The sequence below is a fragment of the Pogona vitticeps genome, chromosome 6 (assembly GCF_051106095.1).
Source record: "Pogona vitticeps strain Pit_001003342236 chromosome 6, PviZW2.1, whole genome shotgun sequence".
Classification (NCBI taxonomy): domain Eukaryota; kingdom Metazoa; phylum Chordata; class Lepidosauria; order Squamata; family Agamidae; genus Pogona; species Pogona vitticeps.
This window is the reverse complement of record NC_135788.1, coordinates 7622653-7675000: the sequence shown is the minus strand read 5'-3', so window position 1 is coordinate 7675000 and position 52348 is coordinate 7622653. Positions and strand designations below refer to the sequence as shown.

The 52348-nt window shown below is 41.6% G+C and overlaps 1 protein-coding gene across 2 annotated transcripts; it reads right to left on the bottom strand.

Moving 5' to 3' along the window:
* Positions 1-17655: 17655 nt before the first annotated feature.
* On the bottom strand, positions 17656-51836 carry ACTR3B (actin related protein 3B). 2 transcript variants are annotated; one of them, XM_073002873.2, is made up of 12 exons: positions 51669-51835; positions 39209-39264; positions 38623-38747; positions 35833-35943; positions 33096-33191; positions 31484-31591; positions 28933-29076; positions 27020-27193; positions 25998-26090; positions 21859-21984; positions 19758-19841; positions 17656-18592 (listed from the first exon to the last, which is right to left on the bottom strand). In XM_073002873.2, the coding sequence occupies exons 1-12, from the start codon at positions 51710-51712 to the stop codon at positions 18497-18499; spliced, it is 1257 nt and encodes a 418-aa protein (XP_072858974.2). In that variant the 5' UTR covers positions 51713-51835; the 3' UTR covers positions 17656-18496. The 2 variants fall into 2 exon arrangements, with proteins under 2 accessions (XP_072858974.2, XP_072858975.2); XM_073002874.2 differs by lacking the exon at positions 21859-21984 and having other exon boundaries at positions 51669-51836.
* Between the last annotated feature and the right edge of the window lie 512 nt (positions 51837-52348).

Sequence of the window (52348 nt, the reverse complement as noted above, 5' to 3'; positions counted from 1 at the left end):
TCCCTGTGGCTTAATATATAACACCTCTCCATTTCAAGACATACTGACAACCCATAAAACAGCACTTTATTAAAAATCAGCCGGGAATAATCCATCCAGAACTATCTTTTTATCGATAAAAATTTGAGTAGAGAAAAATCAGGGTCACTTATCACTTCCCATGTAGGGAAGAGAGACAATGAAACCTTTATTGGAAGAGTCTAACTGGCAGGAACACATTTGGTCTTGTCAGAGCTTACATAGCCCCCCAAAATATATTGCCTGATCTTAACCATGGTTACTTTAACCAAACATGCCATGTCAGCAGATTAGAGAGCTTAAAATGACTTCCTTGTCAAAATATCTCCAAGGTTTCATTTCTCCGAGTCTTTTCCAGCCGAAAGATAAAAGATTATTTTTTAAAAAATTGCTTCAGGACTCTGTAGAAGGACTTTGAAAATTTAAAATTTATCCTGATCTTCCACAGACTTTGTCATGCAACGCTGATCCCGATTAAGATTTACGAATCAGCAAGAGCCCAAAAAGTTTTTTTAAAAAAAATTGCAGAGAAAAATTTATTCTGCAGAACAGATTCAGTTGTTAGAACAGGAGTGAGGGCTAGCCGAAATATTCACTTGGGCACACAGTGGTCCTTTAGGGGTGGCCCCATTTACATCATCACCAAAAAGTAACAACAACAAACAAACAACAAAGAACTATAGGACTGGTTTACATCAAATTGCATATGTTAATTTATATGTACACATGCAACATCAAGAGTGATTTTTATAATTTAAATAGAATTATAATGCTTCTCACCCATGTGGGAAAATACTCACCAGGTGGCTGGTGTGTCTTGCTGGCCAGGTAGTCAATGGTCTCCTTGAAAGTCCTGAATTTCCCTCAGACTTGGACCAGGCAGCCCTTAAGAGAGAAGACATTTCAGGGGGCTAGAAACCAAGCCCTATGAAAAAAGACTGAAAGAGATGGGTGTGTTTAGCCGTGAGAAAAGAGGAGATAGGACAGCATTTTTCAAAGACTTGGAAAATGGTCATAAAGAGGAGGGAAAGGATCTGTTCTCAATCACCCCTGAGTGCAGGGCATATAATAATGGAGTCAAGTTACAGGAAGCCAAATCTTGGCTGAATATCATGAAAAACTTCCCAACTGTTAGAGCAGTACAACAATGGGATCAATGATTGTGGGAGGTGGTGAGTGCTCCAATGCTGGAGCCATTCAAGAGAAAATTGGACAGCCATCTGTCAGATCTGCTTTGATCTGGATTCCTGCATTGAGCAGGGAGATGGACTTGATGGCCTTACAGGGCCCTTCCAATGTGATTATTCTATTATTCTATTCTATGAAAAGTACAGCTAGCCTCTGTCCTTCAAATGGAGGACTGTCCTCCCTTAAGGAAGTCGGCAATTTGCAAACAGCAAGAGGTATGAAAAGCTTTTGCTCTGCAATGAGATGCTAAGGAACTGTCTCCTCTAATGATGAGCTATCTGTAATTTGCCCCTGGATCTCAAACTTGCCAAAATCTGAATCTTCCCAATGTTAAAATAAGCTCTAGAACTTTTGCCTCTATGTTCCTGCCTCTTCTTTGATATTATCGTCTTATGAAATACCCTCCCTAGAGAAGTTCATCCAGAACTAACTTTGTTTAGTTTGGAGTGCTTAAAAAAAATCCTGTTATCTACAGTTTTCTTCTCCACTTTTAACAAACGATCCACTTTTTTACTACTGAATTTTTACTGCTGTGACAAATTGCTTTTATTTCACCTTATTTTATACTGTTTCTACTGTTTTAGTACTGTTGTCACATTAAATTTTTACCTTCTATTAGCTTCAGCAGTATGTGGACCGAGAACTCCCAGAAGTACAAGCTGGATTCCGAAGAGGCAGAGGAACTCGAGACCAAATTGCTAACTTGCGCTGGATTATGGAGAAAGCCAGAGAGTTCCAGAAAAATATCTACTTCTGCTTCATTGACTATGCGAAAGCCTTTGACTGTGTGGACCACAGCAAACTATGGCAAGTTCTTAAAGAAATGGGAGTGCCTGACCACTTTATCTGTCTCCTGAGAAACCTATATGTGGGACAGGAAGCAACAGTTAGAACTGGTCATGGAACAACTGAGTGGTTCAAAATTGGGAAAGGAGTACGGCAAGGCTGTATATTGTCCCCCAGCTTATTTAACTTATATGCAGAATACATCATGCGGAAGGCTGGACTGGAAGAAACCCAAGCCGGAATTAAGATTGCCGGAAGAAATATCAACAACCTCCGATATGCAGATGATACCACTCTGATGGCAGAAAGTGAGGAGGAATTAAAGAACCTTGTATTGAGAGTGAAAGAGGAGAGTGCAAAAAACGGTCTGAAACTCAACATCAAAAAAACTAAGATCATGGCCACTGGTCCCATCACCTCCTGGGAAATAGAAGGGGAAGATATGGAGGCAGTGTCAGATTTTATCTTCCTGGGCTCCATGATCACTGCAGATGGAGACAGCAGCCCTGAAATTAAAAGACGCCTTCTTCTTGGGAGGAAAGCGATGACAAATCTTGACAGCATCTTAAAAAGCAGAGACATCACCTTGCCAACAAAAGTCCGAATAGTCAAAGCTATGGTTTTTCCTGTCATGATGTATGGAAGTGAGAGCTGGACCATAAAGAAAGCAGACCGCCGAAGAATTGATGCCTTTGAATTGTGGTGCTGGAGGAGGCTCTTGAGAATCCCCTGGACTGCAAGGAGAACAAACCTATCAGTTCTAAAGGAAATCAACCCTGAATGCTCGCTTGAAGGACAGATCCTGAAGCTGAGGCTCCAGTACTTTGGCCATCTCATGAGAAGAAAAGAGTCCTTGGAAAAAACCTTGATGCTAGGAAGGTGTGATGGCAAGAGGAGAAGGGGACGACCGAGGACGAGATGGCTGGACAGTGTCTGCGAAGCAACCAACATGAACCTGACACAACTCCGGGAGGCAGTAGAAGACAGGAGGGCCTGGCGTGCTCTGGTCCATGGGGTCACGAAGAGTCGGACACGACTAAACGACTAAACACACAGTAGTTATTTTTATCTTTTTTTTAAAAAAAAAAGGACAGATTAACAAGACTTACAAAACAGAATTTAAGTATCTAGTGATGCTTCACTGCAGATGTATGTAAACGTTAACTAAACACCTTGGTTGTTAGATAGTATTAATCTTATAATTATGTGTCTTTACCCATAAAAGTGCCAGTTTACACAACCAAGTACACCTCAATACCCTAGAATACGTTCTGGAGAATGGCACTCCGAAATTACATTTTTCTTTCTTACACCATTAACTAAAAGCTGCTTGAAAGATGCTGTGATTAAGGGAATAACCTACAGAGTGGTTTTTAATGTACTCCAGCTGAAATCCTGTGTATATTTGATTTGAGAGTGAGTTCAACTGAATAAATTCAGAGTTCCTTCTGAATAAACATGCACAGGGTTGCACTGTAAGTATCCATGATTTCCAGGGCTACAGATGCTGCTTTGCCTTTTTCTGCTAAGCTCAACATGCTTTTTACACAATGAAACAGCTCCCTCTAGCCCTCTGTAAAGTGTTTTCTGCCAAAGATCCATTCTGAACAACCAGGGATAATGCTTCACAAATGGAGCAAACCTTACATCTCATTCTGAGATAATTGCTCATTAGACTGGCCAACTGTACTTCCCACCCTCCATCACCCAAGCAAGGCACATAATACTCCACCCCAGAGAAATTAGTTTGCCAACATTTCGCCCCAAAGGAGATACTGCAGCCCAACTGTTCTCTTGTATTTGACCTAGACGGTATGAATGTTCTGGGGTATAATCTCTGTTCCTCTGAATATAGGGCTACAAGAAGCAATATCTCAAATTGCTTGTTTTACTTGAGTTAACCTTACCCATGTTAATCTGTTTATCTATGCTTGGAAGTACATGCCACCCACAAAGGATTTAACTTTTGAATCACAGAAATGCAGAGCTGGAAGGGACCCTCTGGATCATCAAGTCCAGCCCTTCTCAAGGAGGCCTCTGGCTCTGCAGTCAGATGCCTAAATCAATTTAGAATAACTCTTTAATAATTACTGTACAGATCTGCATGTAACTGTTAATTGCTCCTGTACAAGACAATCACTATGCTGGTACCTTTTGCATTTCTATTGTATTTGACATTCCTACACACATGTGCACGTCACACACAAATATCTCTCTGCTAAGTCTGTTTACCTTGAATCTGAAGTGACCTCAGTCCACAAAAAAAGCTATGCCAACAAACCAAAAGGTCATTTCAAGTTGCAGATGAGAGAAGTGACAAAGGCTTTAAGAATTGTTATGAGGGTGTGTGTGTGTGTGTGCGCGTGCATTTGGTCTGGTCTCTGAGTGTTCTTTGTGAATTCCGTTGTATGTGTATCTGGTGTATATACATTGAAAGATAACTAATTGGTTGGTTGGTTGGTTGGTTGGTTGGTTGGTTGGTTGGTTGGTTGGTTGGTTGGTTGGTTGGTTGGTTGGTTGGTTGGTTGGTTGGTTGGTTGGTTGGTTGGTTGGTTGGTTGGTTGGTTGGTTGGTTGGTTGGTTACAGACTCTCCCTTCTCTGGTGAAAAAGGCTTAGCTTGCCCCACTCCACCTCCTTTCATGTTGGATCTTTAAAATAACATTTTATGGTAACCAGAAGTGGTTGGTTTTGCCTCCGGGGTATTAGATTTGAGTGGTGCCCAGCTGTGGCAAAGGGAGTAAAGCCCGTGGTGTAACCACCTAGAGTGGTCCTGAGGGACTAGATAGGCGGGATATAAATAAAATAAATAAAATAAATAATAAATAAACTGAGGGATGAGAAAGAAAATAACCTCCAGACTGCTGAGTGTCTTCTTATACTCCAGCTTTGTTTACGTGACATCAATACAGCACTAGAGAGCTCATCCGAAACAAATAAATTCAGTCAGGACTCTGACTTATTAGACATTTGCATAGTGAAAGTATTCATGTTTGATACATTTTGGGTTCTTTCGGGGGGGGGGAGGCTCATACCATAATGACATATCCTATTTAAATGCTTCTTGGCATCAAAAGGGAGCCTTGAAAAGATTTGGGTCTCAACCGGCAGTTGGAATTGAGAGATTAATTACAAAGGGATGTTATTCATCTGTGTTTTAAGTCATGTACATTCTTATCAGGATCTATGCCTTGCAAAATAATCTTATCCCCAATGGAAAAATATTCTAGAAAACCATAATGGCTTAGCATCTACTTCCTGCTTGTGGAGATAAAAGCTTGGCTTTCATATAGAAATCCTAATAGGCTTATCAACGAACTGGTTTTCTATTAAGGCCAAAAGGCAGCCATTAATATAGTGGATCATCTTCTATCACATTTACCTTCTATAGGGAGGCATATATTGATACAGAAAGAAAGCAAATTGGTTTCCTGTGGCTCAGGATGTACACTATCACCATACAAGGCAGATCCCAATTTTGGTTTCTAATTAAAACAGTCTGAACAGGGCCATTTCCATCATGGAAATGGATTTCTGGCTTCCTAATGCTTTTCCCAACGAGACAGGTTTAATATGCACATGTCTACTTTCCATTCAAAACCCCTCTCCTTCTACATAAAGCAACAGAGTCACGTCTTGCACATGGAGAAAGATGCTAAAATGCTCTCGGCAACACAGAACGAAGGTTGCATCCATTGCAGACCTTTTGTAAGGAAGTTTAAAAAGAAAGCTGTGTATAGGAGAGTGCACTTTTTTTAAAAAAAAAAACTGTTCTCTAAAGCTGGGGAAGTTAGTAGAAAGTGGTTAACGGATTGGTTACTGATTATTAAGCCCAGAAATCTAATTTAAGTTGAAAGGGGCAATTTTTTAAAGGGTGACGTTGACGTTAAATTATTGCTGTTTAAAGTTTTAAGTTAGATGACTAGAATAATAAGCATTCTCCTACAAAAAAGGAGGAGAAGAAAATCCATCCATTATTTTATTCTTCTCCCCAACACGATCTCTATCTGGCACTTTAGAGAGAATACACAATAATAAAAATAATTGCTCCCCAAGTAGCTTTTATTTATACCAGTGCTTTCCCAACCTTGGGTCCCCAGATCTTCTTCGATTGACACTCCCAGAAGCCTTCACTACTAGCAGTGCTGGCCAGGATTTCTGGGAGTTGTTGTCGAAGAACATCTAGGGACCCAAGGCTGGATGGCACAAATTTAGGAGAATTAAATGTGATTAAATGTGATTCTCGGCGGTGGCTCCTCGCCTCTGGAACAACCTGCCTCCAGAGATTCGCACGGCCCCCTCGCTGGGTATTTTTAAGAAACAACTGAAAACATGGATGTTTAGACAGGCCTTCCCCCTCCCCCCAGTTAATCCCTGACCTCTCCCTTGCTTTCTTTATTATGTTTTCCCTTTTCCATCTTATAGAATTTTTAATTGTGTACAAATTCCTTTTTAATTATATATTGGTTTTGTATTTTGTGTTGTAAGCCACCTAGAGTGGTCAATATGACCAGATAGGCGGGGTATAAATGGAATAAATAAAATAAATAAATAAATAAATAAATAGATTACGTGTTTGCCGTCACATTTAGTCTGGCCCTCAGTGACTGTACCTGAAACTGCTTAACGAAGTTCACTGGACAGTTATAAGTATGAATAGGTCAGCTTGATCTTAATGTTATGAACTAAAAGACAACAGGGATTTGGGGAAGATGTGTAGGGCTGCATGTCCCGTCTCTGAAGGCATGCATAAATAATTTCATGCAAGGACTGCCAAGCGCAGCAGCACCAGCTCCAACTAAGGGAAACTAGGTTAGCAAGATGCACCAAAGGGGCAGGTCCAGCCTGACTGCCTCACAGTGTCTCAACCTGTAGCAACATTATACACATTTGCCCTAGTTTGCCTTCGTTGGGATTGGATTTTCACTTTCAATGCCAGTATGACTTAGCTAAACAGAATGTGGCCTGATAAGGTGCTCAGCCTAAAAAGCGAAATCTAAGGGGGGGAACGTTCATTATAAGATACTGTAAACAGATTTTAGTAGCTACAAGAATGAAGAGTATCTGCAGACAGAGACATACCACAAAGCAATGGTGACCACCAAGTAGTTAGTGAGAATACCAAGCCACCTGTTATGGGAACTAACCACTCTGTACATCGATTGGACAATATAGCTGGTTGTCACATCTCATCTGTTGATCGTACAAATAAAATTTGATTTGATACCTGGTTGTCATCATTGATGAGTGGTATGATGCCACCTATCTGTTTTGAAGGAAATCAACCCTGAGTGCTCACTGGAAGGACAGATCCTGAAGCTGAGGCTCCAATCCTTTGGCCATCTCATGAGAAGAGAAGACTCCCTGGAAAAGACCTTGATGTAGGGAAAGTGTGAAGGCAAGAGGAGAAGGGAATGACAGAGGACGAGATGGATGGACAGTGTCACTGAAGCAACCAACATGGATTTGACCCAACTCTGGGAGGCCGTGGAAGACAGGAGGGCCTGGCGTGCTCTGGTCCATGGGGTCATGAAGAGTCAGACACGACTTAACGACTAAACAACAACAAATGATCCCACTACAGTGCACCACACAATAAAATGCAACACCTGCATTTCCCCAATCAGCAATCTTTTTTTCCGGTTGTCTTTGACCAAAGCACGGAAGTCACTTGGGCTCTGCATCTTACAAAAGGTTCAACAGGAGCAAGAAAGATGCTTATAAAATGATGCCTGGCGTGGCAAAAAAGTACAGTATTGTGAGGTTTTTCTCCTTCCCTCTCAAGACTTAAGCAACGTATCTCTCTAGATCGGCTATTTGTGCATGGCCAGCTCAGAGAGGGGAAAGGCAGCTTTTCGGCAGTGTGACTCCAATCATATCCATACCATCACAACCATTGTATCCACTGGAAGTTATAATCCCCACTGGTTTGCCAGTCCGTCATTCTGATGGTGCTCTGCGTCTCTGCCACTTGCCCAAAGCCAAACAGGTTGCAGGGCGTCTAAATCCATTAGGCACACATGCTCCATGTGATCTTGGCTGGGCCCTCTGCAAGATAGCGCAGCGCATATGCAAACTCCCAACCCTTGGCGCTGCAGCCTGGCACTCCAACCCACCGAGCTATTCCAGCTATTGCTCTTCTTAAGCTTTGTCACTTTCAGTGTATGGCAACACTAGTACAGCTTCTGAGATATGTGAGATACACAAGAAGTGGTTTAACATAGCCACACACAACCCAGTGACTTTCAGTGGCCACACAGGGATTTGAACCCCAGTCTTCTAAATCCTGATTCAACAGCATATCTGGTATACCGCATAGGCTCTCATAACTAGCCATATCAGTAGATGATAAGGCCCCCACATACAAACTCAGCCCTGTTTTCTAATCTCAAAGAAGGAAATGTAGTCCAGGGATAAAACAGATGCTCTGGGAAAAGGAGGATCCATGGTTGACCCCCAGCATTCTTTAAAAATAAAAGTTTTAAAAAACCATTGGCCTTGGGCAAAAGAGCTAGCAAATAAAACATATTTGCTGAAATCCAGCAGTAAGTCACAAATTGAGTAGACTCACTGAACCAATAGAACTTACTAAGGGTCATCTTAAAAAAAATCCGCACTGATTCAATGAACCTACTCTAGCTGCAACGTACTACTGGATTTCAGCTGTTGTTTGTGTCCATCTCCCATTCAGAGTAGCTAGCCAGCTTGGGATTTTGTTTGGTTCAGCTGGTTGGATAGCTCAGTGGTTTAGATATCTCGCTGGGGAGCCAGAGGTTGGAAGTTCGATTCCCCCCACTGGGCCTCCAGGGAGAAGAGCCAGCCTGGGTGGCCTTGGGCAAGCTGCACCGTCCCAGGGCTGCCTCCAGACAAAGGGAATGGGTAACCACTTCTGAGCATTCTCTAGCTGGAAAACCTTGAAAAGAGCCACCGTAAGTCAGAATTGAATTGACAGCACATTGTTGTCGTCATTATCATCACCATTTGTTTCTTAATGGTATTTTCATCACCTTGGAGTTGTTGCAGATCGCAAGGTGAATATGAGCCAACAGTGTGATGTATCTACAAAAAAAGCAAATGCTATTTTAGGCTGCATTAACAGAAATATAATCTCCAAATCCCATGAAGCACTAGTTCCCCTTTATTCAGGACTGATTAGGCCTCACCTTGAGTACTGTGTCCAATTCTGGACAGCGCACTTCAAGAAGGACGTCAATAAATTGGAAGAAGTTCAAAGGGTGACAACAAGGAGGGTCAGGGGGCTGGAGACCGAGCCTTATGGGGAAAAGCTGAAAGAATTGGGCACAATTAACTTTTAGAAAAGAAGACTGAGGGAAGATAAAATAGCACTTTTCAAATACTTGAAAGGTATCCTCTACCCTCTATGCAGAGGAGAGGCAGGACTTTTTGTCAGTCATCCCTGAGTGCAGGACATGCAACAATGGGGTCAAGTTTAAGGAAGCCAGATTTCGGCTGAATATCAGGGGAAAAAACGTCCTAACTTTTAAAGCAATATGATAAAGAAACCAGTTATCTCAAGAGATGGTGAGTGCTCCAACATTCAAGAGAAATTCAAACAGCCACCTGGCAGATATCCTTTGATTTGTATTCCTGCACTGAGGAAGGATTTGGACTCAACAGCCTTACAGGCCCCTTTCCAACTTCATGATTCAACAATTCTATAACATTAGATTAGGCACTCTTCAGTCTCGAGAGATTATGGTAACATGCTTTGTATGGAGGACCTGGAACAGCGTCTAGTGTGGCTGAGAAGGTCAATTTGAGAGGGACCATCCCTTCCACACTGAAGACAAATACAATCAGCTCCCTGATTTTGCTTTCATGACTGCCTCTTTGCCTCAGCCTGCTGGACAAGGGTCTCTTCAAATTGGGAGAGGCTGTGATGTACCGCCTGCCTCCAGGCTGAATGCTCAGAGGTCAAGGTTTCCCATCTGTTGAGGTCCATTCCTAAGGCCTTCAGATCCCACTTGCAGATCTCCTTGTATCACAGCTGTTGTCTCCCTCTGGTGCGATTTCCCTGCACTGATTCTCCATACATGATATCTTTTGGAATCCGACCATTAGCCATTCTCATGACATGACCAAGCCAGCGTAGATGTCGCTGGTTCCAATTTATTGACATCCTTCTTGAAGTGCGCTGTCCAGAACTGGACACAGTACTCAAGATGAGGACAAACCAGTCCTGAATAAAGGGGAACTAGTGCTTCATGGGATTTGGAGATTATATTTCTGTTAATGCAGCCTAAAATAGCATTTGCTTTTTTTGTAGACACATCACACTGTTGGCTCATATTCAGCTTCTATAACATATTTTGATGCAAAATTATGTATGTTGATGTGGCTTACAGAGAGCACAGCAACAACTTTGACACCACCACCGTGCAATTAGAAGGCCCCTTTCTTGGAAATCAGCAGCAGCAGCAACATGGAACACTTCCTTTATGCGACCCAAACACAAACTGCCTATTCGTGTGAATTGTGTGTTCAGCACTAACCATTTGTATTCGCTCCACAATTAATCCTAGCCCATCAGGGCATAGGCAGAATAATTACAGTATAGGCAGCAGCCGACTCATTTAAGAACTTTATTCCATAGGGCTGTAATTACGGCCTGTCCTTAATCCTTTAATTGCCACTAGCAGTTGATGTATTGTAGGCGATACCATAGGATAAAGGGAGGAAAGGGGGGATTTAACATACTAGGAAACACCGTGATGCAGGGAACAAAATCAAATGACTTCCTTAATGAAAACATGCAAGGGCCAAAGCAGGTATTATATTAACGGCGGAGATCAGAAGAAACATCAGCTCCAAAAATCCTCCGGCTATGTTTTAAAATTAGTGTCTGCTGGTTGGAACAAAGCAGAGCTTGGATAAGTTTCCTTTTGTGGACAATTACAAGATGCCTCCACCATCTCAACCACTAGCCCTGCTGGCTGTGGGATTCTGGGAGATGTAGTTCCCGAATGGAATTTTTTGAAGCTCTGAAAATACAAGCTTAACAGCTGCCAGGGCTGTGGAGGGATAGGAAAATTAATCAAGATCACAGTGGATATGGAAGCAAAGCACCCCTTTAATCCTGATTTAAAATGGCTTTACTGCAGCTGTTGTTCACTCTGGCAGGAAAACCTAAGGTGAGGTGCCTGATTTTCTACTGATTTTCTACTGCAGTCATTGGTGCAATATCTCATATCATTCCAGATCTCCCTTAGCTTCAAAAGCAGTTTCTCAGAGGGAGACGGGCATAGGAAAGGCTATGTCCTCCTTCCTAAACACACATCATGGGAAACAGATAGCTGGTCAACTTATGAGGAAGGGCATAGCCCTCCAGATGTTGCTAGCCTGTAACTCTCATGATTGAGGAACTGGTTTTGCTTTCAAGAGCTGCTAGTGCTGCAGTTGCACACATCTGGAGGGCCACTGGTTATGGTCCATCTGCATTTCTTCAGAAGGATGCTATTCCCGGTAGATACTGGAAGGCCAGCCCATTTTGTTCCACCTTACCTTAATTATCTACACATATTTTGGGCACATGTTGCCAAATTCCTGTGAATACAATTGAATAACAAAGACATTGTAGGCAGCTCTTAGGCTTCCTCCATGTTATTTGGTTACTTCTATAGTCCTAGGTAATATGGTATTCAAATAATTGCTCCAAAAATATACCTTTCATGGTATGGGGAAGTTGTGTTTTTTTAAAAAAAAAAATCTGAGAGAACAAAGAAACAACAACATCCTATTGCAATCTGTGCAGAAATTATATTTTGCCCAAATTAGCAAAGTTTCAGCCGTCAAAATTCTGAAGTTTGAGGTTTAAACTGTACTCCGTGGCAATGTATTCGAACATAGCCATAATGCTTCGGTGTTAATGTTACGGAAAATGGCACTAAAGTTGGCTATTTGTCAGTTATTGGTCAGTTACTATCCCACATAGCCAGAGACAGGAAATATTTGTTCGTTGGATAATTCCCGGAATGATATGTCATTTATGCCTTGCTAGCGGCAATCCAACAGTCAAACACTGATCAGTAGCAATTTTGGGGCAGAATGTAACGGATGATCTCATAGCTACAACTTTTGATCCAGATTTTAGATTGCTTTGTATCTCCTCATGAGTAAAGAGTCTCCTTTAGCAGAGATGTTGGCATGTCTTTGAGAGCAAGTCCCGAATCCAATGCCCCAGGTCCGAGTCCTTATTAAAAATAGGCTTTGTCCCCCAGAAACAAGGCGGGGTGGATGGGTTGCAAGTCATGGGGGGGGGGAATCCCAGTTGAATCACCAGTGTGACTTAAGTCCAACCTGACATTGCGTCCCGTGATTCAACTCCCCTTCCCTGTCCTTAAGTGATGCTGGAAGACCTGAAGCTAAGTCCAGTGTGAAAGACAGGCCAACTCAGCTAGAAGAGACTTGGATGCAACAAGGAACATCATTCTGGACTATCCAGAACACCAACAAGCAAGCCATGCTTCCTCCACCTCTGCCTGCCTTAACTCTCCAGGAATCTCCTTGAGCTGTACCTTATTATCTGTTACACTTTGCTTGTTCGATTCATGGCAGATTAATATCCTGTCAACATGACCTCGATGCTCTACTGAGTTCACTAATGGCTACTCCCCGTTTGGACTGACGACTCAGTAGGGCTATGACTTGACCTCAATTTACTGCTGACTTTTTACACTGCCTGCTCTTTATGAACTGTGCCTGCCACTGTTAACTTGATATACCATCCCAATCTGGCTTATTGGGCTTCCTTTTTTAAGATCCCTTGGGAATCTCACCCTCGTCTGATGTGCTTCATAGCTGATTGAGCAATTGCAGCCCCTGAGCAAGGACATCAGAATGTACCTTACAGTCCAGATTTAGGAATAAAACATGACATTCTAGCAAGCTTTTACATTTAACCCCTCCCCTTGAAACTATGTGCTTTCCTTCTCTTCAGCCAACCAGTCCACCTACTAGAATTCTCCTTACTGCTTCTCTTTGAAGTCCTGCCCAGGTTTTTCTGCCCTTTACTATCTTTGGTTAGCTTCTAGATTTCACTAATCAAGCCACTCTATCCTCAGCTTTTGTGAAGGTCCTTATATTCTTAGTAATGAATTCCTGACAATCAGTGATGGTGACTTACTGCTTTCTGGACACATTTTGTTCTCCTAATTCCAACTGAAAGCTGCCCAGGGGTAATGGATTTGATCTGCCTAGAATATGTCCCAGAGGGTCTTTCCTTCTTCATGTTTCTTGCCTTACTGTGAAACACCTTTCCAACTGTGCCCACAGATTCTTCTTCCATCATTCCCAGATTTCTCCCATCTGCTACCATTTACAGCTCTCACCTCTACTACTGCTAGGATCATTGTGTTGATCTTACATGATTGCTAAACCTGCACATTCTGATTCTTATTTATTGTAATGGAAATAAATTGCCTACCATTGACATTTCAACTCTTAATAAAAAGCAATGGATTTGCAGTCTTGGTTTATCTTAATGTTCCACCATCCATGTGCCCATTTTCGATGACCTGAGAGCTGCATGATTCCATACACACCTGTAGGGTTCAAAGCCACGTATGCTTCAGCCAGCTGCCATGATGAGACTAATCTATTATTTCCACACTCTGGGTAGACTCCTATTAACAAATGCAAAGCACAATGGCTCTGCTCAATCTCCAGCTTTCAGTCATGCAAGGCAGAGATTTTGCAAAACAGAAAAAAAACACCCCATTCGGAAGAGCAGGGCTTTCCACTTCTGTAAAGGGTTATTTATTTATTTATTTATTGGACTTATATACCGCCCCATAGCGCTACAAGCACTCTCTGGGCGGTTTACAATTTTTAATTATACAGGTTACACATTGCCCCCCCCCCCAGCAAGCTGGGTACTCATTTTACCGACCTCGGAAGGATGGAAGGCTGAGTCAACCTTGAGCCGGCTACCTGGGATTTGAACCCCAGGTCGTGAGCACAGTTTTAGCTGCAGTACAGCGTTTTAACCACTGCGCCACGAGGCTCCTAGTGAATGTGCCCTTTTGCAGGTGGCAACCAAAGTCCAAACAGGGTTCTAACCCCAAATTAAGAGTGAACAGGGTACTGGGCCTTGCATTTGCTCAGATAAATAGGTACCACCATGGTGGGAAGGTAATGGCGTTCCGTGTCTAGTCACGCTGGCCACGTGACCATGGAAGATTGTCTATGGACAAAACACTGGCCCTACAGCCTGGAAACAGGGATGAGTACCACCCCCTAGAGTTGGACAAGACTGGACTAAATGTCAAGGGGAACCTTTACTTTTACCTATCCACCATCTTAGCGAGTTCATTAGTAAAGTTACTTAAGAGTTCCAGCATCGCCAGCATATTACTGTATGGTTCTTTTTAATTTGATGACTGCCAAGCTGCAAACCTATGAGGGAGTTTGCTTCCTGTGGCCCACCTTTCTTAGACTCACTCATGATAGTATCAAAGTTCAAGCATGACATCCACGGTTCCCCATCCATTTACCTGCAAATCTCCTCTAGTCTTCTATATTCCTTCCTCCCAGTTTCAGTTAATTATGCATAACTGCAGGGAGATAAATCACCACGTCTACCCCTCACAGTGCACCAGTTGCATGAGTTGGTGCATGAGAAAGAATGCGACTGGCAACTCATTAACCTGCAGTAATTCACTTCTGCAATTTATACCATTGTATTTCCATTGACATCAATGAACAAGATTCTGGTCAATGTGTTTAAATAAATTCTCTTCGAGAGAAAACATAAAGAAGTGGCCACAACCAAGCCAGACAGCATTACTTCATAGTTTCTTTTCACAGTAACTCTGGCATTATGTAATGCTTTTCAATTAAGCAGATTATACATTGCTGCTTCCGTCTCTTTCCCTGGTGGTTTTGAGCAAGCTTTTCACTCTGGCCTCTTCAGACGCTCATTTGGCATGACGGTAGTCTTTTTCCAGATGAGAGAAAACAGCATGATCATAAAGAATGAATTATTTACAGGAAGATCAGCACTTCAAGTCACGTCAAGGGTTTGCTAATTGTATTTAATTGAAAGTTCCACGGCGAGACATGTGCACAATGTTCTTCAGATTTATGGCAAGGAAACTGAAGTGTTATTAAAACATTTACCAGTGAAACAGCCCAGTGGTTAGCCACATGGGATGGAGAGCCAACCCGCCCAAATCTGACAAAACGGATTTGTTTTTTTAAGGTTGAACTCAGGGTAGTTAACAAAAGTTATTACAGGAAACACTTGCCCAAGCTGTCCACCCACTCTTCCGATTACTGTAGCAGAATCCACAATCAACTTAGATAAATGAGAAAGTTTCAACCAGTTCACTTGCTTTATTATTTTATTTCCTCAGTAGCTGAAGGTAGGGGTAAACAACATGTGGGCCGCAGGCCATATGTCACCCTTCACAGACCCAAATGCAGGTTCCCAGAACCACTGCTCCAAACCTATTTGAGGGGAGGGGCAGAAAAATCTTGAATCAAAGTTTCCTTCTGGCTTCTAGAGGAAATGGAGGGGCAATTCTGCCATGTTTTGAGGGGGCGCACCGATCGTTTAAAGCAGTGGTTCCCAACCTTGGGTCCCCTGATATTCTTGGACTGCAACTCCCAGAAGCCCTTGCCAACACAGCCAGTAGTGAAGGCTTCTGGGAGTTGCAGTTCACAAACATCTAGGGACTAAAGATTGGGAATCACTTTTTTAAAATAAATATTTGTTCATTGTTGTTTTCTGTATCCATTCTCTTTTTGAAAGAAAAAATATGGCAAAGATGAGTTGGTGTGTCCTCCGAAAAACAATGTAACTTTTATACCGATTACAGTTTTGATAAATCTTTTACTATGAGCGATAAAGATGTGAAACATTTACTGTGGCTTTATGCTCATTTCTCAGATGTGGTAATAGCAGTGCGTAAACTTTGAATCCAGTGAAAAATTTAACTGGAGAAAGGCAGAGTAAACTAGGAAAAAGTGTCAAATATTAAGCATCTGATTTGTTCTAACTCACTAATCTATGTGCTGTAATTCAACAATGACCTTTTCCAGCATCCAAGAAATTCTTTTTTTCCAATTGTGAAAACATTGTCCTCATAAATCTATTGAGTGTAAAAGACAACAGGAGCAAATATTTTTTCACAAGACATTCTCATCAACTAAAAGATGTGGTTTAAATCTGACTCTGATTTGGAGAACAGTCCTGTTCAGGTTCAATTAATACAGAGGTTGTTCCATTTAATTAATTCTAAATCTTGATCTATTAATGTGTATTTCCATTTCACCATTTGGTTATCACTGGAAATCAACAAAGGGCTGTAACCAATAGAAAGTGTTTTTCTACTTGTCAGAAACTGATGAAATGTGAATCATTGTGTGTTGTTGGTGTGTCACTACAGGTGATGCATGTTGCCTTCTTCCACCCACCCCTGACCAGTTTCCACACTCACCAGCCAGCACATGCTGCTCTTCGCATGACCATCTAGTCGCAGTAGGAGCTTATGCTTCCCTTCTCCACCTCCTCCAGCAGCTGCCCACTCAAAGGCAGTGCTGCAGGAATCTCTGCCCCACCTCGTCTTAATGGGCAGGTGTTGGAGGAGGTGGAGAAGGGAAGCACATGCTCCTGCAGTGAGTGGACAGCCACACGAAGAGCAGTGCGTGCCAGCTGGTGAGTGGAGAAGCCATCCAGGGGTGGGTGGGAGAAGGGAATGTGTGTCACCTGTAGTGCTATGCTGATGACACAATGACCTGGCACGAAGCGATTCGTGCCTATCTCTAGTGTAGACACACTAGCACTGCAAGAGGGGATTACACCTGCCAAACTTCAGAGAAACGAAGTATGGTGCTTTTAAAGTGAATTATGTCCCTTGTGTTCCCCAAATTCATGCATAAATACACAAAAATGAATTTATGCAGACACACATGGCCGGGAGGGGAGAGGAGGCATATATAGTTACAGGCACCCACTATGTCAAAATCCCATGATCCTATGGGCCAAACTACACATTATAGGTAGCTTCTCTAAAATCCATCAGTGTTCCAGGAATGTGTTTCAGGCAGATCTTTGTGATTGCACAATCTTACTCGCAAGCAGAGCCTGTGTCTACCACTAGAGGACCAATCACAAAACAAAGCATGCTAATTTGCAAACTTCAGGAGACCTGAAAAAATCCTGATGTGATAATCAAATGTTTGGGGCATTTAAGGAATTTATTCTTTTACTGATACAGTAGGTTCCTTTACTGTATAGTTTGGCCCTGTGTGTTAGTTTATCAAGACAATGTGTCCCCCTCTGCAACTAAAACTGCAATTCTCCTCTTTGCTTGCTTATTAATCAAATGATATCTTTTGGCGTATTAACAGCTCATTATCCTTGGGCTCAGGGTAGTGTAGTGGATAGCTAGAGACCTGGGTCCAAATCCCTCCTCAGCCACAGAACTCACTGGGGGTGGAGATTGGTAAAGAAATCCTTTAAATATCTCTTTGAAAGTCTTGATGTTAGACTTGACAGCATTTAACGCAACACATTCCTGGGGACCACATTTGCCATCTCTTGCCTCCTCTTCTCCCAAACAGGTATTGAGAAATTAGACCCATTCCATATATAATTTTGTAGAAAATAACACACTCAACAGTGAATTTAGTCAACAAAGCAGTTCTCTGTGTGAACATCACTTTTATTTCACCAGTAACCAAGAGTGGTTCTACTCGCTCATTCCCAAGCTTTTAAAAAAAATGAATGAATAAATAAATAAATAGCAACAATAAATCTCTGTCGTTTTTAGAGGCATCGCTAAAGATAACACTGAAATAAAAGTAGTACCACTCCTTTCAAACATTTGCTTATTTTTTTAAAAAAGAAAGCATTTAAGATGTCTACTGCTCTATCAACAACCTGAAATAATTCCGCCAGTTTCATGGCATCAACATTTGGTTTGCATTCAACTGAGAAAAACCGCTCAGGAGATGTAATGAAGTACAGAAGTTCTCAGAATAAAGGATTTGTACTACAAGTTTAGAGTATTGTAAATGTTCTACAAATTAAGGCTCCTGTTTTACAATCCGGAAGGAGGTCAAGGGCAACAAAGCATCATTGAAATCCATGCAGTGTTTTCCAAAGGAAATCTCATCCTTACAGACTGAATGACCTTGCAGGGTTGAAACCAACATAGGAAAACAGTTAAAAATTCTTTCCTGATTCCGAAAGTTTGAACAGCAAAAACATTTTGGCTGAACTGCTTAACTTCTGGTGTTTTTGCTTCCCATGTCTCTCCATAAGAGTTGTTAGTGGAAAGAAGAGATTCAATCAAGATACAAGGGGCATCTGTTCCAATGGTTCTGGGTCATCCGCTGTATTGAAACACCCAACTCCATGGCGCATGGTGGGACTGACGTTCTCTGCCTTGAGGAACCAGGCTTCCAGGTCACACCAAGAGCAACCTTCTCCTTCCAAGCAAAAGGGTCTCCATGGCAGCAGAGACCACTGTACCAGGAGCATTAGGACATAATTCCAAAAACAGGATTGTGACGGCAAATACTAGGGCCATACTCTTCATAATCTTTCTTGGTGTGACAAACATCGAAAAACTCCGGCTGGGGAAAGGAAAGAAGCAAAGACAAGATGCTGCATATGGAAAAAAAGTATACTGATCAAGATGATGACAAAAACCACTTCAAGTCAATACTTGCAATACCACATTCATGTCCACAAACATACACAAGCAAAGCAAGTGGAAAAGAACAGGCAGTGGAGTGAGATGGGCAGAGATTTCCACATTTCAGAAACTCTAGCAAAATGGCTAAAATTCTGTTGCTGAGCACAATAAAGTGCCCTAGAGGAGGCCCACTGAATCAACAGGGATTTGGTGATTTCCTCTGTAAGTTCCATTGAGTCAAATGGGCCTACTCTAACAGTAATTTGCTTTTGCACAGTAAGTTGCAATTAGAGTAGGCTCACCTGAATCAATGGAACTTACAGAGGAGCTGACTGACCTCACTGGGTGTACTCTAGTGAAGTTTACTAAGTTAAATAGCAAGATTTTGGCCACTATCCATTACATACCCACTAAATGTCAGCATTATCAAGTGTTGTATTGAAGGCTAATGTCCTTTGCTAGTTTGTTCCAATGTAATTAAAAATGCAAGATACAGACTGAAATCCTATTGATGTAACTTACACTACATACAGCTGACGACATCATCAACAGTGGCAATTTTTCTGAAATTAAACATTTCCAACTTCTCTCACAAAGCTCTCAAGTCTCTCATGTAATCCCTGTCATCCATGGGAACTCAGGAAAAGCTGTAGGATGGCAGACCAAGCTTTTAACAACCCAGAACTTTTGGGACAACTTTACCAGTGGCAACAATTTGCAGTTATTAAAGATCCTCCCCTCTCATCCCACACTTTCCATGGATTCCCAGCAATTTTAAAAAAATTTAAATGCCACTGCTGATGACATCATCAGACTTATGCAGCATAAGTTATGGCAACAGTATTTCAGTCACAGATTTTAAAAGCCACCTTTAGAAAAAATATTAAAGAAAAGGACCATGTGCAGTAGTGACCTATTCACAGATAGACAAAGCACGCCTGGAATGGAGAAAACAATGGTATTAAAGATGATCTGCTCATCTTCTGAGGAGCCTGATAAAAGAGGATCCTATTTCCATACATGGGATGGGAGCACAGGATTCCCACCAAATACATCTTTCTGCACAGTTCTTCTATAACCATGTGATTTCAAAAAAGACATACTGTTGATGCAAGCATGGATCCTCCAAACCATACTGCATAGCGTTGCATGGGATGACTGATCACTTGAACCTCTATAGGTCTGGGCTGCAAGAAAAACACAAGGCCAGTTCAATATATTCTCACCCCACAGCAAACCCGTAACCATCCTGACCTACTTGCTACTCACAATAGCCATTGCATCATTACCCTATATTTTTCAAGCAGTTGTAATGAGAGTGGGAAGCCAGAATACTCAGCTGTACTGAAATGCCAAATGCTGGCATATGTTTTTTCTTTTTTCTTTTTTTGGTCCAGAAACTCTTCACCCATTTACTTTTGTCCACCTAGATATAGGCTCCCCTTTGAGCATCAGATTCTATTGCAAGACACACCACACGGAAAGTAAGGAATGCAATTGCCAAGTGTGGAAAATTCAGACTGTAGCCCCAGGTGCTAAAAAATTAAAAGACACCATTCAGTTACAAAGCCACACTTGGGGCAACTTTACCAAATCCATGTGCATCTCAAGCATAGCCAGAACATAGAAATAATAAGTTATAAAAAGTTCTTTTAGGGTACCAGAGCTGCAATTAAAGAACACTTCAAAAAGAACACAATGAACAGTTACAAGGTTGTTTTCTTAGTGTAATGAGCCATTTTCCCGTTATTTTCAAAAGTCGCTTTTTAATGTAACATTTTCAGAACCATTTCGACAGGAATTTTTCAAGATTCATACCATTCTCTTCAGTACAAAGTGGCAAGGGAAGTGTTGATCTGTTTTATCTTTTGCCTTTTTGTGCTTTTGAAAGTGTAATATCAGAACCAGACGGTAGGAAAGCACTTCTCTGTGTTCTTCTGGAGTACTGGTTAACAACCACCCACCCCCCCCCCCCGTGTTAACAGTATACAATGCAACTGATTGCTTTGAAAAGAGAAACAATAAGATCTAAGGATCTAAGTGGCTACAATCCGGTTGCACAGCTCTCCATGTGCCACAGAGATGATATTGTCACCAGTAGCAAATTAATGCTGATTAAATGTGATTTCATGGCGCATGCAACTAGCACACAATGTGATGAAGCGGCGCACACTCCCAAATCCCCAAAGGAACCCTTTAATCAGTGGCAATTTGCCACTACAGCTAATGTCATAACTGCTGTGCATGCAGATTTCAGCCAGTGAGTTCTTTGCAAAATAATAATAACACTACATGATTTGGGCCATCTTAAAAGCCCTCTGAAAGGTGACATTCTTTGGAGTGAAAGACCACAAAATGTGTTAATACTCAGAGGTCCTTTATCACAATCCTAATGCTGTCCCACCTCGTGTGCCAGAGTCGTATACCGTATTTTTCTGTGTATAAGACACTACTTTTTCCTAAAATCATTAATCTAAAAATTGAGAGGCATCTTTTACGTGGAAGTAAGCTGAGAACACGGAGAGAACAAAACGACACATACCTTGCCTCTGTAAATAGGCTTCCTTCAGTCACGAGGTTTAGCTTCCTACAGTCAGGAGATTTAGCTTCCTCCAGTCACAAACTTTATGGAACTGATGTCAGCTGATGCTGTGAACAAACCAATTGGAACACACCTCGTTGGAGGTGGAACCTGTAGGCTCTGGTGCAACAGGGACGCCTAATGTTTGAGCTTTCTGAGCTCAAAGGCTGGATACTGAAAGCTATGTTTTCTTAATTTTGGGGTTAGAAAAGTGGGGGGGGGTGTCTCTTATAAATGGAAAAATACAGTAAATGGAAGAACATCTGGATGGGGAGAGGTGTTCAACAGTCAGACAGACTACCCTGAGGTGGAGTCTTCTTTGTTGCTGATTTTTTTAAAAACTGAGGTGGGATTGCCATCTGTCAAGGATGCTTTTGCGGTGGATTCTGGCAAGGGCGAATATTGGCCTACACGTCTCCTGGGAAGGCTTCCAACTCTACAATTCTGTGGTTCTATGAAACCATTTTGACTTCGCCCCAGCATCTCGGGAGTGGAGTTCAGCTCGAAGAGATGCTTTCAGCACACTAGTAAAAACGTCAGCTGATTTACAGCCCTGCTTAAGAGCTACATGTGCAGTCGTGTTGCTCATTCAGGCATTTAAACAGGCAGTAAAACCTGTTTACCTTTATCCGGCCACCACTGAGCTGTTCACTGATTCTCAGCCGCGCATCAACTACTCTTTTCATGTCTCTCTGCAGTCGGCGTCCAAAATCCCTGAACATTGTGGAGCCTCCTGAAAGAACTACATTCTACAAGACACAGGTGGGGGGGGGGGGGAATAAAAGATGTTATCCCTTTAGGCTATTTTTCCCCTTTAGGTGCTGAGAACATGTCAGACCAAATATTTAGGAAAGCTTCATGGACACGGATATACAGAAAGGATACAAATGTGGTTGCCATTTTGCACTTAACCATATTTATTACTTGTTATACTTCTGTCTTCTGTTGCCTCCATGAGATCAAGGCAGTGCTACTATATTCTACTATATTCTCAGTAAAATCCTGTGAGGTAGGTCAGGCTGAAAGGCCCCAGTAACACCTCATGAATTCCACAGCCCTGTGGGGGATTTGAACCCAGGACTCTTGAGCCTAATCCAATATTCTACCCATTACAGCACACTATATCTCCCTCTGTAACAAATGATCATGCCATATAGTGCAAATGGACAGATTGGCAGACCATTCAGAGATGCTAACTGTTTCTATACTTCATCTGCTGCATGTCCTTTTTAAATAATAATCCTTAAAATAATGAATGAAGGGAGAGCAGGAGAAGGATGTCAGGAGAGGCTCCTGTGTCCCCCATGGCAATAGCCTGTACCTTCTTAGGTAGAGCTCAGATTCAAGTATCCCAAATGAAAAATAGAAGTATTTTAACTGAGCATTCTGAATAGTGCTGAATGTTTCTGGAGCCACAAAAGAATTTCTCCACACTGTTTCATAGAGCGACTGCATTGTGACCCAATGGTCAGTTCTGTCTCAATCTAATTCTACGCAATTCCCCACTCTTCCTTGTAGGCTGGCCCAGTTGCAGAAAAACTTGAACCATCCTGCCCTCGTCACAGCGTTTTGCATGCTGTGGAGTCAGTAACTGTGGAACACCCTAAATGTAAGGTGTGTCCCCCCCCCCACTTCATGCTGAAAACCCATGAACATTTAGTAACCATGTTTAAGAGCCTAATTTATAGGATGCTTGCAATACGAAGTATATACTAGGATGCCAGGTAACTCTGCAACACCCTAAATGTCAGGTGTGACTCCCCTTTCTTATACTGAAGATCTGTACCACTTCACAACCACGTCTAAGAGGTTAATTTAAGGGATGCTTATAATATGAACCCATGTACACAAAAGTCATAAATATTTTTTTAACGTAAGTAATGCTAGCTCTTGTAAGAACCTCAGTCCGCACCTATGTCCCTGTCAGAGGAAGTGACTTGAATAGAGCAACATGGGACTTCCTACTTAGTTCTCTGGCCAACCTATGGACTCACATTTAAAACAAGGAGATTTTAACTGAGTTGTACAAGATAATTCTTGGAACAAGTAGAAACAAGGGCCATGAGGGAACTTTCAAAACAGCCACCAATATCAGTATTAAAACATTACATGATCGAACTAGGTGTATATACATCATGGTAATCAAACAGTGCCACCTATCTATCATTCTGGGTTTTTAAGCTACTTCTTTAAGGAGGTCTTTATATTTTGCATTTTTTTGCCGTTATCAAAGTACATATTCTTCTCTTTTTTTAAAAAAAAAGTTACAGTACTTAGGATTACCAGGTTCTTTGAAATGACCCTAAACAATGTTAGCTGATTGGAAATGCCAGGGAGTTGGGTTCATTGACCTTGGAAATCCCTCCTAGCTATACAACTCTCTGATTCTATTACGTTCCTGAAACACTGAGCACTTCATCCTGCTACAGAATTTCTATCTTATACTATGCTCTCTTTTGATACATTCATTGGAAGTGTGAATTTAAAAAAAAGAATTTCAACACTGATTCCAGTATTTTCTCCTTACAAATTCTTTTTAGCATAGAAACAGAACTGAACCCAATTTAACAGGTTTTGGTGTACCTTTTCTGAATCAACTGCAGATGGCAAACAGTAGCCTAAGGCATCTCAAGGACAACAATTAATCATCATCATAGGCCATCAAATCAATTCTGACTTATGGTGACCCTTTTCAGGTTTTTCCGAGTATACTTAGAAGTGGTTTACCATTCCCTTCCTCTAGGGGCGCTGTTGGACTGTGCAGCTTGCCCAAGGCCACCCAGGCTAGCTTTACCTGCAGGAGGCACAGTGGGGAATCGAACTCCCAACCTCTGTCTCCACAGACAGATATTTAAACCACTGATCTATTCAGCCAACATAGTATGACTTTGGAAAGCCAAAATCTATATTACAATTGCCCTTGGCATAGTGAGGGACACAAGGTTCAATATTTATTTAATCACTTCAGCCACCCGCCTCCTTAATCCCTCAGTTTTCTTTTTTTAATCTGACAGTAAACAGAGAGCTTAAATGCATGCTATGGTTTCTGTCCAAACCTTTAATATTCTTCCCCTTTCTTATCTTATCTTTTCTTTTCATCTCTGCTGCACTTGATCCTCCCATAGGTTTATACCTCCTACTGCGTGACTGCAAAGCCAGCTAACAGCAATTCCAAAATAAGTTACTATTTAAAACGGGGCTAACGTGTTGGAGGAAGAAAAAAAAGGCAGATAGAGACCAAAATGATGCTTATCAGAGCCCCTTAAGTTTGAAAAGAATAGGGCTACTTCCGGATGGAGAACTCACTTTATCATCCTTCATAGTGTCCTCACAGGGCCAGCTTTGCTGAAAAAGCACAGTTTGCCAGCCGAACGTAAGAGAACATTGGCTGCTGTTCAGAAAGCAGCATAAAAAGGGGGCAAAAATACAGAACACTCCAGGGAAGACCTAAGTAATTTAAGCCCAGTTGGAAAAGATTTAAGGAAGAGGAAATAAAGGAAAGGCTGAAAATTAATAAAAGCAGACTCTGGTAGGCTTCCTGCTATGGAGAGTGCAGTGGGACTCCCAAATACTGCATTTAGCATTTAAATGACTTAACACACTCTATAAATACTTAAAATGCAAAAAAAAAAAAAAGGATGATGACAGCAGGGATGAAGCAGCCCTCTTTTGTTATATGGTAACAATCAGATTTTCAAATAGAGTCCACATGAAAGCCAGGCTCTCTCATTTTCCTTCTGTTCTCTTCCCTCTAGGCTATCTCCCATCTCCCCCCAACACACCCCATTTCTTTAGATGCAAAGCAAAATGTGCTACATATACCCTCCCATAGTACATCTGATCTGTTGATCGTAATAAAGTATTATTATTATTATTATTATTATTATTATTATTATTATTATTATTATTATTATTATTATTATTATTATTATTATTATTATTATTATTATTATTATTATTATTATTATTATTATTATTATTATTATTACCCTCCCACAGTGCTTCAAGCACTCTTTGGGCAGTTTCCAGTTTAATTATGCAGGCTACCCATTGCCACCGTCACCACCCCGCCACCCAGTAAACTGGGGACTCAATTCACTGACCTCAGAAGGACAGAAGGTTGAGTCGACCTTGAGCCGGCTACCCGAGCCTGGGATTGAACTCAGGTCGTGAGCAGAGTCTTCAGTGCAGTACTGCAGTTTAACCACTGCAACGCAAGGCTCTTGCACATAAGTGGATTGCCAAATACGATCCAGAGATGGGCATTTTAAGCTCACAAATAACCACACGAGTCTACAACTCACTTCCTTGCTCATGACATAAAATTAATAGAATTCACTATAATAAAATACCACTCGCTTAGGGGGTATTACATAGAGTCATTATTGGGGAGGACAGAGCAATGTATCTATCAATACCCACCAGCAGCTCTTATAATTAAACAGAATGGTCTTCACACAAAGGCTATGTACATCTGAATATTTTATTTACTGAGTGTTTTAAAATACAAAATCAATAGATAAGTTAAGAAGTTGGCTGATATTCATTCAAACCAATGGCCACCCAACCTAACATGAACACTTCTGACTGACGGCAATGACTCTGCAAGGATTCAGGCAGAATTATTTCCTGGCATTACCCAAAGACTCCTGGCATTTCTTCATGATCTCCCATCCAAATACTAGCCAGTTCTAACCTTGCCTTCAATTTTCAGCTGAAGGTATCTTAGTAATGCATCACACCAGAACTATAATAACAATACCTTATATAAGGGACGCCGAACATCAATAGGGCAGTTCTGTATAACTTCATCAACCACATCCGAAATGGACTGCATAAAGTCTGGACTGGCAAACTGGGGGGAAACAATGCTCACTGGTTAATTAGACACATGGAGGCATAACAGTGATAAAAAAAAAACTGGGACATTGCCTGGTAGTGGAGGGAGGAAAGCACAGCATGTAGATGGATTTGGTTCATTCCAACTGGTGATACGAGACCAATACCAAGCTGGCTGCCCCCTTCATTGCACCTAGCACAGAAATCTAGTGGACTGGGCAGACAGCCAGATCTCATGGTTCCTCCTTCAGGGAAACATATTTGTTTTTTTCCTGTTTTGTTTTGCAAGCTATTGATGTCGGTGGACCTATTTACAAGGCTAGGTTAGAGAGTCAAAATTCAGGAGAGTCTGAGTCTATAGCAGCAAGGCACAGCTTAACAGCCTGGGGGCATCCTGGAAACTATAAAGGTGGCCCAGCGTGAACTTTCACAAGCCAGTGCCTACATCGTCAAAAGAAAGCACTCTAGCCAAAGTAGTTCTTAACATCTACACCAGAATTGGGCAAATTGTGGCCCTCCAGATGTTGTCAGATCACAATCCCCACCATCTCTCACCATTGGCTATGATGGCTAGGGCTGCTGTTAAATGCATCTAAAACATCTGGAGGATCACAGACCCTTGTCCAAAGCATAAATGTACAAGCAAAACATCGATTAACATTGCTAATCTACCAAAAGTCTCACCCTGCAGGTAAATAACCCCCCATTTAAGAATTATCATCAGTTTAAACTTCACAAAACTTATCAATAGCTGAAGTGATAGACCCTAGTTGAAGTGAAAGATTGAAGTGCATTTTCTAATACATCTAATACAGTTGCTATGATTTAGCCACTAGATGGTGCTCAATCACCAGACATGCCATATTATTATTATTGTTGTTGTTAGTGTTGCTGCTGCTGCTGCTGCTATTTATTATTATTAACATAGTCACGTTTATCTCTTACCTCTGGATGAAAAAAGATTTCAGGCCCAAGGAATCTTTCATAACCAACATCTATAATAAATTTATCTCTGTTGATTGCATTGATACCCGTGTATTGCTTTATCCACTTGTGCGGATCCATATCATATTTGCTAAATTCTTTTACTATGTCAGGGCAGATGTAACAATATTTTTCCTGTGAAGGAGAACATGAAATATTATTATTGGGAAGAACTGAAAAAAAATATATGAAAAGGATAGTGTATCCATTTTTAATCCTGCAACCTAGCTGACCAATTCAAAATTAGTTTATACAGGGTTATGCTCAGTTCTATCTGTTTTTTGTTTGTTCATGCAGGAAGCAGTTCCCCCAACAAACTGGCTGCACCTGAAAAGAGTAAATGCTCCTGAAAGCAAAGATAGCCCGGAGAACGTCCATGATTACTGTAGCGGAGGAAAATATATGCACACATGAAATGCTTCTAATCATATGTGTAAATAGCATGAGCCACTGTGTGCCCGTGTAGCTGCACGCCTAAGGACAGCTTCAAGGAATTGCCCTGGAGTTAATTTCCTTTCATCTTCCCAAAACAGAACATACAGAACCGCTGCGCCGAAGAGCACCCTGTTTGCCAAAAATGCTTTGGGATTTTGAATTCATTTTATTAAAATCTTGACCTAGCATCAGGATCTGTTTTCCCTTTTTGCTACACTCTTGCATGGTTAACTACATCACTTCCAGAATCCAAAAAGGAGAGAGGTTCTAATAGGATAAGAGAAGTTGCAAACTCCTTTCCCTCAAGTCTAGGACTGGGAAAGCTGTGCCAGATGTTCTTAGATCACGATGGCCTTCAGCCCTAAGTAGCACAGATAATGGGATAATGGGAGATGCTCAACAGCAGCTGGAGGACGGTACCTTTTCCACTGTTGCTCTGTCCCAGCAGCAGCTCTGCTACGAGAAGGCCAAAAAGCAGCCGCTGGCTTTTTAAGAGGGTGGTTAGTTAATACTAAATTAAACAGGGAAAGTATTACCATATTTTCCCGTTTATAAGATGCCCCCACTTATAACCCCCCCACACACACTTTTCTAATTCAAAAATTAAGAAAATTTAGCTTTGAGGATTCAGCCTCTGGGCTCAGAACACTCGGACATTAGGAGTCCCTGTTGCCTACAGGCTCCACCTCTGACAAGGTGTGTTCCAATTGGTTTGTTCAGCATCAGCTGACGTCAGTTCCATAAGGCTCCTGACTGGAGGAAACTAAGCCTCATGATTGAAGGAAGCCTGTTTACAGAGGCAAGGTATGGGCCGTTTTGTTCTCTCCGTGTTCTCAGCTTACATTCTCAATTTTTATTCTAATGGTTTTAGGAAAAAGTAGCATCTTATACACGGAAAAAATACAGTACTTTTAAGGAGATAGCTGTGTTAGTCTGTTGCAGCAAAAACAACAAGGAGTCTTACAGCACCTTCCAGACAAACTAATTTTACTTGGCTTTAGCTTTTGAGGAATTATGTCTACTTCTACAGATGCACAGAGTGTAGCCCTAGCAGACAGACAATTATACATTAAATTGGGGGGTGAGACGGGAACAGACGTATGACATGTTGTTGGAAATGCATGAAGTTTATTATGGCAATGGACAATCAGTGGCCATTAAGGACTGTTTAAGATCCTAGGGGGTGATAAATAAAGCCCTTAATGGTGGTTGCTAAGTTCCTGCAGATATAAATAAGTATAATAACACAGGAATGGGAGGTCTTACAGTATAGCATAGGTGCACTGCCTATAGTTAGTCCAGGGATAAGATAAAAGGGGATGGAGGATATAGGAGTGAAAGTCTAGTTATTCATATTTAAAATTCTCATATTTAAATTATTCAATGTCAATCCCTTAGATATTTCTGAATAACCTAGTTAGTTACACAGATGTGTTTACCTTTATGGCTTTAGCCGTCTCCAATGACTGTTCAGGTGGAATTCCCACCTCCCTCTCCCTTAGGAGCTGTTGAATGAAATATGTAATATCTCTACCTGCAATAGGGATGTGTTTGATGCAGCTGCCAATTACATAACCTTCTGCCTACAGATGGAGAAAAATGTTACACATCAGAAGGTTTACCAACAACAGATACGCTGCAACAAATTCAACATTTGCCATTGTTTAAACATCTGAACTCAAAGAAATCACATTAACAAATACTGCCAATGATTATATATTGAAAAATTAATAATTAGGAGCTACCCCTCTGCTTGACTGGAATTATAAATCTAGTAGTAATAATAATAATAATAATAATAATAATAATAATAATAATAATAATAATAATAATAATAATAATAATAATAATAATAATAATAATAATAATAATAATAATAATAATAATAATAATAATAATAATAATAATAATAATAATAATAATAATAATAAAGCATCATGAAATCACAGGAACAACACCAAGAAAAAAGGGGGGATCTTTAAGGAACAGTATGCTAGTATTTAAAATTAGGGAACAACTTTAATATTCGTGACCAATAATAGCTCAACAAAGTGACCTTCCTGGACAATGGAATTCTATACATGTCTGGATGCAAGACCTATTTAATTCAATGGGACTTGCTCCCAAATTGGTATATACAGAACTGCAGCTGCAAACATTATGTGTTGAGGACATAGACGACAGGAGTGCTACATGAAAGCATATAAACTCTCTTGCAGAATTGTCTCTTCCTGTTCTGGGCTGCCTTTTGTTCATAGCTCAGCGGTCCTTGAGGTAAAGCCCCCCCCCCCGGTCACAAATGAGGGAGGAATCTATAGGTGTGCAGCAACAACCGCTTGCACTCACGACAAAGGACTAAGACAACTCATTTGCCAAATGAGCAGCACATCTGGATGCAAGCAGAAATGTCGTGTGAATAAGCTCTGGTTTTTCTTCTGCAGGTGGAATGTTAGCTTCTTTGGCGTCTCAGAAGAATTGAACTAGCAAGAAAAACACAGCTAAAAACATTGCCTTAGGGGAGAATCCAACTATTTTAATCAGCCTGGGTTGGGATCCAAAAAGCCACTTTTCATATACCCAGGGGCTTACGTGGGCCCCGTGGGACTCCCCGCCCGCTCTCCTTTCAGCAGCAGTTCCCCTTGCCAGGCTGCACCACCAATTACGGCCATGCACGCTTCTAATGTAAGGTTGCCTTTGGAAAAAAAAAACTTTGGAAACTGCAGCTGCGTGAAATGCAGCCGTCCTCTGGGGCCAGTCAGTAGAGTGCCTTCCTCCAGTTACCTGCATTTGCGAAAGCTCATTTTCAGACACAATTCACGGCACTGACCATTACGTAGAAAGGCCTAAATGGTTTAGGACTGAGATGTTTGAGGGTTGCTTTATCCTGAATGGATCTGTCCACGGCATATATGCAATGTTTTATGGCGCTGGATTTCACCACTTTCTCAGGAGGTGTTGGGAGAGAAACAAAAGCAGGCCTTTTCTCTCCTGGCAGCCAAGCCACGGAACTTTCCTACCAGAGAGACTCTGTTCGTCCCCTCTTATGAACCTTAGATGCCTTAATTAGTTTTTGTCATTTTTTTTCTTTCTTTCTTTTTAGCCCATGCTGCTAAAGAAACCTGTGTCCCATCTAAAACTAGGTGCAGATGCATGAACGGCTACTCTCTCTGTGGGTGCAAAGGAGGAAAATCTGCCCATTGCCTTCATCCCAATGGGGGCTACCCAAGGTTTGCATTAAGGTCTCTGACTTAATAAAACAATTCTCTGTCTTGGAACTGAGTTTAAATGCTGATCTCCATACCTTTCCCTTCTTGCCAGTTTTTGCCATCTGACCTGGTAAGCAGTTCTGAGGAAGTCAAAAGCTTACACATATTGTAAATGTATAACTGATCTTAATAAAGGGGTTGCCCATGGATATATATATATTTTTATTCCTATGGATCAGTGTAGTTGCTTATGCTTTGTTTCTCCAAACATTCAATCTAAGCCGGGGGGGTGAATAGCTGTGTATTTTTTTTTAATTTAAGCTTTTAATATCTTTAATTTAATATGTTTTTTCAATGTTTTCAATGGTAATTAGAATCTGCCTTTGGGGCCTTTCTAAAGGTTGAAATGTGAGACATAAGCTTCTTAAGTATAACATGTCAATGACAATTCAACAGTTCAAGTGGTGTACAATTAAAAATTGGAGATTTCAGGAATAGAAGTTCAGAATCCCACATGGATCCTGGACAATTTTGCAATATATTTTTTGTTATGTTCTTATTCCTAATTTTGTTTGCATAATGAACTTGAAAACATTTTTGCTTGCTGTCCATATTTGTGCTTCATGAATTTTGATACTAAACGTTAAGCATATTCATTTGATAAGGATATACCTTTCTTTCACATTCACAAACTGAGAAGATAATGAGGAATACATCCTTTTCACTTGTAGCAAACAAAGCACAAAACATTTAATATATCTATAATGCCACGTATGGTACTTACCACTGGAATTACATGGGTCACACCATCACCACTGTCAACAACTGTACCTGTTAAAGTTCGGTCCCCAACTTGCCGTGAAGTCCAAGATGCAGCTAAAGCTAGCACTGCCTGGGCAAGATTTTAAAAAGAAGAACAACAATAACAACAACATCTAGAAACAAATTAAGGCCTTGTCTACAACTGACTCTTCTGCAGTGGGCTGGTGTGGGCTAAACAGGGTTGCTTGGGGTTGGGTGGAGATGCAATACGCTATTTGGTGCAATTCTTGTATCCGAATGGCAATCGGAACTCAAGTGACCCTACTGGGTCCAGCTCCTTCTGATATCATGAAGCAGGTGAATAACCAAGCCACTTCACGATGCTGGCAAATTGATCACTTCCTCTGCTTCTTGGTGGAGGGGCAAAGGAAGTGAAATTTCTTTTCAAACTCTGGTAGACTATCACTGAGACACTGCATCACTTTTTAAAAAAAAATAATAATAATAATATACTCTTAGGTTTCTCTTAAAGGACTGGTTAAGAAACAGCCCACACTTCACTTCAGTTCTCTCCTTCTCTGTATTTGGTGTAATATGACTGCCAATTTTTAAGTTTTGGCCTTCTGTCAATGATTTGTGGCCCAATTTGTTCTTATTCAGAGTGTGGCTTTGAATTACTTACAGAGGGTTTGTTGTTTTTAACTTTATATTTTAATATATGAGCCACCTAGAATCTTCTCTAGAAGAAAGGGTACAAGTAATTATAATAATATTAATGTTAGTAAGAGTAAATTAGGTACAGTGGTGCCTCGTTTCACGAGGATAATCCGTTCCTGCAAAATTGCTGTAGAAGGAAATCGTCATCAAGCGAAAGTAAAAAACCGATTGAAATGCATTGAAAACTGGTTCAATGCATTCCAATGGGCGAAATACCTTAGCGTCCAGCAAAGATCCTCCATAGGGCGGCCATTTTCTGGTGCCTGTATAGCGAGGAATCCGTCCTAAAACACAGTGGGGAGCCATTTTGAAAACCCGACGATCAGCTGTTTTGATCGTCGTTAAATGAAAAATCAGTTCCCGAAGCAGGGAACCAATCGTCGTTGAACAAAAAAAACCCATACAAACATCGTTTTGCGATCGCTACAGCAATCACAAAATACTCATCATTAAGCGATTTCCTCGTCTAACGAGGTAATCGTCAAATGGGACACCACTGTACTTAGAAATACCCATTCTTCTTGTAGCCCAAAAAAGTAACATTTCTAAAATCTACAGGATATTATTTCAGCAGCAATAAGGACTGCTCTGGAAGCTATAAGCTAAAAATGTTTAACGTACATTTTAAAAATGGATAGTGATTTCTAGCAACAGTTTTTCTTCCACTACGAAGCATTGTCCAAAGCCACAAAGCCTTCCAGCCCGGCCTTTCTCCAGGTAAGCACAATTTAGGCATGGAGCTGACGGGGAAGTCCAAGAATGGAGAACTATAAAGTCTGGAGGCCAAAAACATCAGACATACACACACAGAGACACACAGACACACAACAAATGGCATGTGCCCAGTAACTTGCACAGAGAAGCCCCAGTTTTCTCTGCTAACCCTCTGCCCCAAGAAGGATGTATTCACTATTTACCTGAACAGCAATATAAAGCCCTGGGATGTTAAAAGACTCAAACATTATTTCTGCAAGGTATTCTCTGTTTTCAGGAGTGTTCAGAGGTGGTTCAGTCTGTTTTAAAAACAAAGCATTCTATTAAATATGGATCAAACACGTTTTGGAATTTAATCATATTAACCAGAAAACCATTAAACGTACATTGTTTCTCAGAATTGGAGATGGGCACAAAACACAACGAAGTGCTTCACACAAAGCTGTCAGCACAGCACCCTAGGTGCCGCTCTGGGCCACCTCCCACCCACCCCAGCGGGCTGGCCCACCCACCGGTCTTCGCACACTGCCGGGGTCCTTCTCCGGTGGTGCCTCCTCCAGCAGCTGACCACTCATCAGAAGAAATCCTCATCCCGCCCCCTTGTTGGAGTGGTTGGCTGCCAGAGGAGGTGGGGTTGGACCCTGGCAGTGTGCGAAGAATAGTGAGGGAGACAGTCCAGAGCAGCATCTGGGGTGCTGCACGGACAGCTTTGTACAAAGCGCTTTATCATGCTTCCTGCCTGTGGCGTCTGCCCAGGTCATGAATATTCACATGCTATCTACATAGACCAATGGGTGTGCTGGAGGGGAGGAGTCACAAGATATAAGAGACTCGGCAGGAGGAGGGGAAGTTTTATTTAGAGTGTTAGATAGGGAGTTAGAGGTGAAGAGATTGTAAGTTTTGGAGTTTGGGCGGGAGAGTGGTGGTTGAGAGTGGATAAAGAAGAATGTTTGTTAAAGAGTTAACAACATTGCTTGTTCTGTCGACATCTGTATCAATAAACAATTTCTATTTGGTTCTTTTAAAATGACCTATCGCCTGGGCCTCAGTTATTAATAATAGGTAATGTTGATGTAATCAGCTGGTGGCAGCTGAAAGACACATAGTGTGAGCTTTTTTTTAGTCTAGTGAGACAAACGGGCCACGTGGGAATCAAGACACTGCCCATCTCTACTCAGAATAAATTTTTCAAAGAGTCCCCTGTAAATTTGGGATTGAGACTTTATTTGGTAATTGATCATTGATAAAGCTATTTTAGAGATTAGAGGTCTTGAGCAAACTCTTTTGGCTCAGAAAGCTAGGGTAGCACCCTCTTTCTGGACTTTCTGGTGACAGATGAAAACCATCCTTTTCAGACAAGCTTTTAACAACTAATTGGGCAGCGGAGAGTTTTGATCTTGGGTTAAGAACATTTGCATTATTTTATTTATGTTTTGAAGTGTTTTTAAATAGTTTTCCACTGTGTTTAACCAATTGTTTTAATTCTATTACATGCCTAATTTTTTAATGTAATAGTTTATTGTGTATTCAGCTGGTTTCTTTTTTAATAATTTGTGAGCCTCATATTGTGTCATTTCATTGGGATAAAGATGGCATAGACATGAAAAATTAAAATAAAACAAACATTCTTTTCCTGGCTGAAAACCAGGAAAACTCAGTCCCTGTTCGAAAGTATGTGTGACGGCCTACATGGAAGTCTGCCCTAACAGCACAAATCCTGGACTGATTTCAAGTGTGCAAAGCTTGAAATAGTAGCAGACCAGGTGCACTACTAACAAATCCATTCCATTTAGAAAAAGAGAAAGGCAGGCAGGGAAGTACAGAAGCAGAATAAAGGGCAACCATTTAGAAGCCTAGAAGTCGAGCTAATTCAGTTCCCAGGTTATCCATATGCATGCCTCTTTTTTTCGGGGAAAAAAGTAATATTAATAAGCAGAGTTGACTGTATTGTGCATACTCTTTACATAAACATTTAAAAAATAACTGATGGAACCTTCAGAAAATAGCTTGCATTAAAGCAATTTAATGTTATCTGCATTAAAAAGCTACCACAAAAGGCAATACATAATTGTGCCCATAGCTGCTAAAACAGCATATTGCTAAGCGACATTTTTTTCTCATTTTGCTGTAATGCTGTCCTTTGTTTAGGTAAAAATCAGCCAATTATATCAAGCAGCATCTGTAATCTAATCAAGCTACCCAGAGCTTTTCATTATTATTATTAAAAGCACTCAAGCTAGGCAGCATCCCAAAGAAATTTATTAGAATACAGTTCTCATGTGATTTTATAAATTATGCCCCCAGTAATACAAATGAATGAAAACTTAACGCAATAAAAAAGCTTTCAGAGGGCTTCTTCTACGTAGTATTTTGTTAGGTGTAAAACTAAGATAGTGTAAGTGGAAACACTATGACATGTGCACGCAGTGAAAAAGACATCAAACAAAGACATCAGTCAACAAGATAAGATTGGTCAATTTGATAAATCTCAGTAAGTTCAAAATCGTCTGAAACTATCATAAGGCTATGAAATATGGTAGGAGGAACTGTGGCAATAGGTAGTCCAAAAGTCTTCCTCTCTGTTCGGAAGGTAATTTCTCCTAGTAGTTACATTTCCATGGGGAGGAAGAATGGATGAGAGGGGATTCCTGGATATACCCTTTTTTGTGACTTGCTCTATCCAACTAGATAGAGGGCAGGAGCATGGAATAACTTTCTCCTTAGAGACAGACGGATGGGACTCCGTGCCTCTCTGCATAGAGAAACGGGAAATAGACATGGGTGTCTGGGGACAGTAGGGAAATGGTGGAGTTCTACCCCTCCACCCCTAAAATCCTCTGGTCTAAAGGACAGCTCCCAGCAGGCAATCCAACCTACAAAATGAAAACAGTCCCCTGACTCAATGCTAAGAACGGCATAACTTTCACCTGTTTGCCTTACCATTAAGAAGTAGTGATCTTCTGGTTCAGCCCGAAGATATTTAAAAATAACCTGCTCCATGAACCTTTCCATAAGATCCCAGTCCTCCACAATACCATGTCGTACAGGCCACTAAAGAAAAGGTGAGTGGAAGCATAGCATCACACAGATGAATGGGCATGTCATGTTTGCATAAAACAAGCAGATTGCTATTCTCCCACTCCAATGGGTAATGTTGTCCATATGGAGCGGACACTGTGCACAAGAGGCTCATCATGAACAAAGCCCTTCCCCGTTGGGTTCAGTATGAGAGAATGCAGCATGCAATCCCAGGGCACAAATCAGAGTTCTATCGGGCAACAGAACACACGCGTCATATCTGATGCATAAATCCAAGCAAATTAGTGGAACACTGCTACCAGGTTTAAATGTGTCCCACGTTCCAACAACATGCCAAAATCTGAGACCGGGGATAGTTCTGGAATCTATACTCATTACAGGAAGCACCAACTGCATAGTTCCAAGGAATTACATTTAGTCAATAAACTGAAAAGAGGCTCAACTGGAGGGAAGGGGTCTATTAACTACTTTTAGAGAGGGTGTATATCCATGGTGTGTACCACCGCCAGGGGAGGGCAGTGCCAGGATGAGGAAGGGAGAAGAGGTGGGCGTACCAAAGAGAAGGCTATTTGCCAATAGCTGCACCTGCTACAGTACTGGATTTTAGGGTGAATCGCAATGTGAAAAGAAAAGAGTACTCCTATCTTTAGCGAGAAGGTATCAAATACCTTCTCATACACTCATACACTCATCTCACACGTTAGCAAGGTTATGTTCAAAATCCTACAAGGTAGGCTTCAGCAGTATGTGGGCCGAGAATTCCCAGAAGTACAAGCAGGATTTCGAAGGGGCAGAGGAACTCAAGACCAAATTGCTAACATGCACTGGGTTATGGAGAAAGCCAGAGAGTTCCAGAAAAACATCTACTTCTGCTTTATTAACTACGCAAAAGCCTTTGACTGTGTGGACCACAGCAAACTATGGCAAGTTCTTAAAGAAATGGGAGTGCCTGACCACCTTATCTATCTCCTGAGAAATCTATATGTGGGACAGGAAGCAACAGAACTGGATATGGAACAACTGATTGGTTCAAAATTGAGAAAGGAGTACGACAAGGCTGTATATTGTCTCCCAGCTTATTTAACATATAGGCAGACTACATCATGCAAAAGGCTGGACTGGAGGAATCCCAACCGAAATTAAAATTGCCGGAAGAAATATCAACAACCTCAGAAATGCAGATGATGCCACTCTGATGGCAGAAAGTGAGGAGGACTTAAAGAACCTCTTAATGAGGGTGAAAGAGGAGAGCGCAAAAAATGGTCTGAAGCTCAACGTCAAAAAAAACTAAGATCATGGCCACTGGTCCCATCACCTCCTGGCAAACAGAAGGGGAATATATGGAGGCAGTGACAGATTTTACCCTCTTGGGCTCCATGATCACTGCAGGTGGTGACAGCAGCCACGAAATTAAAGGATGACTGCTCCTTGGGAGGAAAGCGATGACAAACCTAGACAGCATCTTAAAAAGCAGAGACATCACCTTTGCCGACAAAGGTCAAAGCTATGGTTTTTCCAGTAGCGATGTATGGAAGTGAGAGCTGGACCACAAAGAAGGCTGACCGCCGAAGAATTGATGCTTTTGAATTGTGCTGCTGGAGGAAACTCTTGAGAGTCCCCTGGACTGCAAAGAGAACAAAACTATCAATTCTGAAGGAAATCAACCCTCAGTGCTCACTGGGAGGACAGGTCCTGATGCTGAGGGTCCAGTACTTTGGTCATCTCATGAGGTCACGAAGAGTTGGACACAACTTAACGACTAAACAACAACAACAAAATATTATCCACGGTTTTCAGTACCCACAAGGGGTCTGGAACCAATTCCTAGCAGATAGGGGGCCCCTACTGTATCATAAGGCAACAAAGTAAGAGATTATAGATGAGGCTCATGGATGGTAGAAACCTGACATTGGCATCTGTTTAGTTGGGAGCAGCCCACATAGCAATTAATGTGGGATGCTGCCAATTTTCCAGACAATGCTTTATACACTGCAAAATGCTTTTCATACAACAAGATACACTATTTCCTGATTGTGGAACTCCCTCCCAAATCCACTCAGGTATTTCCATCCCTGATGAGTTTTTCTGCCGACAGATGAGACCATATTGTGTCAGACAGCCTTTGGTGTTTTAATATCAGTTTTAAAGCTGGCTTTTAGAGTGTCCTTAATATATTTTCAAAGAAGGACAACATTTGGAAGAAAAAAAAACCTTTTTAAAATGGTTTTTAAACCTCTTCTCTTATTTTTACATTTCTGGTGTGTATTGCTTTGGAAGCTTTTGTGGGCTGAGAACAGTTCTTCAAAATAAATCAATAAAGGCAAGGTTAGACAAATGCTTTTGTTTCGTATCCATCGTCATTAAGGACAATGTGTTGGTCCAAAGGACTAGAAGGAACTTTAACTAGAGCTAAAGATGTCATGGATGGTAGGGAAAGTTGGAATAAAGAGAGGTGGCACTGCCTTAGTAGGAAGGAGTTCAACCCAGCCTAAGGAACAGCAAAAAAGAAAAAGAGAGATTGTTTTGCAAGAAGCAGAGACATTAGAGCAGTAGAATTACCCCATTCAGTTCTGCACAATAGTAACGGATTTAGCAACCAAGCCTTCATAAAAGATATATTATGCATTGGATTGTTTAAAACTGAGATGTGTACATTTGCTAGTTCATCTTCAGTTTTTGCTCCGGACTTACCTTTGTAGCATAGGTAGGTTTATCTAGGGCTTCATCTCCAATAAAAAAGTCAAGATCATCAACACCCTGGGTCAGCCTTCTCTGTGCCTGGTCACCAATTTTTGCTGATTCTCTTAATGCAATGCCTAAATTTTAAAAATTACAAGAAACAATCTCATTAAAAGCCAGTTCAAAACATGGGCAATTCAACAACCAGGTGGCATCTGCAGTTCACTATTTCAATTGACCGGAAGGCTCCCATGAGATTATTCCAGTCGTCTCCATGGTGTCAGGTAAAGAAGAAGTCACTTGTTTGCTGAGGCAAGGCTGCTGGCAGCAACACAATGGCAATAGGAAGGAAAGAGAACTTGTCATAGCAACCAGAAACTGGTTTAATGAGGGCCGGTCCTGGCAAGAAGGAAAGAAACCTCTTTCTCTCCAGCTAACCAAGGAAGCTAGTATAGTAAATATTACTTCCAAGGAAGAAAAAGAGAGAGATAGAGAGTGAGTGTGATCAACTGAAGAAAAGTGATCTGGGCACAGCCAAGAAGAAATCCATTTTTATCAAGAAAACATGTTTTTTCACTACATAGTCAGAAGTACTTACATGATGGTATAATGAATTGTGGTTCTGTATTCCCTGCATACCCCAGTTTTGTATATCTAAAAGAGAAAAACAAAAGAATGCATATCAAGAGGCAGGAAAAACTGCGTTCAAACAGATGAGTTAAACAAACACCAAAAAAAAAGTCAGTTACGGAAGACCTGGTGATCACACCAGCTTTTGATTTACTAACATAACTAGTAACATAACTGCAAGTTATCAAGAATTATGTGCAAGTGAGGAGTTCCATGGGAGTCAGTGAGACTTCTGAATGTTTTTTGCAAATGCATTTTTAGGTTTTGACAATACTGCTCTATTTGCATTTTCTTATTTCTGTTTTCTGTCCTCTGTTTTAATTGTGTTGTTTATACAGAACATGTTGTAAACTGCCCAGGGTGGCCTTCGGCTAGATAGGCAGGATAAAAATGACATGACATGACATGACATGACATGAAATGAATAACTAACTAACTAACTAACTAACTAACTAACTAACTAACTAACTAACTAACTAACTAACTAAATAACTAACTAAATAACTAAATAAATAAATAAATAAATAAATAAATAAATAAATAAATAAATAAATAAATAAATAAATGGAAGAAAGGATAAATCCCTTCCATGACAACCAACACGGAAACACAGAAGACTGGGAGGTAGAACACAGCCAGTTGGTAGAACACATATTCATTCATTCATTCATTCATTCATTCATTCATTCATTCATTCATTCATTCATTCATTAGCATGCAAAGAAGATACAGCCTTCACACTCATACCAGCCAGGGAGGGGGATGCTCACAGAGATAAGGATGGCAGGTACAAAGGATAAGGCTCTTTTGCTGTTGAACCGTGTCTCAGTTCGCACGTATACTATGTAAAACTTACAGGCCTTTAAACTGAGTCTGAAAATCCAATTGTTTAAAATTGCTTTCTTATACAGAAGAGTATTACTGGATTGCTACACAATATGGTGCTGCTTAATTCTGATTACTGTAACTGATTTTCTTGTTCTTACTGGATCCAGTATTGGAGGAAATCTTGTTGCTTAGCATATAGTAAGTCGCACTAGAGTAGACTCATTGAATCCGTGGGGACTTAGTAAGTCAACTACTACATGAGTACCATTGATTCTATTTACAGTATTTATTTATTGATTGATTGATTGATTGATTGATTGATTGATTGATTGATTGATTTAGATTTATACCCCGCTCATCTAGACCAAAGGTCTATTCTGGGCAGCAGTTGTGACTTAGTCTAGCGTAATATAGATTAGGTTCACAGAATCAATGGAACTTGCAGAGGAGTTGACTCACTAAATCCCCAGATTCAACGGACTACACATTAGAGGGGACAGATATATGAATATATTAATTTCTATATAATCTATTCCTCTTAGAAACAGGCTTAAATATCAGCTCCTTCAACTTTGTGAGTGGGTTTGGTATTCTTAACGGTCTAAGTACAATGTGACAAACCCAGACCTACTGGGATCTGCCACACGTTAACTAAGCTGCCACCAACCATTCCCTATAAGAAGTCACACAGACCAGGGATGGATTTTCAAACAATAAAAAGAATAAGGTTTATTTTAAATACACACAGGGAAAAATAAACAATCAGGTGAATAAGATAAAGTAACGTGGCTTATTCTCACTTATACAAGCATACAGTTTGGTTCACCCAGAACCCTTATCTTGAAGCACAGACCCTGAACCTATCAGTTCTGGCTACCCAACAGACACCTGAACCTATCAGGTTGGTACTCTGACACACAGCAGTACCCTGTCTGACACACAGACTCCCACAACAGCTTCTTCTTCCCAGCTGCTGCTTCGTCACATCCCAGTGTCTCTCAGTGTCTCTCTCTCACCACACACGCTCCACATTTATATACAGTACAGCCCCTCCTCCTGATGTCCCGCCTTCCACTCCCCATAGGATGGAACTTTCCCTCCAAACCCATGACAGACAGGTAACATCAGTGCTGTATGTAACACCTCCCCTCTTTATAAGTTGTTTTGTAGGGGGAAAGCTAACGTGCTTTTCACCAAAAAAACAATCTGGATAAAATACACAACAACAGTTATACATACCATATCATACTTACTTATACTTACATTCTAAGTTAAACATTTCAATTAGGCATTTAAACATTTACCATATACATTACATCAATTTACCTTTATTCATACAAACCAAATTCCAAAAAAACAGGTACATTTAACTGTTTGACATCATTATATACACATAGTCCATGTTCTTTCGCCGTCTTCATCCTTCAGGTCTTCTTGATAAGGCGTCAGCAACACAGTTCACTGACCCTCTGACCACCTTCACTTCAAAGTCATAGTCCTGTAGGTTTAAAGCCCACCTCATAAGTTTGCTATTGTGGGTTTTCATTGTCTTTAACCATTGCAATGGTGAATGGTCAGTGCACAGAATAAAATGTCTTCCCCAGATGTAAGGCTTGGCCTTCTGGATCGCGTAGACTATGGCCAAACACTCCTTCTCCACGGTTGCCAAATGTCTCTCACCTTTTTGAAGTTTCCTACTCAGGTAGGACACTGGATGCTGGTCACCATTCTCATCCTCCTGGCACAGAACTGCTCCTACCCCGCTGTTAGACGCATCGGTGTAGATGATGAACTCCCGGTCGAAGTCTGGAGCACGCAGGACTGGATAGTTGATTAGCGCCTCCTTCAACCTCTGGAACGCCGCCTCACAGTCGCTGGTCCACGGGATGCGGTCATCAGCCTTCTTCCTCGTCAGATCGGTCAGCGGAGCCGCAATCTCGCTAAACCTCGGGATGAACTTTCTGTAGTAGCCCACCAACCCAAGAAATGATTTGACTTTTTTCTTGGTGTTGGGTCTGGGCCAATCACGAACAGCTTCTATTTTGGCCTCCAGGGGTTTTATCACTCCTCCCCCTACCATGTGACCCAAGTATTTTATTTCTGGGCTACCCAGCTGACACTTGCTGGCCTTTACCGTTAGCCCTGCTGCACTTAACCTCTGCAGCACTAACTCCAGGTGTAACAGGTGATCTTCCCAGGTATTACTGAAGATCCCTATGTCGTCAATGTAGGCCACTGTAAAGTCACTGAGCCCTGCCAAGGTCTGGTCCATCAGCCTTTGGAATGTGGCTGGTGCATTTCTGAGACCAAAGCTCAGGACTCGAAACTCATAGAGACCAAAAGGGCTGCAAAAGGCAGTCTTTTCTTGATCCCTGGGATCAATTCTTAATTGCCAATATCCCTTTACCAGGTCCAATGATGAGATGAACCGACAACCCCCTATGGTTTCAATCAGGTTGTCTAGCCTGGGCATTGGGTAGGCATCAGGAGTGGTTACACGGTTTAATTTCCTGTAATCAACACAAAACCTAATGCTCCCATCAGGCTTGTCCACAAGGACTATCGGAGAGGACCAAGGACTAGAAGAGGGGACGATTATGTTCTCCCTCAGCATCTCGTCCAGCTCCTTCCGCACCTTGTCCCTATAGGGTCCCGTTACTCGGTATGGGGATACTGCCTGCGGGGGTGCATCCCCTGTGTGGATCCGATGCATCACTCCCTTCACTATCCCCGGCTTGTTGGAAAACACCTGTTGATATTTGCTAAGCAGCATTTTTAGTTCTTGCTGCTGGTCTTGGGTGAGTGCAGGACTGATCTTTACCTCCTCTGGGTTGTATTTTACTTCCCCTCTACCCTCCCAGAAGGGTAATTCCGCTTCCTCACTCTCAGCTGCTTTTATCGCGAATAAAACCCTCTGTTCCCCTCTGTAGTAGGGTTTTAGGGCATTCACATGAACCACCCTCCTTGCTTGGTTCTCCTCCTGCTCTATAAGGTAGTTCAGGTCTGACATCTTGGAAATGACCCTATATGGTCCTGCCCATTTGAGCTGCAGTTTATTCTCTCTGCAGGGCCTAAGCCAAAGCACTTCCTCCCCTGGGTCAAAGTGCCTCTCTCTAGCTTTGTGGTCATACCATGTTTTCTGTCTGACCTTCTGAGCTTGCAGGTTTTCTGCTGCCAGCTCTAAATTTCTCCTTAGGTCATTCATCAAGGTGTCTATGTATGTCACAACGTCTTGTGGGTCATCCTGGGTGATCTGCTCCCAATTTTGTTTGATCAAATCAAGGGGCCCTTTCACCCCTAAGTGTGCAGCAAACATGTCAGAGTGACCCCTTTGTAAGATCATGGGGCGATACTTTTCAGGTACCACCAGCTGACTTCTGATCCCATCTCCCCCTTTTGAGATATTCCTCAGGGTTTCTCTATATAAAATCCCCTTTTCCTCCAGAAATCTCACTGGGGTTTCAGGTGTTAGCTGTGCGTCAGTCACCTGTTCAAAACACTTTTGGAGAGTGGCGTCTGCCTTTTGCTCCTGTCCAAATCTGCTGTCTGTGGTTAAGGTTTCCACCACAGCTTCTGAACTCCCCTCTGCTTCCGTCTCTGGCTCATCATTACCCCCCTGAACTGTCCCTGTGGTGGCTTGTGAGCGTGTAATCACTAGCACCCGTTTCACATGTTCAGCCAGGTCATTTCCCACGAGCACGGCTGCTGGCAGAGTCGATGAAATTGCTAGCCGCCACACTCCCCTCCAGCCTTGGAAGTTGACAGGTACCTCTGCTACTGGCAGAGAGATTACCTGCCCCTCAATCCCTGCCACCTTCATGCTCTCATTTGGGATTATAAACTCCCTAGGAATAATATCTGGATGGCACAGGGTTACCTGGGAACAAGTGTCCCGCAGCCCCCTATACTGACGGTCAAGTATTCCTACGTCCACCCCAGCTGTCTCAAACAACTGAGAATCTGTTTTCACCAGCAAGCAGCGCTTTACTTCCACAAGAGGACCATTTTCCTCAGCCTGATCAGCAGAGATAGCTGTTTCAGACTGAGTAGCCATGGCAACCGGCTCCCTCAGTGACACTGAGCCTTGCTCTTTCTGGACACAGAACACAGCTTTTGGCTTGGTCCCACTAGAATCCTGAGGCACCATTCCTTTTAGCTGCTTTAATTTCTCACACTCTGAGATTAGATGACCCTTTCCCTGACAGAAATAACATTTTCTGGTGTATTTTGATTCTCTCTCATCTTGTTTTGGTTTTCCCTCCAAAATCTGAGGTCTTAGTTTCATGTCTGAGGGCTTCCCTTCACCATGGGCCCCTCCCCCTTGCTGGCTTCTCCCTGGTCCCTGAGAGTACTTGCTGTAGGTTTCTTTGGGTTTACCTACAGATTTCCCCTCACCCAAGGGCTTTCTTATTTGGGAAATAAAATCTGCGATCTCTGCGGCTGCTGCCACCGATTTCGGTTTCCTTTCCCTCACCTGGAATTTCAATTCCCCATGCAGGACTGAATAGAACTGTTCCAGTGCTATCAAGTCTTTAAGCTGCTCATAGGTCTCTGTCCCCTCCTGAGACAGCCATTTCCCAAGCAGCCTCACCAATTGGGCCCCCACTTGGGTAAAAGTCTGTTCTGGTTTCTTGGTGAGGGACCTGAATCTTTGTCTCAGCTGCTCCGCATTTATCCCATGTCTGGCAAACACCAGTTTTTTAAACTCTGCGAAATCTTTCATCAGTTCCTCAGGCATCTCGGCATAAACCTCAGCCAGGCTACCACTGATTAAAGATCGCATGATGGTCATCTTCTCAGTTTCCCTCACTGAGAAGTCCACAAACGCTCTTTCCACTAAGGAAAAGAACACCTCAGGACAATCTCCCTTGTGGTACACAGGGAATTTCTTCAGGTCAGCTTTAGACAGTTGGCCTCCCTCAGAATCCCTATTATTATTATTGTTCTGATTCATCAGTTCCAATTTTTTTAATTCAAACGCCATTTTCTCTCTCCCTCTCTCTAATTCAAATTGCCGCTGTTTCTCTCTTTCCCTTTCTTCTCTTTCCCTTTCCTCCATTTCAAATTGCCTCATCCTCAGTTCATGCTGTTGGGCTATGAGCAATTTTCTAAGTTCTGGGTTCTGCTCTCCTGTGCTGTCACCCTGCACTGAGCCAAATTCATCCTCAGAACCTTGGTCAATCTGGGGGTCTTTCACTTCACTCATTTCGGCCATCTGGCTTCGAGTCAAGGGCATAATCCCCCCTCAGAACAGGCTGCTTTAAAAAGTCAAGCCTCAAAATAAAACGACCACTTTTTTCCTTCTTGCCTCAGAACCAGCTTTCCCTATAGAGATTGCTGCTGTTCTTCAGCACTAACTTGCAACAGTATCGAGTCAGAGCCTACCCCCCTCTGCTGGGCCTCTCAGCTGGCAAGCTAGCTCACTGTTACTACGCAGTTTTGCCTCAGCTTTTTTCCCGCCAAAACTAGGCTGCCTCAGAGCACCTTAATCTAAGTCTCCCCAGTTGGCACGTTCTTCCACTAGCGCACCTCCCCGTGAGGTACACCTAGAAGATTACCTACGCGCCTCAGACTGTCCCTGACTAGACCCCCCTTGCTCTGGGCACACTTGCCAAGGCTTTGCTGGACCACTGGACAACTGGACCAGTCGTATCCCACACGCTGGACACCAATCAATGTGACAAACCCAGACCTACTGGGATATGTCACACAGTTACACTAAGCTGCCACCAACCATTCCCTTTAAGAAGTCACACAGACCAGGGATGGATTTTTAAACAAATAAGGAATAAGGTTTATTTTAAATACACACAGGGAAAAATAAACAATCAGGTGAATAAGATAAAGTAACGTGGCTTATTCTCACTTATACAAGCATACAGTTTGGTTCACCCAGAACCCTTATCTTGAAGCACAGACCCTGAACCTATCAGTTCTGGCTACCCAACAGACACCTGAACCTATCAGGTTGGTACTCTGACACACAGCAGTACCCTGTCTGACACACAGACTCCCACAACAGCTTCTTCTTCCCAGCTGCTGCTTCGTCACATCCCAGTGTCTCTCAGTGTCTCTCTCTCACCACACACGCTCCACATTTATATACAGTACAGCCCCTCCTCCTGATGTCCCGCCTTCCACTCCCCATAGGATGGAACTTTCCCTCCAAACCCATGACAGACAGGTAACATCAGTGCTGTATGTAACACAAACTATTTGAAATAAGACTGTCTGCTTTATACTGTACAATGACTCTTAAAGTTGTAATGTTCTTGACTGTTTACTATATTTTTTCAGTGCCTTAAAAAAACTATCTTGCTTTTTGATGTTTATTAAGGACATATCTCATTAGCCCACAATTTATATTTGTATATTCCTATGTTTCATAAAGTTTGGAAATTCTCCAAACAGAAAGCAATGTTTAAAGCAAAACACAGACATTTAGCTCACAGTCCTCATGCAAATCAAGAGAGGAGTTCTACTCTTGACTATATAGACTAGATAGCTCTCCTCCATCTATAAATAACTATACAAAACTCTATCACTATTTTTAGATATTGACACTATCAAAGCCTAGGTTTCATTTCAGTATTTTCACACCACTAGTGATGTGCTACTGGTGAAGCTAGTGCAAATGTACTGCTGTGTCTATTTGGGGTGGACATTAAGATATAAGAAGGATGCATCAATCATAAAGATGGAGGGAGTGATATGCGGTCTGCTTACGTGCATAGTTTCAATCACAGCTTTTTGTTTTACACTGAAGGCTTTTCCTCTTTGGGGAATCTTTAACCAAGCACAAAAGGAGCTATCCACAGTTCTGATCACATCTTAAGTGAAGCTGCCAAGATTCAGTAGCAGTAGCCTTGCTTCAACCTGGTCTGATTATCTTTAATTGAGTATGTTAGACTTTAGCCTAACACTCTTGTCTGGACCTGTCTTATCTTGAACCAACCAGATCTACTTGATTGGATTTGACTTTTTTCACCCAGATATGTCTGGTGTAGTCTGCTTCCACCCTTGTATGCCCACATCCTGGCAACTCTGATAGAATTAAAATCAAGATTCAGCCCATAGTGTTCTTGATGTTTTAAACTGAATTGATCACACGTGGTAAAAGTACATACTGGGAGCTGATTTGAGGAAATTTGACTCTAAAACACAGCCTATCAAGAGTTTAAATAAATAAACGTAATAGACACATTTGGATACTACTAAAATGCACCACCAGCTTCATATGCAGAACTAGGACACTTAGCAAATCATGGATCACTCTAGTTCAGTATCCCCTACACTGATTAGCAACCGTTTCAAAGGTCAGAGAGTATATTTTCTATATCAGAGATCCTGCTAGCCAAAGATCCCAGGAATTCAACTTGAAAACTCCTGTATACAAAACATACTCTCTGAGGTTAGGGTCACTCTAAAAACAGTTTTCTTGGATGCATGGGCATAGCCAAAGAGTTAGATATGAATGTTGCCATAAAAATGTAGCCGACCCAAGTAGATGCTTTTTAGGGGGATGGGGTAGAAATCTAATAAACAAACAAACAAACAAACAAACAAACAAACAAACAAATAAATCTTTTCCTTCTATTTTACTGGATTTATAGGATTCATCGGTTGAAATCTTGTGGGTGTTCACATAAAGTTTATATAATTTGCTGTGGCTAATTGCAGCTAATTGATGATGTGCCAGGGCTCATTTTGATTGCACAGGCATGTAACCAAGAAATGTCAATAGTTAGCCTTGACAAGCTACACAAACTTCATACAAACGTGCTAAGAACAGTGTCTGTGAGGTCAGAATTGATACCTATATCTATAAATGTACTAATTATGTTTTCTATAAATGTATGATTTAAGAGGCAGTTTGAGGGAAGAACCGCCACCATTATCCAAATAAAATAAATACATTATCAGGGCTCCCAGATATGAAAACTACCCATCACAAAGCAGAGGGAATTTTATACATACATACATACATACATATATATATATATATATATATATATATACATATATATATATATATATATATATATATATATATATATATATATATATATATATATATATATATATATATATATATATATATATATATATATATATATATATATATATATATATATATATATATATATATATATATATATATATATATATATACATACACATACACATACACATACACACACACATACACACACACACACACACACACACACACAGAGTGGTGCCTCACAAGACAAATTTAATTCATTCAGTGAGAAGTGCTGTCTTGCGAAAAGTGGCTTCCCATAGGAATGCATTGAAATGCATTCCTATGGGAACCTCGCAAGACGAATGAAATTTTTTCGTCTTGCGAAGCATCGGTCTCGGGGGAGGACGGCCATAGAAGAAGCCGTCTTGTGAGGCACCATAGTGATCGCAAAAACCAATCGTCTTGTGGGTTTTTCATCCCGCGAGGTGTTCGTCTTGCGAGGCACCATTGTAAAGCTTAAGTTGGTGCCTTGTTGAAAAACTGTGCAACAGAAACATAAAATCTGTAAACGGAGAAAGCTTACATTGTATCTCTCTTCTACATTCTATCCTAAATTAAGAACTCTTGTATGTGACACAAATTTTCCATGCAAGACTTAAAGATTTTTTAGTACAGTGGGGTCTTCACTTAAGAACGGCTCGAGTTAAGAACATTTTGACTTAAGAACCACTCTCATAGGAAAATATTGACTTGACTTACATACTTAGATTTGAGTTAAGAACTGGAAAAAAAACCACGTGGGAGGCAGGGAAAGTGCAAAATTTGAACTTTCAGTTAACTGTTGGCCAGTGAAAAGGGTGCCTGTCTGCTTCCTCGCTCCTCCCAGTGTTTAGAGAGTGGATTGGGAGACAGTCTTCAGACTGCCTGGGACTGCCTGGACTGTATTTTCCCTGCCTTCCCTGAACCTTTCTTGACCTGAGAAAAAAAAAGAAACAAAATATCCCCCTCTAGTGGTTGAAGGCGGAATAGCAGCTTCCCATTAGTTTCTATGGACGGAAAAGAGCAGATACGGATCAAATGGTTTTCAATGCATTCCTATGGGAAATGCAGATTTGACCTGAGAACCTTTTGACTTAAGAACCGCCTTCCAATACGGATTAAGTTCTCAAGTCAAGACCCCACTGTATTTTGCAGGAAATCAGACTGATATAACTTCTCTCTTTGGGCTTGGCCACCAGAGTGAACAACTTTGGTTGGTGTACAGGATTTCATTTCACTCGCATATACAGTACTGTAATAATTATAGCATAGTTCTAAATGCATTTATGAAGAAGTAGCTCCTGCTGAGTAGAAAAAATGTGCTCCCAAGTATTTATACTTAGGAGTAGAACTTTAATCACAAATGGAGCATGATAAAAAAAATACAGACTTAGATTGCTCACCTTCAAGATTACCTTACTTTGCTAAACAACAAAACAAAGCATCTCATTAATGTTATTTATTTATTTATTTATTTATATTAGATTTATATACTGCCCATCTAGAACGTGTCTACTCTGGGCAGTTGTAAGTTATAAGTTCCATTTGGTATGAAATGCTACATACGGTGCTTTAACACCAGAGACACATGTTATCACAAACAGTTTTAAAACAGATCACCTTATCCAATGTGAGACCAGGGTCAGCATGTAATTAATCACCAGGGAAACTTGTAAGAGGAGAGGGAAATTTAGGAAACTCAAATTGGAGGCAAAACAGTTTAGCCATGTAATTTGTGCACGGAGATGTTAAAAGCACTGTAACAATGATCAGACAAGGTAAGAAAATGCAGTAACACTATTCTAGTTGTGCCCATGAAATCTGAGACAGAAAAAGAGATTGTAAATGGCAAAACTGAGCAGTTAACTAAAACAGTTCTGGATTCCAATGGGATCTAAGTGTATGTGACTAGGTCAATCTATATCAAATGTATTCTGTATATTAATTCCCACCCCATCTAATACTGCTATTCTCACAGATTTATCTTTGAAACTTCATGAGTTAAAAGCTGGATCTTTTCCCCCTTTCATGTGAAAATTGTATTCTCAGAATGCTGGCAGATTCATATCACAGGCTACATAACTTGAAGTACACATCAACACTTATACATGTACACACAGATGGTCAGAAGTCCTTCTGAGAGGTAGTGTCTACTCTGTAATGCCTTCCCTAGTGAAGTTCAACCAGCACTGATTCTGTGCCAGATTAAAACACAATTATTTGCCCACCAATTTTGAAGCATGATATTGGCATGAGGTTTTATTTATTTATTTATTTATTTATTTATTTATTTATTTATTTATTTATTTATTTATTTATTTATTTATTTATTTATTTATTTATTTATTTATTTATTTGATTTTACCCCACCCCTCTAGACAACGTCTACTCAGGGCGGTTAACTTTTATAACCAAAAGTTTCTATAACTTCCAGTTCTTTCCCCTAAGAAAAAAAAAGGGAAATGATCAGAGACAGACAGTTTTTTATTGCACTTTAAGAAATGGATTCTAAAGTGAAATTGCACTGTAACCCAGTCATTTGCTCAATTAAGAGTGAGGAGGAAACATGAGAAATAACAGCATTACTGGTTAAAAAAAATCAATTCCTAATTCCTACAATAAACTCATTTGTCTCTATTTGATCCTTACAGAACTGATACACAGATGGCCAGGAAAACACATCCCTACAAGTTGACAAAGACAGGAAAGATAGATATATAGAGGGTTAGGGTTAGGGTTACAGACAGGAAAGATAGATATATAGAGGGTTAGGGTTAGGGTTACGTCACTAACTTCAGAATATGTTATATATACATATACATACATATACATATACATATACACATATACATATATACATATACATATATACATATATATATAAGGGTCACGTCACTAACTTCAGAATATGTGAAATATAAGGCTGGAGGTAAAGTTAAAAAGGTAAGAAGCCTGATAAAATATGTGAGCTGGAGAAGGACACCGAGTGGCTTGGTGTGGCAGCTGATGCCAGGAGACTCCACGAAATGATAGTGCTGAAGAAATCTTATCAAGGGGATAATTTTAAAGAGGTGACCCTGTTGGAATGGCAGGCGGGGGGGGGGGGGGGGGTTGGCAGGCAGCCAAGCTGACGGCATCTCAAAACCATGAGGAAAACTGATCCAGATTTAAAAACAAAAATACCCTCGCTAGGAAGAGGGGCTGGGGACTCCACAGATAACAGGAATTGCTGTGAGCAAAGTTTTCCCTGAGGAGGCGAGTCTCAACCCTGAAACCCAGAGAGATGGTGGCAAGAAAGGGGGGCGCGCGAAAGGGGGGCGAAAGGGAGGGCGGGAGGGAATGGGGGGCAGCGGAGCAGGTCGGGGAGGGGACGGGTCCTTCTGGAGGGGGGGTCCATCCCCACCACCTCCCGCTTCGCCCCCTAAAAAAGGACAAGGTCTTTATTTACCGGCGGGGGGGGGGGGCGGACAAGAGGAGAGGAGCCGAGGGAGGGGGCCCAGGAGGAACTGGTCAAGGGGGGGGCGGCGCGCAAAGCATGGAGCCCCCACCCCGACCCCACCCCGCCGTCACTCACCCGGTGCCGCCGTCGACGACGCACGGGGGCATGGGGCTCGCCATGTTCTGGGGCTCGCGGGCGGGGAGGAGGGAACCGCCCCCCCCCCCGCTTCGGGACCGCCTCCCTGCCAGGGAAGCTCCCCCACCCTCCCCGGACGCTCCCTCTACCGCCACCGCCGCAACGTGCGGGGGGGGGGGCCCTGGCGCTGACAGCGAGGACCGTCACGCGCCTGCGCTAAACCCACGCTGCGGTTATTATTATTTTTTTAAACCCTCTTCTCTCTCTCTTTCTCTCTCTCTCCCCCCTCCCGCTAGGCACATACACCACGTGACTCTTTTCCTACACTTCCCATAAGCGACGGTGCCCCCCCTCCCGGCGGCCATTTTGGGACGGGACGCAGCTTCCTAGACCTTTGGGATCTCCTCACAGGCTGTGGCGGGGCGGGAGGGGGCGCGGTGTTTGTGTGTGCGAGAAATCGTTGGCTGCTTAGCAACGGCCGTTGTGAGGCCTGCGGCCGTACATGGCTGGCGTCATAGGAGACTGTGCTCGTCAGGTTTCTGAACTTTGAGAGAAGCGTCGAAGGACATAGGGTTTCACCAGGGTTTGCTTTTCTCACAGTGTTTATCGTTCAGCTCAGAAAAGGAAAAGTGTATGTGTGTGCTGTTTTATTTTAAAACACACGAACACGCATACACTAT

Coding starts and splice junctions, on each gene's coding strand:
- ACTR3B (XM_073002873.2), bottom strand. CDS start 51,712: ATGGCGAGCCCCATGCCCCCGTGCGTCGTCGACGGCGGCACCGG. Junction 31,592..33,095: donor GGCTTTATATTGCTGTTCAG/GTAAATAGTGAA, acceptor AATCTTGCCCAG/GCAGTGCTAGCTTTAGCTGC. Junction 29,077..31,483: donor TGACCCATGTAATTCCAGTG/GTAAGTACCATA, acceptor CTCCATCTGTAG/GCAGAAGGTTATGTAATTGG.